We start from the raw sequence: 72,089 nt of genomic DNA, 5'->3' as shown, positions 1-72,089 counted from the left end.
AAAGTCACACTTTGAGATCCCAAACACTTTAAGATTCTGATGTTTGAACATTGTGGACATTAACCGAAGCTCTTGATTTGTATCTGCGTGATTTGATGCATCGAGGGATCGGCTGATTAGAGAACTGCAGAAAACCGAACAGCACGTGGATGGAGGGTGTTGCTAATAAAGTGGCCGGTGAGTGTATCTCAACGAATCTGAAGATGCAGTGATTTATCCAAACTTTCCAGAAGGACTGAGATGCAAGGACAAACTCGGACATGACCTGTGCGAATTCTGTTGGCTGGTTTAGTCTCTGTTGTGAATAAAAGTCCATGCAGACCTTTTGTCTCGGACGCCTTGACCTCCTAAACCCCCAATCCATCTGTATTTCCCCTCTCACTTACCCTCTAAGCTCTTATTCCCCCCAATAAACCCCTGTCAGTTAACCCACAAGTTCCCTCCTGTTCCTCTAAGAAAGTAGGTCATGAGTCTGAGACAGCAGGATTACAGGCCGGAGGTCACGCACGGGCTCTTATCCACGATTTCGAAATCCTGCTGCTTCTGGAAAGAAGGAAACAGAGACAGAAAGAGAAATAAAAACAGCAAGAATAACATACAGTGTCCTAGCTAACACACCCACACACATGCACACACACTCCAGGGTTCATTTGTCTTCTTCTGTCTTGACTTGACTCGACTCAGAAGGTCCTCTAAAGGCGCTGAAAGGATAATGGCTATAACTCGCTGATGAAAACAATTCCAGCGAAATGGTGCAAGAAAAAAATGACAAATATCATCTCAGCGTTGGCGAGTTGCACTTCCAACCTGTATGATTTGCAGAAAGCTCAATGAATTGTTTTCTAATCAAGACCAGCTCAGCAGTAATGACATGTAATCATGACATGATGATAAATGCAAGCTTTTAAACACCTGACCCCCATGCTCTTCCTGACAGCCCATTTGTCCGAGGCACGCCGACACCACACGTGATTAATATGTGGATAAATTACAAATAATAAATACATTAATTCTGCAACCGAGTCATTACATCCATCATTAGAGGAGGCCGAGCTGAGCTCCGGATCGGAGCGCCTCAAATAATTGCTTGAAAAAGAAGGAAAAAGAGAAGATGAAGGTTGTGGTGATGAGTGAAACGTGAGAGTCAGGCAGTCGGCTCTCAGGTGGAATTCAGGTGACAGAACGTGGACGCTTTCTGTTTGAGGACGAGATGATGAGCTCCAACGTCCAAAACTGTCCTTCAAATCAGTCCAGGATGATGCTAAACAGAAAAGGACACAATAAATATAATAAATAAAATATAACTCTGTGACATTGTTTATTTAATTTTATTTACAGTAAGTAGCATGGACAGAAATATCACACCTAAGTCATCACATGATTCTCATCCATCTGTGTTGATTTGAGACACTTCACGTGTTACTTTTCAAATATTTTTACACTGAGTGCAGTAAAAAAAAACAAGAATTGAACATGAAATTAAATAGAATTCACTGATATTTTAAGTCTTTTTACCTTCCCAGATTTTCTGCCTTCACTTTTCTTAAGAGATTTTTAATCACGATTATATTAAGAGAAATAAATTGTAATTTTTGAAAAAAAAAGGCAGAGAGAAAGAAAAAATGGTTAACTATATTTTACACAAAATATGCATTATTTAATAAAATAAATAAATGAATAAAATAAATACAAATATTTTTAATTATTTTTATTTAATAATTTTTATTGTAAATTTAAAAAAATGAAATTCAATTTATATTTTTAAAAACTACATTTAATACAAATATAAATAAATATTTCATCATAATTCTATGAATCTAATGCACTTAAATATTCACAGGTAACCTTTGTCCCGGTTTAAAGACTTTAAATCAGTAAAATTATCCTGGAATAAAACTTGTCTCCATCATCAAGTAAAGAAGATGTTTTTGAGAACATTTTTGCAAAATGAACTCCCAAATTTGTCACGTTTTCTTTTAATATATATCACAGAAATCACCAGAATCAGCAGAGTAATGCTAGCCTAGTAAACTAGACCCACCTGCCTAGCGGCCAAAAATATTTTTTACCTAGCGAATGGGTCTAGCCTCGCACCATATAAACAAAAACACCCCGGGCATCAAATCGTGCCCGCCAATCACAACGCAAGGTTTTTGTTTGGATTCGTTGGGCGGGCTTTTGCAGGAGTGACGACAAAGCTGCGTGATGCTGGAGAAAGCGCAACAGGAAAGATGGCTACGGCTAGTGAACAGCGCGCGTTTGACTCCGCTTTGGAATCAGTTTTAGAAGAATTAGACTTGGAGTTTTCGTTGAAACATGAGCAGGAAGAGGCTCTCCGCTCATTCCTTTTCAAGAAGGACGTTTTCGCTGTTTTGCCGACCGGCTATGGCAAAAGTCTGATCTACCAGCTGGCTCCGCTCGTAGCCAAAAGGATGGGGCTAGTTTGTGCAGTACGAAGAATTAATAAACTGCTTTGAAACATTACTTTTTGATTGTTTCTTATTTTCCTGTTATTTTAAATTTAAGGGAAATTATTTCACCAAACACCACTAAATAAAAACTCTCAAAAACAGTTTAAGCAAACCCTTGAAAAACACTTGGAAAAAAAATGTGTATGTGGTACAGACTCCAAACTTGTGGTCATTATCTCCAAACTTCTTAATATCTAGAACCTGTTTATTAATTAATACGCATTTTGAAAAATTATTTAATTTCAAGGCCTCCCCCACTGCTTTCTGTCGCTCTGACTACATCACAGTCACTGTTGCGCTGATTGGTCAGAGCGTTGGCCTATACGCACAGAGACAGTTTGAAAGACAGCGGTTTGTTCCTCCTACCCGCTTCGGAAATGTCTACGGCTCGAGGCCAGACTAAATATTCACATTTAGTCTGGCTTGCCAGGCTAGAGTAATGCAGTAGTTACTTATATGCATTACGTATATTTGAGTGCAAAAGTTTTCACGCCTTAAATAAAAATAAAGTTGACAAAGAAAATTATTTTATATCAATAAGATAGTTAAAGAGTGAACTGTTAAAATCTTTCGATCACCAAATAATTTTTAAAAAATGTTGCGTCCATTTTGGTTTATGAACTACAGTACCGTGCAAAAGTCTTAGCCCCCTAATTTTTTTCATCCAAACTTTGTTAAAGATTCTTATTTTATGATTTCTACATTATCGAGTCAAAACATAACAAAAACATTTTAGAGTTCCAAACGTTTGGGGGGGGGGGGGGGGGGGGGGTCCAGCACAGAATTAAATGTTACATTAAAAAAAAAAAAGTTTGTATCTGAGCGGCATATTCCATAAGAGAGCACTTTTCAGGTTAAAAAAGAAAGCATAATGAAGGCTGCTGGGTTTTGGTGTAAAATGAAGAAGTGAGTGTGACGGTCAAAGTGTCCAGAAGAACTGGGGCTGGTTCTGGAAGATGCTCAGGAAAACCTACAGATCATTTCCACATAAAACTGCACTCACTGGACCTGAGACTACTATTTTGTTTTGTTTTTTTTAAGCAAAGGGTCGTCTCACACCAAATATTGTCTTTGTTTCACTTATTATGGCTTACTGCTTAGTGTTTATAGCATTTTTTAATAATATTTTTAATCCATTTTGGCTCAACATCATTTCTTTACATGTGCCTAAGACTTTTGCACAACACTGTATATCAAGAAAAATTTTCAGATTTAATTCTTAACTCTTTACACAGATCCAAAATCTTCAGCGCTTTTTGTCTTGGATCCAGAGACCACCTAGGAGCCAGACACGTCCTGGACAGGTCAGCATCCCCTGCATCCTGCCTCCAGGAGCCGAGGGTTATCTCCTGCTAAGTGGTTTGACCTTTGACCCCCCTCTCACTGTGTCTGAGATGTTGTTGTATCAAAGAGCCAGCATGGCACTTTTTGAGAAACAAAGCCTGACAAAACACTCTAAATGAAGCTTCAGCCCTCGAGGTCACTCGAGACCGGGTGAAATACAGGGCTGTGACAGACAAAGAGAAAGGAAACACCAGGCTCGGAGAGAGCGCAGATTCCACGAGGGATCTTCTCATTGTGTGAACGTGAAACAAGCGACACATGTCGGCTCGTAAAAGTGTCAGGGCTCAGGCTAAGGGCCATTGTGGCTGCATGCAGTCAGAGCACCGGGGCTTTTGTTGGCCAAGCCGCACATCATTAGCATGTCAATATTCAGAGGTTGATGCTCGCTGGATGTGGCGTGGCCCTTTGAACCGAAGCGCACTTTCTCTCTTTCTCTCCGGAGTTCTGCTCCGTGGGGACCTGCTGTTGAACCAAATGCTGCACACAGGCATGTTTAAGAAAAGCATTAACAAGCGTCTGAGATGAATTAGTCATCTACTTAACCTACTTAACCTTGACAAATCACAACCTGTTACTGTGTGTGTAGCAGAAAAATACATAAATGCATCTTGACCAAAGGTATGCAACATTTTGGGCGTGATCCTGAGATTAAATCCACCCCATTTGGAAACTGTTTTACAGGTTCCTTATATTGGACCTTTTTAGTATTTTGGTATCACGTGTATCCTCAGTTTGAACAAATCCAGCCCTGTGTCCGAAATTACTCACTACTCATTGTATAGTGGACTAATAGTGAGTTTGCCATTTTGTAGTGCTGTCCGAATGTACAGTGAGAATTATTACACACTACATAGTGGACTCATAGTATCCCACAATGCATCATGAAAAATAGTGTACAATCGATGGTCACTAACCAAGCAATATACCCCTTCATGCATTGCGATTGCGCTGAAAGAAAAATGGCAGACAACAGAGAGGAGCACCACCCGGTGCAGCAACAATATATATATATATATATATATATATATATATATATATATATATATATATATATATATATATATATATATTTTACTTCTTTATAATGTAACATTTCACAAAAAAATGCTAAGGACCTTCCCAAAACAGCCAATTTTCAGTCCTGGATGTTTTCTCTGACAGATTTATTTCACATCATGCTATAATCGGTGCTTCCTCCCTTGCCGTGTCGAATCAGATGATCAGGCAGTTCCAGTAGACCACCGTCCTCCTGCCACAGAGACAAACAAAAGGCCCGACAGTGTCACCGGTTCGAGGAGCTCCGTCCTGTTCTCCCCCTGAATGGCTGGCGAACTCGGCCAGGCCGTTAAATGCCGAGGGAGCAGCCGAGCCGAGCGGTTGGACAGTTTCACCAGCTGCCAAGGAAGCCGTCACTGGTGAGTAAAAAGGCTGCCAGATGGAGCCGTTCCACCAGAATAATGAGAGTTGGTGGCGAGGCTAATGCTAGGAACGTGCAAGATTATGATCAGTTACTTTTGACCAGCACAAAGTGGATTAGAGAAAGTGGAGGTTAACAGTTGCATTTGTTTTTATTGGATCAAATATTAAGGCTTACATAAAGCATAAAAAAACAAATAAAGACAACATGAAGTCAAAGAGTGTCAATATATGATAAAAAGGAAAAATGGCGAAATGAAAGTTTTGGTTTTTGGTTGTTGTTTTTTTTTTTTAAATTATTCCATTCAGGATTTGATCTTTTCTTCTCAAACTGACTTGTTTGAAATTGAGTAAAAGTGGATGTTACACACAGCTGACAGCAACAGGCGGTGTGTCCTCGCTGCGCTGCTGCATGGAGGAACCAAGCGTGCTTAATGAGGCGTGTGATTGGTGCCCTCCTTCCTGACACAAGGCAGCCCATTCAAACCCATGATTGATCATGACAGTCATACCATGAAGCCCCTGTGTGTGTGTGTGTGGGGGGGGGGGGGGGGGGCAGATCCTCCAACTTCCCCACCTCCAAAAAAGGGTCCTGTGCACCACATTATTCAGTTGATTCTTTCAAAAAAGCTCACTTTAAACTTAACATCCTGTTTGTTATTTTCTCCAAATCTCCAGAACACCTGGTGTTTCTGCAGCTGTTTGTTTTACAGCTTTGTCCTTTGGCTCATGTCTATTCTGTAAAAACAAACAAACAAATAAACAAAAAACATTTTAACCCAAAACACATGGCATATTTGATTCACTTCCTGCAGTTGAGTTGATTCAGGGTTGAATCTCTTCCTCACTGGAGTTCACTTGGAATCAGACTGAGATAAACCTGCATAAAGAACTGCACTGAGGCAAAGAACACCAGAAGGTTCCATTCAAATGTACAAATTTGTTGTTGATGTGAAAGCATCCCAAGGGTTTCCCTGTTAGAAAGAGTTGCAAATACAGTCGAACCTTCTTTAGAAGGTGAAGAACCCACTAATTATCCAATGAACCTTTTGAAGAACCATTTTTTCTAAGATTCCACCTTGATTTACTCTAACTAGATATTATTGAGATATTATATGGCAAGCAAGCTGTTCTCAGATCAGCACCTTTCTCCATTCCTTACAGGAGAATATTGCATATAAAACCCTTTAAAAAGAGGGTTTATTTTTTAAAAACAGCTTCACGTAGAGCCGCTGTAGAAAGCTAGAACCGTTAACCATCCAAGGAACCCTTGAGGAACCCTGTGCAGAGGTTGGACTGAGGTTGTGTTAATCATCCTTGGAGAAGAAACTGGTTTCTTCTCCTGTCTGCAAAAATAAAATCCCTGGTGGAATGAGAAACCAGAAACTATGATATTTCATATTTTAAACGTTGCGTATGATTGTTGCAGAATGTTCATTTGATGTCGTAAAAGCCCAGTCTGCACTGGAAATATGATTCTACTGTTTAATTTCAAATCTGAGATAGTCTAATATGAAAGAATCATATAGTTGAAGGTACAGTGGACCAGGTTGGCATCTTCAGTGATATAAAATTAATATGTTGCCTTTTTGGGGTTCTTACTTTTGTTTTTGTTTGTTCATTTGTTTGTTTTTTAAAGAACACCCATTACACAGAAAGAAACACCTCAGTGCTGTTGGTGAAAGTGATGAAGAGAGAGCGAGAGATGCAGTGTTTCTTAATGTCTTGCTTATTTAATGTCTCTGAAACTGTTTTGCCAGCTTTATGCAAATGGAGACAGTTTTTTATTGTTTATGGTTCTCGTAAACACACTCCAGCTCAAGGGATACATGAGCATAAAACCATGATTGCACGTCTTAGGAGAGCAGAAAATAAAAATGTCATGGCGCTTTCCAAAACAGACAAATGACCCTTCGCTTCCAGACACCATCCACCAACCACCCCCACCTTCACCGAGTCCTTCTAATATGGAAAAAACACACACTCAGACATTAATATTCATAGAGCCCTGAATGCATGATCAGTTTAAAAAAGAAAAGTCCTACTTGAGAGTAATGCAGTGGTTTGATCTGCCATCCACTTCACACAAAAGCAGGAAGTATGGAGTGTCTCTCGGGCCGTGAGAAGGTGTGTTGTCTCTGCCATGTGCGTATTGCAAAGTCTAAATGCCGCTGGCCTTTGTGGACGAGCACTAAGGCCTGATTGAGATGGTGCACTGGAGTGGGACCCCAGGTGCATTAACACTTCAGCAATCTGCCGAAGTGGAGACGAATGGATGGAGAGAGACGTCGGCTCAGACAGGACAGATCATTTCAATTGGTTGGGTTGCAACTTTTCCACAGGCTAGTTAAAGTTCATGATCTGATCTGCTGTTGATGTCGATATTTCATAGTAACTATAGCAAGGCTTAATTAATGGTAAATAATTAAGCTGATAACGTCATAGCAATACACATTCTTAGCCAAAGAAATACACAAATGATGCAGAACCTAATTATATATATATATATATATATATATATATATATATATATATATATATATATATATATATATATATAAAATATGCCACTTGTATTTTTCATACGAGCTCCATCCGGGACATGGAGAACAAAAACTGAGACATAAATCTCTGTCTAGCACTTGTGAGGAAATTGATGAATTGTTTTGATAAATTTGGGGACTTTTTGTTCGTGAATGTGTCGATATAATAAAAAGAAAATCACACACTGGCTTGAAGATATGAAGTTTATCTTCTCGTGTTGAAAAACTCGCATTTTTCATACAAAATACATCACAGATCTGAGTGACAAATTTAAATAATATTGGCTGGATTTTTTTGTGGTCTATCAGATATATTCCATTCAGCGAGCATGATACTGAATGAATGAGTCGAAGACGAGTAGCTGAATGGAATATATCTGATAGACCATGAAAAAAGCCAGCCAATAATAATAATAATAATAATAATAATAATAATAATAATAATAATATTATTATTATTATTATTATTATTATTATACATTCCTTTCTGGTGTTCAACGCGTCTTTCTCTTTCAAAAGTCTCTCAAAATCTTCCGTATTTAATGAAGCAAACCTGGCGGCCACGTTTGTTTACAAATTGTCCCAGCCGCTTGCTAGCGCGGAAGTTTTACGTCTCCGACATGTGACATCATGTTGTCTTGACAACCATGCAATATCGTAACCCATATTCAACACTCATTCTCCACTGGGTAGAGTGACGCAATACACGTAGGATAAGCGATATGCTAACAATATTGCATGCTATCAAACCAAATGAATGAAACCCGCGAGAAGGGAATAGAACACATGCTTTTATTCCATGGAAAAAGTGTCCTGTATGTATAATAATTCCTGATATTTCACATCGATGACATCACTCCCAGTGTTTTCCCGCTGACTAGACACGTGTTGTCAAAATGGCAAACCAGTTCAAAATTAAAATTCTTTTCATTAACCTGTGTTTTTTGTGAATGTGTCCATATAATATAAAGAACATTACACAGTGGTGCGAACATATTAAGTTTATCTTCTTGTGTTGAAAATATTTTCACTTGATCGCTTCACTCACTCGTGATACGTTCACCACTTGAAGATAAACTTCATATCATCATGCAACCGTGTCATATCCGCTATATATTTGTAGCGTATGGGATTCAATGTTGATGTCACCCTTTAATTGTTTTACGATTAACTGTGAAGTGTAATCACGGTGTTATTTTAGCCTTTTCATACATCAGATGTACAGTGTACCATTTTAGGCCCAATTTTGTTGTTGGACATCATCGAAGAGCTCTTTGGTTGTGAGCTGAAATTTCAGTCTTATAGCACATAATGTGATGTGCTCTTTGGTGACTGATTTAGCGACACAACAACCAAAGACATCTGACGGCAAAGTTCTGTCAGCATGAAAAGTTTTCAATTATAACCTCAGAGAGCAACAACGCTAAGACGGCCGTCTAAAATCCAACAGTATGAGGATGGTACACTCACAGGGCAGCTACAAATATGGTAGCGGTGATGATGATGAAATGTAAATGCTAATGAACTGAAAGAAATATCTTTATACCTCACGTTCACTTTGAAAAAGGTTTGTGTTTATGCGAGCTTGTATTCTTCACCAGTCCAGATGATTAAGGATGTATTCAGGGTCTATTAGAGGATCTTTATAATCTGACATGGCGTACACACACTATCACACAGTCTGTTATAGAATTCAGACAGTTTTACTGGAATCATCTCATCCAGAATTGTAAAAGATTGCTGAAACTGCAAAAGGGTAAAACAGACTTCAGTAGTTTGCCAAGAGATCTGAGCAAAATGTCAATATTTTCAATACTTTTGTCACATTTCCATTGTTACTGCACTTGTTTACACTTTACAATGACCATCTAGCTAATGTACCTAGCTAGCTCGTGCTCGACAACCAGTAGCCTACCAGTAGCAACTGCGTTCTCACAAGCTTCCAGTTAACAACAGAATTATCATGTTTTGCCATTTAAACTTTATAAAGAGATAAATTTCTCTCTCTATTTACGTTTTACACCTTTAGAATCTCTCTTTCACCTGGAAGTGCTCATGTAGTGAATCGTTACTCTGAATGTAGATTAATTATATTCAGATGGACTGAGATGGAGTGAGATGGAGTGTAAATCATTTTTAAAGCGACACAAGGCTGCAGGTCCAGGTGAATGAGAGAATATTAGATATCCAACAGAAGTATGGTTCAGGGTACTATCCTGGGAATAAAGGTACCATACAATGGGTACAGCTTTGGAGTACCTTTAATTAGCTTTTATGCTTTAAACATAGTGACATCACTGTTCCTCGTAAGGTTCATTAAGGAACAAAACAATGAACTATAAAGTTATAACAATAAAACCACACACACACACACACACACACACACACACACACACACTGCAAAAATGATTTCTTATAAAGAGAAAATAGCTTTAATATGGGTGAATTTATCGCATATTTCTTAGTAGAAGATTCAAATCAAATCAAAGTCCTTCCCACGCCATGTAGCCCTCGACCTCTCGCCTATTACATAGCTAGGGTTACAGTGGGGGGGGCTAGTCTTCTGGTAACTGCGAGAGTTTGGCTCCCCACTAGCGTCTGTATTGCAGCGTGCCTTGCCAGACGGCAATAGGTACCATTTTTATGATGGTCTTTGGTATGACCCAACCATGAGAACTTGCGATCTCCCGATCGAGAAGTGGACACGCTAACCACTAGGCCAAGTCGTGGTACAATTAGAAGATTATTAGAACTCAAATATAAGACTATTTAGCTTATTTTTTAGACACTTTTATTCATTTCAAGCTTTAAATGTTATGTACACTTGTACTCAGCTAGCTCATGCTTGATGACGTAGTTCTCACGAGTTTCCAGTTAACGACAGAATCGTCGTGTTTTGCCATTTAAGCTTAATAAAGTGACAGTAAAATAAACTAAGAAACCTTTATTCATCACATGCACACTTCAAGCACAGTGAAATTCATCCTCTGAAGCAGTGAACACACGCGCACACACCCAGAGCAGTGGGCAGCCACACCAGAGCACCCGGGGAGCAGTCAGGGGTTCGGTACCTTGCTCAAGGGCACCTCAGCCCAAGGATGCCCCACATCAACCTAACTGCATGTCTATGGGGGAAACCGGAGCACCCGGAGGAAACATGCAAACTCCACACAGAAAGGCCCTCGCCGGCCGCTGGGCTCGAACCCAGAACCTTCTTGCTGTGAGGCGACCATGCTAACCACTACACCACCATGCCACCCATGACACTAAACCATCAGAAATATCAACATTTCCCTCAGATGTCTTTGTAAATAACATGAAAATGTATCGTAGGACGAACATGGTGCTGATTTTACACTTAGCATCAACCGCTAGCTGAACTTTGACCCCGTACTGACGCTGACTCCGCCCCCTAACACGAGCCAAGCTTTTCTACAACAATTAAATTGTTTGCATTGTTGCGACTGTGTTCATTTTTGTTTTGTTTTAAAGTGTACTGTGCTTTCTAGACCTCGTTAAATATATTGGGGACACACACACACACACACACTCACATGATCGAGGCCCTTGTGCACCACCCCTTCAGCACCGTGGACAGAGCGTGCGCCACTCACTCACACACTCACACACACACACTTTGTCACGCAAAAGCAGGACGCCAGTCGCAGATCAGCTGAGGCGCGTCAACAGTCGTGAACAGTCGTCCGAGCGGCAGACAGGCGCGAGCTCTTCCCTTCCGTTTCCGTTCTCTCTCCCGGGTGTTTATTTGGATGCGGATGTGTCTCTCTTTTGCACGCGCTTTTTCATGAAACATAATACAGTCCACATGCATGAGATTCGTGCCGTCTGTTTATTTATTGATTTCCGGTTTTAGTGCTCAGGAGCGGTGTTTTATTTTGTTTTATTTTGTTTTATTTTGTTTGCACTCCTCTGCTGCAAAATGCTGCTCGAACATCCTGGATCGAGTTGTCAAAATCCAGGAAATTTCTCCAGATACAGTTCGGGCCAAGGTGAGCGCGCACTTCATTCCTACTTTTTACTTTTTTAATTTATTTCTGTGCATTTTTTAAAAATATATATTTCTGTGTTAGATTTATGGAAAATCACCCGACAGTAGCTTCACAGTGTTTATATCGGGATGATGTTGGTGCTGTAGAGCCTCAGTGAACAGCTTAGATGTTGTGTGTCTTTCTTTATTCAATCATCATCATCATCATCATCATAGTGATCATAAACTCACAGTCTTAGGGTTCTTCTACTATTTGTTTGGCTGTTTGTTGCACATCATTATTACAGAGACCCAAAACTCTGCATGTCTCCTTTTAACCCTGAAACACTCTGAGAGTAAGGGCATTGACCTGACCCAGTCCCTGTCGCTTCTGTGCCTTGAGTTGAATGGTCTGTGTTTATCTGTTACCTGTTTACAGACAGGTGTGCGTGTGTGTGTGTGTGTGTGTGTGTGTGTGTGCACCTGTTTTTGTGCCGGACATTATTTTTAAAGCCGCACGACAGCATCCACACCTCAGAATGAAACTTGAAGCTCCTTCCTCAGCGACAAGGAAAGGTACAGTTTAGTGCTCTTTATATCTCAGAGTGGACCTTCATCATCATCATCATCATCATCATCATCTTCCCTCTTCATCTTCTTATTAGCTGTCAGGGTTTTGCTTGACACATGGTGACTCCATTTGTTTATGTTTGGAAAGGAGCTGGACAATTAAAACATTATTATTATTATTATTATTATTATTATTATTATTCACTATCAGGTTAATATTTGTTTGCTTATAAAGGAGATTGTAATGGAGCTTTGTGCATCGCTTTTATTACTCTTATTTATCTTTATGTTTATTTATTTATCCAAATTCTGGTGCAAATCCTTTCATTTCACTTCATTTTAATGTTTTGAATATTAAGCGTAGCCTATGACGTATTTAGCATCATAAGCTAAAATCAAACGCAACAGATGCCAAAAAATTTGCACTTTATTGGGCAGTTTGCTCAAAGCGTCCTGTATTACTGGATGAAAAAAAAGTAAAAAATCAAGAAAGAAAGGAAAACTGTAAATATTTTGCGGGGGAAACTGTGATAATCTCGCGCGCAGTTTTTTTGTTATTATGAATATCTAATGAGCGGCACTGTGAGCAGCTGCGAAGCGCGCGCGCTGTCATTTCACACCGGCCGGCTCGAGGCACCGGGGAGGCCGCGCGCACCCGTCAAACAGCCAGAGCTTTCCGGTATGAAGCAGGTGTCGGGTTGCTGTGAGCAGCTTCTGCACCTGCCGCTCCGACCGGCACACAACACACACACACACACATAAAAATAACCACGTGAAAATATTACAGTGAGGTTCATAATAAATGTTAGTGATCCCGGCACCATGGGTGATATTATTATTATTATTATTATTATTATTATTATTATTATTATTATTATTATTATTTCTGTTTCCTGGAAATAGAATGCACTGAAAAACCGCGTTGGATCAAAGTAGATAGATAGATAGATAGATAGATAGATAGATAGATAGATAGATAGATAGATAGATAGATAGATAGATAGGTATTGCAAATTTAAATATTTCAGTTTTTAAATATTTTTTTAGTTAAAAAAATTAAAATAAAAAATGAGCCTACCTGTCACAAATTTTCACCTTTAGGATAACAAATTATTATTATGATTATTATTATTATTTTACTCTCAACCAAGAATATTTTTCAGTGTATTATTCATTATAATCCTGTGGAGTATTTCCGTGACTTATTCTGTATTTAATTCATATTCATAATCATCTGCACCACTCGGACTTCTATCAGTCCCAAAAGCCCAAAAGCAGCTCAGTGTTTTAATCCAAAAGCAGGTGAATGCTGATCTCCTGTGAGATCTCTGTGTGCGTTCAGAGGACAAACTGAGACACAAACTCAGAGCTTCTGTTCGCTGTTAAAGTTTATCAGTGCACTTTTAAAACGGGACATTTATGATGAGGGGCGGCTGTAGTGGTGTAGTGTAATGGTGTAGTGGTTAGCGCTGTCACCTCACAGCAAGAAGGTCCGGGTTCGAGCCCCGTGGCCGGCGAGGGCCTTTCTGTGCGGAGTTTGCATGTTCTCCCCGTGTCCGCGTGGGTTTCCTCCGGGTGCTCCGGTTTCCCCCACAGTCCAAAGACATGCAGGTTAGGTTAACTGGTGACTCTAAATTGAGCGTAGGTGTGAATGTGAGTGTGAATGGTTGTCTGTGTCTATGTGTCAGCCCTGTGATGACCTGGCGACTTGTCCAGGGTGTACCCCGCCTTTCGCCCGTAGTCAGCTGGGATAGGCTCCAGCTTGCCTGCGACCCTGTAGAACAGGATAAAGCGGCTACAGATAATGAGATGAGACATTTCTGATGATTTATTTTTTTCCCGTTTGGTTGTTTGATATTAAACGGAAGTCCTGCTTTACTTTATTCAGTCCGTCTGATACTTTCTGAAGTCTGTTTTAAGAAAATTGGAATGATTACACATGAACCCTTCACGGATAATTTGCCATTTGGTCATGATGTAACAGACAGACTGATGTTATTTTTATTTACGTGATTTGTTTTAAGGAACAATGTTAAAAGGCGAACTTTAATTTAAATCTTAATTTGAATACGTAAATAATTATAATCGCCTGCCATTACTGATCATTACAAACATTATCATTATTACTTCATAAAATAAATAGCTTAAAAAATTTAATTACACGTGTATTTGTCAAAGATGTTGATCACGTGATCAATAGCTTGATTAACGAGGCACTGATTAAAGATAATTTTAATGACATATAGCCTCCTGTACTGTGCTCTGATTGGCTGAATGTTTAAGCTATATTTTAAATAGATGATTAAACACCAAAGATTTTTAAAGTTAAAAAGTGAGGACTTCAGTCCTGTAATCCATGAATGAAGCGAATAAGCGTTTATAATATTATTTATCATCTGAGTGCATGATGTTGTTCAGTGATGTGTATTCAGTGTGAGACGATCAGAGGGTTGTTTGGTTTGGAAAATGTGAGCTTTGATTCCCCAGACCGAGCTTTATTTATTAATTTATTTCTAAGAGCTTTATCTCGGAATAAATGCATCCGACATGTAAAATAATTCACTGGGTCACATGTATCATAATAAAACATCACATTTCACAGGACTCAGATTAGCACCCTGTGAAGTCAGACATCAGAAAGAACTATTATTATTATTATTATTATTATTATTATTATTATAGAAAGAAAATAAATCTAAACAAATAAGAAAAGATGAAGTCTCGCGCACCCTGAGCCCCCCCAAAAAAACACCAAACACCAAAAACACCCCAAAAGCGCGCGTTTCATAAAGTGTTGAACTGAGAGAAAACAGAGCATTGATTTTAAATTCATCACCTACAGTGTGGCACTAAGGCTGATTTCCCCAGGCGCTCTTTCCCGTGTCAGATCAGTGTCAATACTCTGTGTGTGTGTGTGTGTGTGTGTGTGTGTGTGTGTGTGTGTGTGTGTGTGTGTGTGTGTGTGTGTGTGTGTGTGAGAGACACCAGTATTCCGCACCAGTGTAACTTCTAATCTTCAAACACATTGTTAAATATCTAATAGAATGTTTTTTTATATTAATTGAAGTGTTTAATGCAGTATCTGAGCCGATATCACGGACATCTCGCGATATTTACCGATAGTTTGCGCGCGTGCCAGGAGTTGGACTGATTTGCGCGCGCGCTGCCAAAGAACCGAGATGCTGTAAATATTAGAATAAGAAATAAATGAGTCAAGTCGGTCATTTTGTACAAATTAACACACTTCCGTACATCTCAAGCTCACAGTGAGGTGCACGTGCAAATAAATAAATGAATAAATGAACGAATGAATGAATGTTTAAATTTAAAAATCAGATAACAAATAGAATAAATAAAGCAATCAGCATGAATATAATTTGCTTAAACAGAAGACCGAGAAGAAGAAGAAGAAAAAGAAGAGAAGAAAAAGAAGAGAAGAAGAAGAGGAAGCATGAGGCTAGCTTCAGCAAAAGCATGAATAAAAAAATTGAATCAGAAAAAGTGTAAAATTAGAAGAATGAAATTAATAATTCAGAAATATAAGTAATGATTGATTGTACATTTATCACTGTTTTATTTATTTGCTTGTTTGTTTGTTATTTTTAATTTGTTTTTTTTGTTTGTTTTTTATTTTGTTTTGGTTTTTAAAAGACTTTTCTCCTCTTTTTTTGGTTTATCTATTCTCTAATAATACATCCTGATTCCACACAACTTTCTTTCATAATGTTCTGACAAGCCTCATTTCGACAGCATTAATGATCAGGAACACAGAAAATCTTCCGTCATGTCGCCTGGCTCTGTGATCTCATGATCACTGATCATATTTGTCCCAAAGCAGGACAGAAATTCAGAATGTAAAACATTCAAAAACAAAACAGCAAAAGCAAATGAAAGAAAGCCATCTTGAATCCAGAATCCTGAAGATCTTCCTGTTTCAGACTAAACTGTCAACCCATTCTGAGCTCTTGGGTTCGGGTGGAGGAGAGGCAAAGTGCAAACGTCTCTGTCCTGAAGAGTTTCCCAGAATAGACACAAAGCACTGACACTGGAGACTCCTTCCATCACGGCTCTGGACACGAAACCTTCAGCACATCAACAATTAGCTGGTTTTATTGTTCGCTGTCAGGATTCGATGATTAGATGTTTAGAATATTTTTCAGTTGCAGGACATCAGGGGTGAGACTGAAGTGTCATGAGAGGCTCGTTAGTTCTAAAAAAAAACCCACCCTCATTTATTTATTTATTTATCTATTTATTTATTTGCATTGCTTGTTTTGTTTTGTTTCGTTTTGTATGGAATCTGAAAAAATCAGGAATGAGCTTGGAAGTGTGTGAGAAACAGAAATACAGCTCGACATTATCATGAAGGATCTTTCACACCAGCATGGCACACAATAAACACCCATGTCCTCCAGATTAAACACCATCTGTAGTGTTAGACCTTTTAGTGTCTATCTTTTACCTCCAAGGTGGACGTTGTGTCTCTTTACTCTAAAATAAAAACTATTTACAGTCAGCTGTGCACCTTAAATCATTTTAAAAGGTAAATTTTATCCAAACATTTATTTATTAAAGAGACAGAAGGTGCATACTTGATGGTACGATTCCAGCAACAAGGAACACGACAGTTTCCTCTTCATTGTTTCATTGACAGAATAAACCAGAACACAACTGATTCATTAGAACAAATCTGGAATGTCTGGAAATAAACATCTGATTTTTTTTCCTTCAACATTCTGCTGAAGAGTTCACTGAAAGGCCGATTGAGTCATGGTTCATGTGTCGAAGAGAAAAACAACTCAGAAACTGTGATAATAGTGAGTTAGGAGTTTGAATAATGTTTGACACTGGTGTGCAAACATGCAAGACAGAATGAGGGCAGTTCATTCATTTAATATGCACTCTATCAGAAATACAAATACAGAGATACAAATATGTGTTTTGTTTTGTTTCTCCTGCTGCAGTACCTTCAAGTTTACATGTTTTACACCTTTAGAATCTCTCTTTCACCTGGAAGTGCTCATGTAGTGAATCTTTACTCTGAATGTAGATTAATTACAGTCAGATGGACTGAGATGGAGTGAGATGGAGTGTAAATCATTTTTAAAGCAACGTGAGGCTGCAGGTTCAGGTGAGTGATAGAATATTAGATATCCAACAGAAGTATGGTTCAGGGTACTATCCTGGGACTAAAGGTACCATACGATGGGTACAGCTTTGGAGTACCTTTAATTAGCTTTTATGCTTTAAACATAGTGACATCACTGTTCCTCGTAAGGTTCATTCAGTAACAAAACAATGAACTATAAAGTTATAACAATAAAAACCACACACACACACACACACACACACACACACACACTGCAAAAATGATTTCTTATAAAGAGAAAATATCTTTAATATGGGTGAATTTATCTCATATTTCTTATTAGAAGATACTAGAACTCAAAAATATGATTATTTAGCTTATTTTTAGACACTTTTACTCATTTCAAACTTTAAATATTATGTTCTTATTCTGTTGGCAGATAATTTTGCTAATTTTAAGCATTTAATTCTAGAAAAAAGTAAAAATTATCTGCCAATAGAATAAGAACATAACATTTAAAGCTTGAAATGAGTAAAAACATCTAAAAGTAAGTTAATAATCTTATATTTGAGGTGTAATAATCTTCTAATGATAAATATTAGATTCATTCACCCAGATTAAAGATATGTTCTCTTCACAATAATATATATATATATATATATATATATATATATATATATATATATATATATATATATATATATATATTTTTTTTTTTTTTTTTTTTTTTTTTTTTTTTTTTTGGCATGTAGAGATGGTTGGTATGAGCGCAGGGTAAAAGTGCAGCACGAAAATGACATTTGAGTGAATTAAGTAAATTATGCAGCCAGGATTGTATAGAAGGTTTTAGCGTAAAGCTTCAGAGCTTTAAATGATTTGTTAATGTGTAGAGATTTACTCTAAAGGTCCTGATGATGTCACTAACTTTAATATTACCTCATTCCACATCAGCAACAAGGAGAAGAATGATTTGTCCTGATATTTATTTGGTTATTATTTATTATATAAAAGTTAGAACATGTTGTGAATGTTACTCGGCTTTAGGAGATTAAATTGGCTCTGGAGTTCGGATTCTGGAGCAGTGCTTTGAAGCTTTGAAGTATTTTTAAAGATGTAAAGATCCAGTCTATAGAGCGACAACTGGTTTACCTTTACTGCAGGTACCAGGTACCTTTAATGGTCCAACACCAGCAACAAGAAAAGGTACTGTTCAGTACCTTTGTTTTTAAGATTGTTGATAAAAGTACAGCAAATGTTGGAAAATAAATATTAGACTTAATAAATTATAGCTTGGGGTTTTTTTAGAGGAAAGATTTAGAGCTTTTATTTATTTTTTAACCTTAAATTATTTGTTAAGGTGTAAAGATTTAGTGTAAAGTTACTAATGATGTAACTAACCTTAATGTTACTGCATTAGCATCAAGGAAAAAGGAAAAGTACAGTTTGTACTGTTAGACTATTTATTTATTTATTTATCAGTGCAAACATTTCGTTATAAAAGGAAGAACATGTCATGAATGTTAGTGTTAGATTTAGGAGCCTGAATTAGCTCTAGAGCTCAAACTTTACAGCTTGGAATAAAGAGAACGGGAAAAGGAGAATGCAGAGGAAACACCTGGATGTTAATGTTAAATTCATTGGAAAAAAAAAAACTAAAGAAGAATAAGAAAACTAGTTAGCAGGCGATGCTAGTCTAAATGTTTCTAGTTAGCTTAGTTGATGCTAATCTGTTACCAAGGCAACGCGGGGAGGCGTAATCCAGTGCGCAGGAGCAGCGCTGAGCGCGCGCCACGGGTGCTATAGATACAGATGCAGCGCGTGCTTGTTCAGGCGCACGAGCGCAGCTTTCACGCAGCTCCAGAGCGCGAGCGTGAGGACCGCGCGGCTCTTCCTGCCTGAGTTTCCTCCTGATGAAGAATGAGAGCATGGCGCACGAGCGCAGAGAGGCGGCGGGGAACAGCGCGGAGATGCTGCTCGCGCTCCTGACGCACACCGACGACTTCCGCAGAGGTACGAGCCTTTACGCAGCTTCGCTCTGTGGGGCTGGATGGTGATGATGATGACGATGGTGGTGATGATGGTGGTGGTGATGTTGATGGTGGTGGTGATGATGATAGTGGTGATGGTGGTGATGATGGTGGTGGTGATGGTGATGATGATGGTGATAATGGTGATGATGGTGGTGGTGATGATGATGGTGGTGATGGTGATGATGGTGATGTTGATGGTGGTGGTGATGGTGGTGGTGATGGTGATGGTGGTGATGATGGTGATGTTGATGGTGGTGGTGATGATGATGTGGTGGTGATGGTGATGATGGTGGTGGTGATGATGATGGTGATGTTGTTGGTGGTGATGATGATGGTGATGATGGTGATGGTGGTGGTGATGATGATGATGATGATGGTGATATTGGTGGTGGTGGTGGTGATGATGATGGTGATGATGGTGGTGGTGATGGTGATGGTGGTGATGGTGATAATGGTGATGATGTGATGATGGTGATGTTGATGGTGGTGGTGATGATGATGATGTGGTGATGGTGATGGTGGTGATGATGATGGTGATGATGATGGTGGTGATGGTGGTGATGATGATGGTGGTGATGGTGATGATGATGATGATGATGATGGTGATGATGATGATGTGATGATAATGATGATAGTGATGATTATGATGGTGATAATGATGATGTGATGGTGATGGTGATGTGATGTGATGGTGACGATGATGATGATGATGATGTGGTGATGATGATGATGATGATGATGATTCGGATATGAAGTGCTGTTTTTACCTGCAGCTATAAACTGGGATGAAGTGAATTGTTGCTGTTTGTTTTCCGCAGATGAACTTGGAAAAGAGTTTAAGACTCGAGTGCATAAAAAATATGAGATTTATTTGGGAGAAGAAACTTATATTTTTATTTAAAAAAATTATCATCTCTCATTTGAAGTGCAAAAAGATCTCTTACAGTCAGGACTGTGTTATAGTAATTATACATGCATTAATGTTAACGTTTAGTTCTTTATTATATTTATTCATTTTGTTTGGGTTTGATCTTTATCATTTTGAAATTAAAATATATTTGGTGATGATTTAGTTCCATGATCACCCCTTCCGGTGCTTTTTCCGGTGAATATCGCGGTTATTGTCCGTATTTTGTGTTTGTAGGCTGTTCAGGTGATTAGCTGTAAATCTTTGTTGTCCATCCTCCTTTGTTGTATACAAGTCACATTTATTCATGGTTAAAACAACATCCACAACAACAGGGCCTTCCGGTGATCCTTACACTTTGTTTACAATGTAAAATTTGTCATGCATAATGTGTGTTGTGTAAATGTATTTGTTTGTGATCTATAATTTGTTGTTGTTGTTGTTGTTGATCTCTCAGCCCTGTCATCATTAGCGGTGGAGTTTGAGTGCCTTGGCAGAGTCCTGTACAGATTTCTCTTCTCTCTCAGGCCTCCTCTGTCCCATCAATAATTCACAACCATTTTGTGCACCTGTTCTTTCTTGCTTATTGTGTGTGTGTGTGTGTGTGTGTGTGTGTGTGTGTGTGTGTGTTGCCCGGAAAAAGATCCCTGCATGAGCGTTGCTACAGAAAGCCGCAGCGCGCTGCATTATTTAGCCTCGTCACAGACAGCAGTCGCGCGCGCGCCGTAACACGTGAACTCGCGTGCGTTCGGTTTTCAGGTAATTACATGCAGGTGGGCGGCCCACGTGACTTCTCGATACGTGCATTAAAATAACCCCGCGCGCGCGTGTTTAAACTCCAGTCCAGTTTGCTGCATAATAATAATAATTATTATTATTATTATTAAATGATGATGCAATTATTCACTTATTCATCTGTGAATATTCTATTTTTCATTAATTCTGATTATTTTACATTTTTTAAATATGCAAATTTTATTAATATTTAAATTAAAAGTGGGTCAATGTTATAAAGTATAAAAAAAGCATTCTTAATAATCATTATAGCTACAGTCAAATAGTAATAATAATAAGAAGGAGGAGAAGAAGAAGAATCAATCATTTTAAACAGTGTAATTGTAGATTTTGTACAGAATTTGCTTGTATAGATTTGTTTCAACAATTAAAGAAAGAAAGAAAGAAAGAAAGAAAGAAAGAAAGAAAGAAAGAAAGAAAGCATATTTAGATTTTAAAAATGATCAAAAAATATTTACAAATAAACAAAATCTGATCAAACAGTAATCCAGTCAAACACAGAGTGAGAGATTTGGAGTTAAAGGTGGAATAAGTGACACATTTTGTTGCTGTGTAAAATGGTGTCTAAAGTGTGAGAAGTAGTTCACTGGATGATGTTTGTGTCATTTTAATGTTTTTATTTTTGTTGTTGTTGTTGTTGTTGTGATTAGTATTTATTGATGTCATCATGGCGACATTGCTCTCCAGTTGTTTCAAATCAGTTTCAATATGAAAGGGTTTTGGTGAAAACATACATGATATTACACTATACTATACTATACTATACTATACTATACTATACTATACTATACTATACTATACTATACTATACTATACTATATATGTAGATATTCAAATTACATTTAAATGCTTGTTTTATTTAAAATTTTGTTGAATAGTTACAGCAACTGTTTAACAGCAAAGCTTTTTGCATTATTATTATTATTATTATTATTATTATTATTATTATTGACGATCCTTCTTATAAAAGCTTCAGACTGTATATCATAACAGAGTAATAATTCAGTACTCCTGGACACTGACCACATTCAGCATTCTTACTTTATTACTCTGTGAGTTATTACATTTAATTTGCACATAAAATCATCAGCAATCACAGTCATATAATAATAATAATAATAATAATAATAATAATAATAATAATAATAATAATGAAACAGAGTGGTTGTTGATCAGATGTATTTGAGTAGATTAGACAGACTCGGACGGGTTTGAGAGTCCCGTCGGCTGTTTGCGGGGTTGTGTGTCATGGAGTGTGTGATAGTTCACACTGAGATAAATTCTACACACTTTACTCTGTATTACACAACAGGTAAAGGAGTTCTGTTCATTATAGAGTTAAATCTTTGAACCCTGGTGATTGAGGCTTGCTTATACTTATTCTTAAAATGTATACAATATATCTTATTGTTATTTTTATTTTATAGAGTGTGAGAGTCTCAAGTTTGTTGCAGTGATTTATGATTTCATTTTAATCATTTTGATCAATGTCATTTAAACAATTGAATAAATAAACAAACAAGCAAATAGATAGATAGATAGATAGATAGATAGATAGATAGATAGATAGATAGATAGATAGATAGATAGATAGATAGATCACAACATGTCATTAAATCATCCAGAGAGTTATTCATTGTTTTATTGCTGTTAAAATATTTCAGCCTGTAAATATCCAGCAATAATGTTTGTTTGTGTTTTTATTTATTTTTTCATCTGAAGCTTTTTTAGCCTTTTTTTAACTTTTGTTTATTTGAAATTGCTATTAGAATATTATAGCCATCTATCCACACAGTATTGCATTATTATCCTTTTTTTTTCATTTTGTTCTCCAACAAAATCACATTATTCTTTGTTCTTTTCTGGTTGCAGTTTATTTTTTCTTGTATGTTTTTCCCATATATTCAGTCCTGTTTTATTGTGTTTCATTTGCTGATGAACACAAACATGTCCATAATGTTTTTGCATAGATAGATAGATTGATTGACTGATTGATTTAATCCTGGCTTTATTTCTGCTTTGCATTAATGTAAGTTTATTTGTTGTTGTTTATGTTTATTTTTCAGATATCCCGGTGTGTGCAGGTTGCAGTCAGCACATCGTCGACCGCTTCATCCTGAAAGTGTTGGACCGTCACTGGCACAGCAAGTGTCTGAAATGCAGTGACTGTCAGTCCCAGCTGGCAGAGAAGTGCTTCACCCGCGGAGACGGTGTCTACTGCAAGGAGGACTTCTTCAAGTGAGTCTCTCGGTCCGAGCCAGACTTCACCAAACACACACCACAGCACAGAGATCGCCTTATTAATCCAGCAGGATGAAAGAATTCAGTTAAAGTGGTGGAACAGATTCTTTAAAATCATATCTGGTTTTATAAAGAAATCTTCATGTTCTCGACCTCTTCAACGTCAAGCTGCACAGAAGTGTGTTCCTCTGGAACATTCCAAGTAGGACCCTGCTTACAGGATATGATCCTTCATCATCAAATCAACACAAGAACCTTTAATAATAATAATCATCATCATCATCATCGGTTCAATTTATGTTGTAACAGTCAAATTTGCATTGCAATCAATCAATCAATCAATGTAAGTCAGACAAATTGATTTTTTTAGAAATATTTAACAGTTGTGTGTGTGTGTGTGTGTGTGTATTTGTGCCTCAATTTTGAGTGTTAGAAAGGTGCGATATAACTGATATTATTATTCTCTCTCTCTCATTATCTCTAGCCGCTTTATCCTTCTACAGGGTCGCAGGCAAGCTGGAGCCTATCCCAGCTGACTACGGGTGAAAGGCGGGGTACACCCTGGACAAGTCGCCAGGTCATCACAGGGCTGACACATAGACACAGACAACCATTCACACTCACATTCACACCTACGCTCAATTTAGAGTCACCAGTCAACCTAACCTGCATGTCTTTGGACTGTGGGGGAAACCGGAGCACCCGGAGGAAACCCACGCGGACACGGGGAGAACATGCAAACTCCACACAGAAAGGCCCTCGCCGGCCCCGGGGCTCGAACCCAGGACCTTCTTGCTGTGAGGAGACAGCGCTAACCACTACACCACCGTGCCGCCGATATTATTATTATTATTATTATTATTATTAACCAACTGTACAATAGTAAGTAAGACCAAAGATCAAAGTAAAAATACAATCTCAGGTGTATAAAGCTATTGTTCATTTGGCCAATGCTGTTTACCTATAAATAAATAAATAAATAAATAAAGGGGGGGGGGGACCTGGAAATTTAGGGAAAGGCCAACGGATAAGAAGATTTGGGAGCCATGTACGAAACTCAAACGTTTTCACTCGATCATGTCGGATATCGTCTTTCTCATTATCGTTTCACTTTCCCATATTACTGTGTTTTGCATTTCACTGCAGAGTTTTTCGACGCCATTTTCATCATCAAACTGGGCTGGGTTTCCCAAAGCCTCTTAACGCTAAGAGCATCTTAACTAGGAGAGAGAAAGTGTTCATTGTGATGCTCGCTCTACCATTTAACGATGATCTTTGTGCTATGATGCTTTTGGGAAACTCAGGCCAGTTCTTTAATATCATCTTTCAGTCATTTTATTCCTTCTCTTAAACACCCATTATCACAGCGAATACTTTAACTTTAAATTGTTCTTGTCTTTCTCATAATTTGAAACACAGCTGTTGGTATTTTTATATCTTTTTGTTTTTATTATTATTATTATTATTATTATTATTATTGGACACATAAACGCAAAGGAGAACTGAAGTCATTTTTAAACTTGCTTTATTTCTTAATTAACGTGTTATTTAATTATGTTTTCAGTTTTAGTAACCTTATATCGTGACTCATATTGGGAACTAATTGCAATTCAATATTATACCTATCGGCCTATTCAGTTTTTAGCCATGTTGAGTTTAGTTCGTTTGGTCCCCGGCAGGCGTCGCTTATCCGCGCAATCTTCACGAGACTTGTGTGAGACTTCAAAACGTGAAGTGTCAGCCAGGTGTCGGTGCCGCCATTTTGAAAACTGTTTTCCAAACGAAATATTGCACAAAAACGGGCAGCACGGTGGTGTAATGGTTAGCGCTGTCGCCTCACAGCAAGAAGGTCCGGGTTTGAGCCCCGTGGCCGGCGAGGGCCTTTCTGTGCGGAGTTTGCATGTTCTCCCCGTGTCCGCGTGGGTTTCCTCCGGGTGCTCCGGTTTCCCCCACAGTCCAAAGACATGCAGGTTAGGTTAACTGGTGACTCTAAATTGACCGTAGGTGTGAATGTGAGTGTGAATGGTTGTCTGTGTCTACGTGTCAGCCCTGTGATGACCTGGCGACTTGTCCAGGGTGTACCCCGCCTTTCGCCCGTAGTCAGCTGGGATAGGATCCAGCTTGCCTGCGACCCTGTAGAACAGGATAAAGTGGCTAGAGAAAATGAGAGATGAGATATTGCACAAAAACGAGTTTAAATGATGATTACTGCTGACTTTTTTCAAACTTTCCTGATTGCTATCAAAACAAACAAAACTTCCGGCTTGATTACATCAGCATTCGAAAGAGGGCGCGCACATCTTTTGACAGCGTTGGCAGATGTTGGTCACTTTGATTTCCGCTGTACGGTTTACTTCCGTCCTACGATGTCTCGCACAGGTCTCAACGAATCTCATTTACGGCCGTTGGTTTGACATATGGACTGATATATTTCAGAGCATATTTCAAACACTCATAACTTGCTATAGCAGCGACAAAATAGCGATCAAAAATGCATTCCTATATTTAATAAAATGAGATAAATAGAATTTTGATAATAAAAAATTTGCCTTCAGTTCTCCTTTAACTTTATTCCCTACTGAATTTCTGTTCCAGTTAAATTAATTTTATTAAAGATTTTCTCATTGGATCATTAAGTATTCTCTGCTTCCAAAAACAAAACCATACTCCTCTAATAATTTGACACTTTAATTATTAATTAAAGCCTGAATTCTTATTAGTTATATTAATTTAGATAATAGCTCCTGAGAGCCCTTGCCTTGAGGTGTGTGAGTGAGACAGTGACGATGTCAGCGCGCTGCGTTCTGATGTTTTATGAGTCTCCTTTTAAGTATTTGTTGATAGAATGAGAATTTATTTCTCATTTATACACTTGTGTTAGTTGTAATGCATACAGTTATCTCTCAGTGATCTCGCAGTATTTCACACGTTTCTTCAGTTCTCCCAGTTCGCCTAACCCTACACCCTTCGTGGCTGTGCAGGAGGTTCGGGACGAAGTGTGCGGCGTGTCAGCAGGGCATCCCGCCGAGTCAGGTGGTGCGGAGAGCGCAGGATTTCGTCTATCACCTTCACTGCTTCGCGTGCATCGTGTGTAAGAGGCAGCTAGCCACAGGGGACGAGTACTACCTGATGGAGGACAGTCGACTGGTGTGTAAAGTCGACTACGAGACGGCCAAGCAGAGAGGTGAGGCTTAAAGACGACAAAAACTGAAATGCTGCATTTCTTTACATTTCTTTACTTTTTTACAGAAACATTATCAATAACACAGCTGAAAAACAGTTTCTACACAGTTTTCCTGGTTGACCCCCAAATCTACTCAATCAGCCAAGACCCAAGACACGCTCAGTTGTTTCCTGGTTTTAAAATTCCCTGATGATAAAAGTCGTGCGCTCAGATTGTATTTCGTTTGACATCTGGAACAGTTCCAACCGAAGGCGCTTAATTGTTTCGGCCACTTCTTTAAATCCGGGGACCCCGTATGGATCGGCCGCTTTTAACTACGAACTTCATCTTCCAGGTCCATGAGGTCATCTATAAACATTTGACCCACCTGAGCTAATTGCACGGCGGATCAATAAACGCCAAAGCAGTACGCCCAAGTTCCCCTCCCAGCTGGGATGTTTTTTTTTTTCCTTGTTATTGTTCTGGAAATAAAATGACCTTGTGCTGTGGATATCATTTGGATGGTCTTTGTTGTTTTTGCATTTACAGTTTAGGTTTATTTGTCATGAAGCAGGCGAGGTTTAACTGGAAGTGGGTGGAAAACAATCCAATCTGACAACCATGTTCAGAATTCCTACGAGTCTTTTGATTAGAGGATTTCATGAACAGAGCACAAACGACTCGGCTTCAATCCAATAATATCCAATAATAACATTTTCATAAGCTATAAAATGTACAGTATGTTAATCGCATTAGATTTTAGTCATTATTTGTCTATTATTTTGATATTTCACAAAATATCAGTGACACTTTTCTTCGTCCTGTAACCAATTAAAGATCACATTTCCAAAAAAGAAAGTCTACTTTTGTATTTAAACTGATAATACTGAATATAATAAAATCCTTAAACCCAAACTGGTTCAGAAAATAACTGTGTTTTATCAATTGCATAATGAATTGATGGGGAAGCCATGGCCTAATGGTTAGAGAAGCAGCTTTGGGACCAAAAGGTCACCGGTTTGATTCCCTGGACCAGCAGGACTGGCTGAAGTGCCCTTGAGCAAAGCACCGAACCCCCAAACTGCTCCCCAAGCTGCTCTGGCTGTGTTGTACGTCGCTCAGGATAAGAGTGTCTGCTAAATGCCTTTAACTTAAAAAGCTTGTTCTTGTTTGTTTTGCTGCAGAGGCCGACTCGACAGCAAAAAGGCCGCGCACAACCATCACAGCCAAGCAGCTAGAGACACTGAAGAACGCCTATAACAACTCGCCCAAGCCGGCACGCCACGTCCGTGAGCAGCTGTCCTCAGAAACCGGCCTTGACATGCGAGTGGTGCAGGTCAGTCAACAGTTTCAGGTGTTATTCAACAATTTGCGAACCTGAGATGAAATAAAATTTGATCAAGCAGGGAGTCTTCGACTCCACAATAAACTCTGCAGACTCTTTGGCCGGGATGGCATTTAATGAAATTCAAACAGTATGCATTTATATCAGACTTCATTTGACCTTGGAGGAGACGGAAAGAAACTTTATTCTCAGTCTAACAAAACATATATGAGCATTACGAGACTGTCGATACAGACACCTCGAGAACACTAGAGCAGGTGAACTGGGTATACTGGCTGCACATACTGTATGTGATAACAGGGACCAAATAATTTTGATCCTGAGACCATGTGGCATATCATATTCGCATTATTAACTTCCTGACTGACTCGCAATTCATTAATAAAACAGTGAACATCTCAAATGTCAGACATGAAAAGAAATAAAAAGTATATTTTCTGCATATTTCATGCAATCTATATCTTCTCTATATACAGTGCATACTTACATGTACCATAATGTATTTGTGTTCAAGTTTTGTGACATATTTATGGTATGGTGTGGTAATGCTCACTAAACTAACATTATGTTATTGTTATATTAACGTTGTAACATGATTACACGAAGATATGAAGTTTATCTTCGAGTGGTGAATGTATATAACACGAGTGATCGAAGAAAAACTTCATCTCTTCGCACTACTGTATAATGTTCTTTATATTATATGGACACATCCACAAAAAAAATGCACAAGCTAAACCAAAGAATTTTAATTTTGACAGCGCGCGTCGTATCATAGTCAGTGGGAAAACGCTGGGAGTGATGTCATCAGAGTGAAATATCAGGAATTATTGCACATACAGGACACTGTTTCAATGGAATAAAAACATGTGTTCTATTCCCTTCTCGCCGGTTTCATTCATTTGGTTTGATAGCATGCAATATTGTTAGCATATCGCTTATCCTACGTGTGTTACGTCACTCTACCCAATGGAGAATGAAGGTTGAATATGGTTTACGATATTGCATGGTTGTCAAGACAACATGACGTCACACGTCGGAGATGTAAAACTTCTGCACTAGCAAGTGAGAGACTATGACAATTTGTAAATAAACAAACATGGCCGCCAGGTTTGCGTCGTTAAATACGGAAGATTTTGAGAGAATTTTGAAAGAGAAAGATGCGTTGAACACCCGAAAGGAATGTGATGTGTAATAATAATAATAATAATAATAATAATAATATTGGCTGGCTTTTTTTCGTGGTCTATCAGATATATTCCATTCAGCTACTCGTCTTCGACTCGTTCATTCAGTATCATGCTCGCTGAATGGAATATATCTGATAGACCACAAAATAAAGCCAGCCATTATTATTTAAATATGTCACTCAGATCCATGATGTATTTCGTCTGAAAAATGCAAGTTTTTCAGCACGAGAAGATAAATTTCACATCTTCAAGCTAGTGTGTGATTTTCTTTTTTTTATTTCGACACATTCACAAACAAAAAGTCCCCAAATTTATCAAAACAAAATTTATCATCGATTTCCTCACGAGTGACAGATAGAGATTTATGTCCCGGTTTTGGTTCTCCATGTCCCAGATGGAGCTCGGATGAGTGGTGTATTTCCCACTAAAACACTCGTGTCCGTGTAAAACAAAATAAATACATGAACAAAATAATAATACTTACATTGTATAGCTGTTCTTTTTTCGCTTAACGAAATAAACCAAATAACGAAAGCCTGCCTTAAACAAAACTATTATTCCATCATTAATCATAATTAATTGAGAAAACTCACAAATGAAAATGATAGTTTTATTTATATGAGGAAAGGTTTGATGTCCTGTAGGTGTATTTATTCACTGTACAGTACGTTCTGAAGAAACATTAATGAATGCAGATCGTTACTTTATTAATGTCTCGTGCTGAGTAATTTGGTAAATAATGTTAGTATAGCTTAAGTTAATTAAGTTGATTTAATTTATCAGGTTATCTATATTATATTATATTATATTATATTATATTATATTATATTATATTATATTATATTATATTATATTATATTATCTCATTATCTCTAGCCGCTTTATCCTTCTACAGGGTCGCAGGCAAGCTGGAGCCTATCCCAGCTGACTACGGGCGAAAGGCGGGGTACACCCTGGACAAGTCGCCAGGTCATCACAGGGCTGACACATAGACACAGACAACCATTCACACTCACATTCACACCTACGCTCAATTTAGAGTCACCAGTTAACCTAACCTGCATGTCTTTGGACTGTGGGGGAAACCGGAGCACCCGGAGGAAACCCATGCGGACACGGGGAGAACATGCAAACTCCGCACAGAAAGGCCCTCGACGGCCACGGGGCTCGAACCCGGACCTTCTTGCTGTGAGGCGACAGTGCTAACCACTACACCACCGTGCCGCCCCTATATTATATTATATTATATTATATTATATTATATTATATTATATTATATTATATTATATTATATTATATTATTAAGGATTTTTTTTTAAAATGCCAGAGGAAAAAGACATGCAAAAAGACTGCTATAAACCGAAACATGAATTTAAAGCGGTGTTACAGTCGGACCGATTTAATTTATGAGGAAATGGAGTGGAGTGAAGCTCGGGGAGCGGAGAACGCAGGAGCTCGTTAAACAATGCTAATGCAATGGGATTCTTGCATATTGTCCAGGGGAAAAGCCTACAGTGGCCATATATATTATTTTATGTTTCACAAGGACACTTCAGCCTAAAGTGGAAGTACTTCTCGTGTCCATTATTCACACTAAAGAGACATTAAGGTTAAGGCGAGAATCATGCTATTAGGAAACACTTGGATTGCATGGAGTTAAACAGAATGGAGTTAAAGCGATGTTCAACAGACAGTTTTGTAAACGGAGACATGTTCTGTGACTTTGTTCACATCTCCACTCTGGAACAGTAAAAACACTCATCACATGTGGCGAGAAGGAAGCTCAGGACTCTCACCCTGGCTGCTCCTGAGGTTAAGGACAACTTGTAGCTGTCTGGAAGTTAATTACGTCCTCGATAAATCTCTCCAGGGCCACAGGAGTCTCAGCGTTATGGGCTTCTCATTGCTTCACCTTAAAATTACTAGGTTTAAAAAAAATACAGCTAGAAGACCTCAAAAATTCATTTCCATTAAAAGCTGATCTTTCATAGTAGAAAACGAATGGTTCTGTGGTTGTATTTTTTAATATGTTGCTTATATGTATGATATTTGAGCTGTAGTTGATGCTCTCTGAAATAGAAATGTCAGTAAAATAGATGCATCTTCACACAGGACACCAGAAATATAAGGTGTATACAGTTTATGTGACTCAGTAATGCTTGGATTAAGGTGGAGGTTCTTGTCATTTTTTGTCGAGGAACCTGCAAGTACATCAAGCACATCTGTATTTTTTCCAGGTGTGGTTTCAAAACAGAAGAGCAAAAGAGAAGAGGCTAAAGAAGGATGCTGGAAGACAGAGATGGGGACAATACTTTCGTAATATGAAGAGATCCAGAGGAAACTCCAAATCGGATAAGGACAGCATCCAGGAGGAGGGCATGGACAGTGACGCTGAGGTCTCCTTCACAGGTGTGAGAGAATGAGAGCTATTCGAGTCCCTTTTATGGCATTTCACTACTTCTGATCTGATATAGAGTTAAACTGATTTGCATGATTATCTTCTTCAGGACACTTTTGATTAGTAGCTCTACACTCTCAAAAAATAAAGTATATTATTGTACGTTTAAGGATACAACGGCTTGTCACTGGATCAGTACCCTTATATACACTGCTTAGGAACATGTATGTTCCTTTTTTGCCCTAAAAAGGTGCACATCGAGATCCAATAATAAGCCCTAAGGGGTACATTAGTGTAGATTGTACCGGTACCATGGGGAACAGAAATGGACTCCTACTGCACCCCTATTTCTCATAGTGTGGTTGTTTGGACAATAATAATTTCCTGAAAGCCTTGCATATTTTCTTAAAGCTAGACGGCCTTTTGATTTCATAAAATCGGTGAAATTTAGTTCCCTCTGAAATGTGGTGATTATGATATATGTTTATTTCTGTAATATCTCACGAAATAAATATCAGGCCATTCTGTGGCTGGGAAGTTATTTAATTTGAGGGGATTAAAGCAAATAATGTGCATGAAATCGCTCGCTTTGCGCAGTCAAGCAGACAGAGGAAGTCCGTGTGCGCATGCGCAGGTTTACCTTCTTCTTTTGGGTTTTACGGCAGCTGGCATCCACAGTGTTGCATTACTGCCATCTACAGGTTTCCCTTTGAGCGTGCACTGACAGTTCCATCATTCTGTCGCTAAACGAACAGCTGATCACACCGAGGTGCTCGCTGAGCGCCCATATTTATAAGTTTGGTCCTGCGTTTCCTTTCCTTCGTATAGAACATGACGTCTTTTCTTCTCACTTTCTTTCCATTACTGTAGTCGCTCTTTCATGTTTCATTCACACACTCACGTCCTCCATTTTTCTCTCCTGTTTCAAATTTGTATCCCACAATGCCTTGCGTGAACGGGGAAAGCCCACCACGTGATGCATGACGTAGTATCTTGAATTGGGTCATGGTGAAGCAGGAAAAAATAGCGGAGAATTTAGGACCACGTGGAGATAAATTCATTAATTTTTCCATTTTAAAAAAACTAATAAAATTGGAAGTCTGTGATTCAAATTCAGTAGCTTTCAGTCACTAAACAAAAATAATTGGGTGTCGGGGAAAATTCTTTTGATGAACTACACTTGAAAAATCTGAAAGGCAGTACAGCTTTAACTGATAGCAATATTTTTATCCTTGGCTTGCAGTAATCTAATACATAATTCCATAAATGCCTATTTATATTCAAATGTTTGAAAGGACTTTGCCCGTCATCCCTCAGGAACATGTTTACCTGTAATCCTGAAGGACATAACTACAACACGAGAAACAAATCTAACATTCATATGGTCGAGATATGATCCGAGTCTGGTTATAGATCCTTCAAATATTCTGCTGCTAAATTATTCACCAGTCTGGATTCTATAGTTATAAACTCTCAGTGTGTTAAAAATCATTTTGCTCAAACTATTGGTGATGTATAAAACTAAAAATGTTCTAGATTAACTCTAAATTGTCCAGTGTATTCAAACCTCTAAGTTATTATAATTTTCACACTATTTCATCAAGTTTCCATTGTCAATACAAATCGCTATAAGTTTTAACATTTTTATCCAAATTATTATACTTTTAATTACTCTATTTGTTATTATATATTTCCCATTCATTTATATTTGTTATGCACAGCTTTCATGTAAATAAGTGTCAGCTTTTGAAACCCCATCCCTAATAAAGATTATTATTATTATTATTATTATTATTATTATTATTATTATTATTATTATAGGTCTAAAATGTCAACTAAAGAGCTGAAAACTCTCCTTTCGCTCCTCTTTCTGTGCAGATGAGCCTCCCATGTCGGAGCTGAGTCACTCGAACAGCCTGTACAGCAGTCTGAGTGAGAGTTCTCCAGCTCTGGGCCGACAGGGAGGAGCTCATTCTGCCTTCACCCTGGATCATGGATCCGTCCTGCCGTCTCAGGATCAATACCACGACATTCGTCCCAGCAGTCCATACAGCCTCGCACAGTCACCTGCTTCGCTTCAGCCTCTGCCCAGGCAGCAGCCCCTCATCTCCAGCCTGGTATACCCTGATTCCGGCTTGCCCATGGTGGGCCAGGGTGGGCACGGCATGGTCCCAGCCGGGCCGAACGGCCCCAACTCGGACCTGTCGACCGGAAGCAGCGGCGGGTATCCGGAATTCCCAGCTAGCCCCGCCTCCTGGCTGGATGAAGTTGAGCACAGCCAGTTCTGATGAGGGATTGATTCGATTTGAGTTTTGTATAAAAAAAATATCGCAAGCTCCAGACGAGGAATGGAAGGGAAGGAAGTCAAACGCATCAACTTTATTCTCATCTGCATGGATTGAAGAGTCACAGTTTTGGACTCATGGATGGAGCTGAGACTCAAAACAAATGATCCAGTAACTTTTGCCCTCTCTGTTAGTTTGAGGATAGTTTTTGAGGACTTCTGTTTGGTGACATAAAGATCAACCGTTCTGAGCCTGACCAAAAAAAAAACAAAAATACAATAGAAACTCTTGACGAAGATGCCTGAGATAACGATCTGACCTCCAGCGTGTGGCATCGTGTGCACTTTCCCAGTGTGTTAAAGTGAAAAGAGACATTCGTTGCTCCGTTAATGTGATATAGATGTCAGACTGGACTTTCGTCAGACCTCCATTCTTCATTTCTCTTCTCAGTGTCTTAGTGTAAACATCACCAGTTTTTTGTGTCTGGTTGTTGCCAAATGTCTCGATCCAGTATATCACAACTCAGCATTGTGGATCCTTTATTTTTATATCCAGTCTCCTCGGACGTCACAAAAACATTTAGTGCATTTTGTGACCCAGAGTAGACAAGCTGTAGTTGTTGACTCTCGTGATTCTCTAGGACACGTCTATGCATTTGTGTGTTTTTGGATGTATCTTGTTCGTTTTCCTCGGCCTCAGCTTGCAGCTCCCAGGCTCCTCTAAGTGTTTATGTGAAAGATGTTTTATGTCTTATTTATTCTCTCTGATAACGATGAAGTGATACAGATCTTTAATAAATTTGTCAATGAAATCCAGACTAAGATCTCGATCTTATTCACACACCATCGGGTCATGTGTCCAAGCCCTGAAGCAGATGAAGGACTCTTTTTTTAATGTCACGTTATTTAATGAACTAAATGATCATTACAGCAAGTTACCTTTTAAACACTGATCAGTTTCAAGTACAAAACATATTAAAATTAAATGTAGTCATAGTAAACAGGGAGCTAGTTTTACTTAGTAACTTGTCGCAATGAATATATTCACTAATCCTTTCAAAACAACCAAATCTCTATCACTAGTTAGCTAATACTTAAAATAGTTGCCAAACAATAGCTTAAAGGAGATAGCTAATGGTCAAAATACCTTCCAAATCTGCTAACTATTTATCTATCAACCATTCAGCTAGTCAGCTAGATAGCTAATTCTTAAAACAGCATAATTTCTTCCAATCATTTATTTATCCAAGTGTTTAGATATTTAGCTAAAGTTAGGTCACTAAATACATTTAGCTAGCTAAAGTTCATCAGGAAATGCTCAGAAAAAGGATAAATTCTTCCAACTCTTTATCTATACAACACTTTTGCTAATTAGCTAAAGATAAAAAGATAACCAGATAGCTAATATTTAAAACAGTTGAATTAGCGTATGTTAGAACGCTAGTGAGATAGCTAACACTTCAGACAGCTTATTTGTAGTTAGTTAGTTAAATCTTTATCCACACAACCATTTAGCAAGCTAGCTAATGCTCCAAATACTCATTAGCTAAGGCTATGTTCACACTACAGCTCACAGTGGTTTGCGATGGGTGGCAATGCTTTGGGAAGTTTTCCCAAACCCATCTGCGAGTATTCGCCACTTAATTTGCCAGTGAAAACATCACCACCAAATTTCAATATACACATTGTTTTTGGTCACTCATGAGGCGGAGACACACCAAAAAACAACTCGCAAAGTTCAGAGAACATTCGCCGTGCATTACATGATTGCTGGCGATGCTACCAGTTTTTCATCGCCAAATATTCATGAACTGTAGTGTGACTGTAGCCTAAAGCAGCTGAAATGGGTATATTTATCCAGCTTCATGTCGCACCATTTATCTACTCTGCAATTAGGCTAGGTATGATGTTAGCTAAAGTTATAAAGCTAACACATGGTGTGAGATCATTTCTTTATTCAATCGTTTGGCTAGTAAGCTAAAAACAATAGCTTTTTTCAATGTAGTTTCAGCCAATGCACTCTAAAAAATAATGGGGCCAGTACCGGTTCTTCAGGGCGATGCCATAGAAGAACCTTTTTCAGGGCTTCAAAGAACCGTTCATGCAACACTTCTTTAAAGAACCATTTAAACCATTTGTTTGAGCAGTGAAGACAGATTTGTGTAAACATAGCCTATGTGCATTGACCAGCAAATGGTAAGAGAATGCCAGGCTCTGAAGAACCATTTCCAATGTGAAGAACCTTTCGCATAATGTAATGGTTCATCACAGAGTTTTGACTCTCCATGGAACCATCCAGAGATTTGAAGAACCACTGAAGCACCTTTATTTTTTAGAGTGTAGTCTTAGCTAGAGTTAGAAGTTTAACGCTAACCAGTGCATTCCAAGAAGGCGTGGCCATCGTACTAAGTCATAGCGATGCTGATGTTCAGATCAGACCTCATCCAGGGGTTTGTTCCCTCATTCACTTAAAGGATGCAGGTTTGCGTTCTTTTAATAGCCGTGTCATTGTTCGTTACAGCGGCCACTCAATCCTGCCAGGTTTCTCCGATTCCCGCGTTGGCACACGGGTCGGTCCTGGATGTTTATTTCTTATTTTCCGAGATTAATCACATTGATCTTATATCAGGTCACTGATAATGGAACTGGAGCAATTACAGAGATCTGGCTGAGTCTGCGATTCACCGCGGCTCTGGCGACTCACCAAGGCTGTATCAAGAGTTCAGCCCCTCTTTAGTGCAGAAATTCGATGCAGACAGACGACGCTGCGACATGCCGATTCCGAGATAAGTGGCCCGTGTTTACTCAAATGCCCCGACGGGAAAGAAATCTCCAATCCATTAGCACGGCAGGGATCAGGTGCCCTCCGGTGAATTTCCTCATTTGTTTACTTATTCAAAGTCAGGTTCAATTAAATAGATTAAACAGTTTCTGTGTGTGTGTGTGTGTGTGTGTTTGCATATACAATTACGTCATTGAATATTTGAAACCCTTTTTATTAAATAGTTTACAGTTCATCTAATTTCTCACAGTTGACAGTAAAAATGAAAAGAGATTTAATTACAGGATTGTCAAGCAGATAGTTCTGTATCCCGATGACCGGTGATCCAAAAAAATTACATTTTTAATTTTAAATCTTTTATAGATAGATAGATAGATAGATAGATAGATAGATAGATAGATAGATAGATAGATTTTTTTCCTATTGTTTTTTTTTTTACTTGTATTGCACTCTGTTTTTTGTTACTGTTTATTCCAGACTCTTTTCTATCTGTGAGCTGCTGGAACATGTAAATTTCCCCACTGAGGGATGAATAAAGTTTATCTTATCTCCTTATCTTATCTTTTAAAAATATGTATGTATATCTACTGTATATTTGGTCTTCGCAGAATGAATAGCGCGTCTCTTTTGTCGTCCAAAAATATACAACACAGTTTAATTTTGTGTGTAAATACTATGTTAATACACAAATACACCACTAATACATTTTATAAAATATTCAATAAATATTTATTTATTTCATTCATAAAGGGTTTATAAGCACTGGCAAACCAAATGAGGTAAATATGTTTGCACTGGAGCTACAAAGCTAATGTAGCTATTTCCATAAATATCTTGTCTAAATTTTTAGGTACAGGTTTCATGAATTTGGTAAATAATAGGAGTAGGAGTTCGATTAGTAGTAGTTGTTGTTGTTATTGTTGTTGTTGTTATTGTCATCATCATCATCATGCTACTAGTTGTAATAGTAGTAGAAGAAGTAATAATCAGGGTATATTATTTTATTAGGAGCAGTAATAATAGCTGTAGTTACAGATATAGGAGTAATAATTGGAGGAGTAATATCAGTACTAACAATACTAAGAGTAAACATAACAATCAGGGTTGGAGAATTATTACTAGTAGTATTAATAGCAGTAGTTGCAGTTATACAAGTAATAATAGATGGACTAATAGCAGGAGTTTCAGCTGTAAAAGTAGAAGCAATGTTAGGAGTAATGTTATTGGTGATCGTTGTTACAGTAGTAATAGCAGTAGTTATACAGTAACTGTAGGAGTAATAACAGGACTAATAGTAGTCATGTCATTAGTAATAGTAGGAGTACCAATAGTAGTAGTATTTATATTCATGGGAGTAATGGGGTCGTATTAGTACTATATAGCAGGAGTAATGGGAATATGATATGTGTACTATTTGGGGAAGTATTAATGGTCCTAGTCATAGCTTAGGAGCAGGGGTGATATTAGGAGTATAGCAACAGTATTAGTACTAATTTATAGTCAGAAGCAGAGTAATATTGGGAGTATTAATGGGACATTCTTCAGCAGAGAGGCCAAAATTATAACGTTATTAAGATTGCCTTAACTTGTCAGCTCAGTGAAGTCTATTGCTGAAGCCTGGAATCCAAGGCAAAATGTTCTGAAAACTAGATTTAAAAATCATCACCCCACCTCAATTATAGCAGGGTCGCTTCAGAGAAATCTTGGTTTCAATTTAAAAAAAAATGGAAGGTCAGTATTTTCTGACATAATTCCATTACTGACTTTTCTTTCCTCATCAAAGATTTTGCATTCAGACCCTGTGTCCGAAATCACTCCCTACTCACTATATAAGGCACTATATAGTGAGGACGCCATTTTGCAGTGCTGTCCGAAACCTTAGTGAGGATTATTTACACCCTATATAGTGCACTCAAAGTATCCCACAATGCATCACGAAAAGTAGTGTACAACAACGGTCACTAACCAAAGCAATATATCCCATCATGCATTGCGGTCGCACTGAAAGAAATCAAATTAAAAGTCTCAAATTTGATTTAATAAAAGGCAGCAGCAAAGAAGAAAGTATTCAGCCTTGATTTAAAAGAACTGAAAGCCGCAGGTACTTTGTATTGATTAATGTGGGAAATACGCTCAGTATAATATGGATTTATCACAAAAACACATGCATGTATTTATTATTTTGAAAACCCACCAGCCGACTGATCTGGCACATTTTAATTGTACGACAGTAATGACGTAAAGACCAGCACGACGGACTAGTGTCCGAAAGTGTTTTTACATTTTACCAATGAGCTCACTATATAGTCCTCTATATAGTAATTCCCTATATAGGGAGTAGGGAGTAATGAACGAGTGAGCAATTTCGGACACAGGGAGAGTTAAACAGCCAATTTTTCTATGCTTTTTTCAAGTCAAAAGACTAAAAAAAGTTACCACCGTTTGCTGTGAATGTAATTCTGTTACTGAAGAACAACCCTAATAACAGTCGTAGTAGTAGCAGTAATGGTTGGAATAGTTGTAGCAATCATGGTAATAACAATAGGAGTATTAGTAATGAGGAGGAGTAATATTCAGGGTAATAATAGGAACGTGTTGTTGATTCTAAGATCCCTGTTCTTGGCTGCAGGAGTGGAACCCAATGTGTTCTTCTGTTTGCTATTGCATGCTGAGATGCTTTTCTGCTCACCACGGTTGTAAAGAGCGATTATATGAGTTACTGTATCCTTCCTGACAAAAAAGTTCGAACCACCTTGAATCTGTCCATTTCACTCTGACTCTCTCTTATCAACAAGGCGTTTGTTTCCACCCACAGAACTGTCGCTCACTCACTCAAAGAATGCTTTTTGTTTTTCGCACCATTCTGTGTAAACTCTAGAGTCTGTTGTGTGTGAAAACCCCAGGAGGAGATCAGCAGTTTCTGAAATACTCAAACCTCATCCTCATCTGGCTCAAACCAACACTACAGTGAAAGAAAGTCACACTTTGAGGTCACAATTTTTCCCATTCTGATGTTTGAACATTGTGAACATTAACTGGAGCTCTTGATTTGTATCTGCGTGATTTGATGCATCGTGCTGCTGTCGAGGGATCGGCTGATTAGAGAACCGCAGGAAACAGAACAGCAGGTGGATGGAGGGGGGTTCCTAATAAAGTGGCCGGTAAGTGTATATGATAACAAGACAATAACAATACACGATATTATGATCCATCCATTATCCACAGCCACTCATCCTGTCCTACAGGGTTGCAAGCAAGCTGGAGCCTATCCCAGCTGACTACGGGCGAAAGGCGGGGTACACCCTGGACAAGTCGCCAGGTCATCACAGGGCTGACACATAGACACAGACAACCATTCACACTCACATTCACACCTACGCTCAATTTAGAGTCACCAGTTAACCTAACCTGCATGTCTTTGGACTGTGGGGGAAACCGGAGCACCCGGAGGAAACCCACGCGGACACGGGGAGAACATGCAAACTCCGCACAGAAAGGCCCTCGCCGGCCACGGGGCTCGAACCCGGACCTTCTTGCTGTGAGGTGACAGCGCTAACCACTACACCACCGTGCCGCCCCTCATCATAAATGTCCCGTTTTAAAAGTGCACTGATAAACTTTAGCAGCGAACAGAAGCTCTGAGTTTGTGTCTCAGTTTGTCCTCTGAACGCACACAGAGATCTCACAGGAGATCAGCATTCACCTGCTTTTGGATTAAAGCACTGAGCTGCTTTTGGGCTTTTGGGACTGATAGAAGTCCGAGTGGTGCAGATTATTATGAATATGAATTAAATACAGAATAAGTCACGGAAATACTCCACAGGATTATAATGAATAATACACTGAAAAATATTCTTGGTTGAGAGTAAAATAATAATAATAATCATAATAATAATTTGTTATCCTAAAGGTGAAAATTTGTGACAGGTAGGCTCATTTTTTATTTTAATTTTTTTAACTAAAAAAATATTTAAAAACTGAAATATTTAAATTTGCAATATCTATCTATCTATCTATCTATCTATCTATCTATCTATCTACTTTGATCCAACGTGGTTTTTCAGTGCATTCTATTTCCAGGAAACAGAAATAATAATAATAATAATAATAATAATAATAATAATAATAATAATAATATCACCCATGGTGCCGGGATCCCAGCTGACTACGGGCGAAAGGCGGGGTACACCCTGGACAAGTCGCCAGGTCATCACAGGGCTGACACATAGACACAGACAACCATTCACACTCACATTCACACCTACGCTCAATTTAGAGTCACCAGTTAACCTAACCTGCATGTCTTTGGACTGTGGGGGAAACCGGAGCACCCGGAGGAAACCCACGCGGACATGGGGAGAACATGCAAACTCCGCACAGAAAGGCCCTCCTTGGCTGCAAGGCTCGAACCCGGACCTTCTTGCTGTGAGGCGACAGTGCTAACCACTACATCACTGTGCCGCCCCAATATTATGATAAAAAATAGAAATAATATTAGCAGTAACAATAATGATAATAATTGTTTCATTCATAGGAGAAGAATAGCAGGAATGAAAGTAGAAGTTGTTTCTGAAGTTGCGAAATAAACAGTACTGTATAAGAACAGGAAGTTTTTATTTATACATTTATGTTCAACGTGAAACTTTGGGAAGCAAGTAGTAAGAGGAGGAGGAATTATCTGAATAATAAGAAGAAGAAGAGAAGAAGAAGAAAATGTGATTCTGGTTCTCTAACATGGTGGCCTCTGTTATTTCTCATGTTTATTGGTTCTAATAATTCCCACCATCCCACATTACATTCTACTAATGTGAATGATTTTCTTCTCCATCCGTTCTTGCATTCTGTAATATAAAAGTTTGGCTTAAAGTACCAACATAATTTCACTGTCACTCAGCTGGAGATTGTGTTTCAGAAGTAATCACACCAATCCTGTTAAAATTCCTCACTGTAACTAAATTATTCCTCCTGAACTCTCTCAGCCTGTCCTATCTGAAACAACTTCCTGTGCAGGTGCTGAGCTCAGATTCCTCATTCCTCCTTCCCCAAAACCCTCAAACAACAGGACGAGGCTTAACACAGTGCAGTGTGGAGGAGAAACCTCCAGCGTGTTTGTCATTGAAGGCCTGGGAAAGTCAACAGCAGAGCGCCAGAGGTGAGTGACGAGTGAAAGGATGTCTGATCTGACCTGTGTCTGTTCACTTTACCTGGACGTGTGTGTGTGTGCGTGCACGTGTGTGTGTGTGTGTGTGTGTGGCCATGGCGGATTTGTGTCCGGTTCACACACGGGAGCTCCTAACCTGATGTTCCTCCTCATCTTTCTCGGCCTGACAGGTGTGAATAAGCCACTCAGACAAAGCCGAGCAGGATTCCGCCCACTCGGTGACCTCTCGGTGAACCGGCCAAGGGAAAAACAAGAAAGATTATCCGATGCGCTGTACTAGCTGTACCTGCGTGTGCATACGCGGCTTCATACATGAATTATGACGTAAGTTATTCATCACAATAGTGTTTGTGTTTATTAAATACAAGCTACTGCTTATTCTAACAACAATATCACTAAAATAAAATATAATTATTATTATTATTATTATTATTATTTCTAGAAATATTTTGAGTAGATGAAGGAGGAGGAGAAGGAAAATTAGTAGAAATGGTACTAAAAGTAGATGTAGGATAGTAGTAGAAGTAGTAGTAGAAGTAGTGACAATAACATTAATCGGAGTAATAGTATGTGTTTTTATAGTAGAAGTAGTAATTGCAGTAATACTAAGAGATGGAATAGGAGTAATAATAGGAGTGCAGTAGATTAGGAGTAGTAATAGCAGTAGTTATAGCTGTAGGAGTAATAAAATGATTGGTAAGTGTAGGAGTATAGTCATAGCAGGGGTAGGAGTAGTAAAATTAGTAGTAGTAGTAGTAGTAGTAGTAGTAGTAGTACTCATAATATTAGCAGTAGAAGTAAAGATAGGAGTGGGATTAAGTAAGAGTAGGAGTACTATTAGTAATAGGATTAATAGTAATAGTAAGAGGAGAAGTATTAATAGAAATAGGAGTAGGAGTAAGATTATGAATAGTTATATGAATAGTATTTGTAATAATAGTAGTGACAATAACATTAATAGGAGTGGCATTAGGTTTTATAATAGTAGATGTAATAATATCAGTAATAGTAATAAAATGAGAGGGATGTGCAGGAATATTCAGTTGTAGTAAGAGTGTGTGTAATACTAGGAGTAATAAGATTAGTTGTTGTTGTAGTAGTAGTATAAAAAGTATGAATAAGATATAACAGCATTAATATGAGCAGGATTCTGAGTAGTAATAGTAGGAGTATAAATAATAAGAGGAGTAATAACAGTAGTAGTTATAGCCGTAGCAGGAGTAATAATAGCAGGAGTCAGAGTATTAGGAGAAATAGAGGTAATTGTAGAGGCTTTAGGAGTAATAACAGAAGGTGTGATAGGAGGAGGAGGAGAGAAAGATTAAGAGGAGTAATAAGAGTGGGAACAATTGTAGGAGAAGTAATAGTAGTCGGAGTAAGAATATTGATAGAATGAGTAAAAGAAGTAGTATTTATAAGTGTAAGAGTGAGAGTAATAATAATAGTGGCGAAAGTAAAATTAGGAGGAGGATAATAAAGAGAGGTGTAATAATAGGAATAAAAATTCTGGCAGAAGTAATAGTATTAAAAATAATAGAGGTAGTTATTGGAGGAGGAGGAGGAGGAGGAGGAGGAATAAAAGAATAGTAATAGTACTAGAAATAATAGTAGGGGTTTTATAGGAGTACTAACAGAAAGTGTCATAAAAATGGACTAAATAATAATATTAACAACAGGAGGAGGACTGAACAATAATAATAATAATAATAATAATAATAATAATTATTATTATTATTATTATTATTATTATTATTATTATTATTATTATTATTATTATTATAGTGATGTAATAGAGTATATTAGAACTTGTATGATGAAATGTGAGTAATTTCAGAAAAGTAACAGCAGGACCAGATTTAATAGTAACACTAATAATCATAGAAATATAGAATGCTAAATAATAAACACCATAATAACAGGGAGGGTTTATTCTTCCATCACACTGATATTAATATTGATATTAATGATGTAGTGTGTGTGTGTGTGTGTGTGTGTGTGTGTGTGTGTGTGTGTGAGAGAGAGACAATTCACCTCACAAACGCTGTTTGGGAAGGGCAGAGTTAAGCAGATTACCACCGGTTGCCTCTGTGTGCATACGCTACTGTGTGTGTGTGTGTGTGTGTGTGTGTGTGTGTGTGTGTGTGTGTGTGTGTGTGTGTGTGTGTGTGTTGTGGGAAGGAGGAGTGGGGGTGGGGTGTCAGATGGCGTGAGTAAATCAGGCCTGGCGTTAACACTTCCCCAGGGTCCCACACGTCATGGCCACCAGTCTGACCTAATGGAGCCCTGAAGGAGCGTGTGTGTGTGTGTGTGTGTGTGTGTGTGTGTGTGTGTGTGTGTGTGTAGGGGGATGCAAAGTATTACCCAGAGACTCTGATGAATAAACAATCAATTAACACACGCTAGAAATGAATAACATCCTCTTGTGTGTGTGTGTGTGTGTGTGTGTGTGTGTGTGTGTGTGTGTGTGTGTGTGTGTGTGTGTGTGTGTGTGCGTGTGTGTGTGAGAGGGCTGAAGGCTCAGATGTAAAATTTCAATTAGGCCTGAGTGTAAATAAATATGCAAATGTTGTGACAGACGTCACTGTAGCTTGAGGTGTTACAGTTATATTACGAGCGGCGAACAGGCAAGCAATCGCGGCGTGTGATTTAGTGTAACATCACTGAACAGAGCAACAACAAAGGAATAAAATCTCCATCTCCTGACGGCAGCAGCACACACTCCGGCTTAACCTACACTTCTTTTAAACTACTGCAGACGAGATGTGAGGGAGATTAATGAGCTCAATGCTGTTTCGAAAGGAGGCTAATGCATCATTAACAATTGGGCTGGTGGCCATATTGGAATGATACACGCATGATATAAGGGAAGATAGATAGATAGATAGATAGATAGATAGATAGATAGATAGATAGATAGATAGATAGATAGATAGATAGATAGATAGATAGATAGATAGATAGATAGATAGATAGATAGAGCCTTCCAATTTTTATAATCCACCTTAAAGGTAGACTGCCTTTCAGATTTTTCAAGTGTAGGTCATAAAAAGAATTTTCCCGACACCCAGTTATTTTTGTTTAGTGACTGAAAGCTACTGAATTCGAGTCACAGACTTCCAATTTTATTAGTTTTTTTTTTAAATAGAGCAATTAATGAATTTATCTCCACATGGCCCTAAATTCTCTGCTATTTTTTCCTGCTTCACCATGACCCAATACAAGATACTACGTCATGCGTCACGTGGTGGGCTTTCCCCGTTTGCGCAAGGCATTATGGGATACAAATTTGAAACAGGAGAGAAAAATGGAGGACGTGAGTGTGCGAATGAAACGTGAAAGAGCGACTACAGTAACGGAAAGAAAGTGAGAAGAAAAGACGTTATGTTATATATGAAGGAAAGGAAACGCAGGACCAAACTAATAAATATGGGCGCTCAGCGAGCACCTCGGTGTGATCAGCTGTTCGTTTAGCGACAGAATGATGGAACTGTCAGTGCACGCTCAAAGGGAAACCTGTAGATGGCAGTAATGCAACACTGTGGATGCCAGCTGCTGTAAAACCCAAAAGAAGAAGAAGAAGGTAAACCTGCGCATGCGCACACGGACTTCCTCTGTCTGCTTGACTGCGCCAAGCGAGTGATTTCATGCACATTATTTGCTTTAATCCCCTCAAATTAAATAACTTCCCAGCCACAGAATGGCTGATATTTTGTGAGATATTACAGAAATAAACATATATCACAATCACCACATTTCAGAGCGAACTAAATTTCACCGATTTTATTAATTCAAAAGGCCGTCTAGCTTTAAAATGTAAAAAATAATAAATTAATTAAACAAATAAGGACATTATGGTGAGCTTGTGCCAGAGCTTGGGATAAAGTCTTCTAGTTCAGAAATCAGAAAGATCTTGTTGACGGAGCTGGCGATGATGGCGGAGAATTCGTAGAGATGCCGCTGTTTTGTGTCTGAGCGACAATGACAGCGTGTGTGTACAGACATATGGACTCGCATTAGTGTATGGTGTTCACTTCACCGACTCATTTGTTAAATGTCAGTCTTTGTGCCCCTGTGGGACTCGTAATGCCCTTCCATTAGATTTGTCCTGATAATAATGAAGCATGCAGTCTCATGCGTGATGCAAAACTGGTCACTGTAAGTTTGTGTCAGTTTCAGACACAAACAGAAAACACCAAAAAAAAAACTTAGCATTACCATGAGGGAGAGCAGTACAAGACAGGAAATACTGTATATAATAACACAAGAATGCAATAAATGTAAGAACAAAAATATGAGGTACACGACAACAGCTAAACACTGTAGACATGCAGAAAATCTACGGTAAATTCCTAGTGCTAATGTTAATTATTTAAGTAACATTACGACAATTAGTTTTACTCACACTTACAGTACACAAGTTTTGTCAAAGGGCCCATTTCTGAATATTCATTACATTCGAGACGTTTAGCAGACGCTCTTATCCAGAGTGACGTACAGCAGACCCAGAGCAGCCTGGGGAGCAGGTGGGGGTTCGGTGCCTTGCTCAAGGGCACTTCAGCCATTCCTGCTGGTCCAGGGAGTCGAACCAGTGACCCTTTGGTCCCAAAGCTGCTTCTCTAACCAGTAGGTCATGGCTTCCCCACTCAAGGTCTCTAAGCATCACCTGACTTGCTGGGTGAAAATATTACTGACACAACTTTAAAAAATGATCATTAGACAACTTGGCATAATGAAAGTGGTTTTAAAAATAAATTCTTCATTGGTTCACCTCTTGAGCTGCATGTAACCTTCTGAGTTTTGACCACTTGAGTGGCATTTTTCTTTAAACTTGACCTCGTATGCTAACATGAATTAGCCATACACTTCTTCCTCTCAGTACTAGCTGGCTGTGATCCTTTTCCATTAAATTGCACCAAAATGCAAAAGCAAGGAAGCAGACATGCTGATCAAACTGTTAGGACTAGGACTGTTTTGGCCTCTAGAGGCCGCTGTTATTTCCTTTTCATGTCGTGTTTATTTTGGCCTCTAGAGGCCGCCACTGTTCCTGTGTTTTGTGTTTGTGTTAATTGCCTAATTATCTTCACCTGTGTCCTTAATTAGTTTGTCTATTTATACCCCTGAGTTCAGTCCTCTTGTCACGGAGTCTTTGTGCTGTTATGTTTATCTCCAGTTTCCTTTGTACTGTGTTTTTTGATCTTCTTAGCTTTTGTATTTTTGCACTTTGCTTTTCTTTTGGATTATACTCTTTGGTTTTTTTTTTGTCTTTTGTTTTGCCCTGTATATAGTGTATATAGTTTAAATAAACCTTTTGATTCTTTTTCTACTTCCGCCTCACGCCTCTGCATTTGAGTCATCCCCCTGGTGGCCTAGTGGGGGTTTGCTGGATTATCACACCAACGAACCAGGTTCAAATCCCAGCAAAACCCTAACAGAAAGACTCCGTCATGACCGACTCAGCAGAGGCTGCTTCAACTGTCTACCCGGCCAACCTTCAGGGAATTATGGCAGCTTTGACACGCTTCGGAGCGACCATGGACGCTCATGGACGTACGCTCACCAGCCAACGTGAGGCCCTCGCTCGCCACGAGGAACTGCTTCAGCAAATTGGGAAAACCCTGGCACAGCTGACATCTCTGCCTGCATCTCCTGCTCCTGATCCAGCTCCCGCTCCTGCTCCAGTGCCTCCTGCAATGCTGCCTTCTTCACCTCGCGAACCCAGCCTTCCTGCACCACAGAGGTATGACGGCAAGCACAGTGAGTGCCGAGAGTTCCTTACCCAGTGTCAACTCACCTTTGAGCTTCAGCCTACCACCTACACTACGGATCGCCGCAAGATTGCCTTTGTGATCACCTTATTAGCTGGTAAGGCGGGAGCCTGGGCTACTGCTATCTGGCAAAGACAGGGACCTGAGTGCTTTGATTTCCAGCTGTTTTCTGAAGAGATGCTTCGGGTCTTCGATCAGGCAGACATCAGTACCGACGCAGCCCGAAAGCTCATGTCCATCCGGCAAGGAGGAAGCGTCGCAGATTACGCCATCTCGTTCCGAACACTCGCAGCAGTAAGTGGATGGAACGAGACTGCCCTGGTGTCAGCCTTCCACCATGGTCTGTCTGACCCCATCAAGGACGGTCTGGCCTCTATTGGATGCCCAAGTGACCTCGAAACCCTCATCTCACATGCTATTCGTCTGGACAACAGGATGAGAGAACGCCACCAAGCCTTGAGCCCCCCCAGCCTCCCTACCTCTACCTGGAGACCGTCTACCTCCTTCAGTGACTGTCCAGAACCCATGCAAGTGGGTCGTACTCGCCTCTCCGCATCTGAGAGGGAGCGCAGAAGGAGGGACAAGTGCTGCATCTACTGTGGCAAGCCTGGTCACTTCCGAGCATCATGTCCCGAACTCTTGGGAAAAGGACCGCCCCGTCCAGCCGAGGGAGGGTTGTGACGGGGCCTACCCTCTCTCCCGGACTCCCTGGCCAAGGAATCTACATCCCGGTCTCCATCTCCTGGGGTGAGTCTGTCCACTCTTGTCAAGCTTTGATAGACTCAGGGGCGGCTGGGAACTTTATGGATATTCACTTCGCCCAAAGCATCAATATTCCGACTGCACCTCTTGAAGTCCCACTGTCTGTGTCTGCCCTCGATGGCCAAGCGTTAGGTGATGGAAGAGTCACCCAAGTTACTTCTCCAGTTTTCCTCCAGTCTCAAGGTCACAAGGAAGAAATATCCCTGCACCTGATTCCTTCACCTGAGTTCCCAGTTATTCTAGGCCTTCCTTGGCTTACTCGCCACAACCCTCGCATAGACTGGGTAACAAGCCAGGTTGTGGAATGGGGCCCTGCATGCCATGCCTCTTGTCTGCTCTCTAGCTCTCCTGTGTCTCCTGCCGAGCCCCCTGATCTCACCGAGTTATCTCAAGTTCCCACAGAGTACTGGGATTTCAAGGAGGTATTCAGCAAGAGCAGGGCCGCCGTTCTTCCTCCGCACCGGGCCTACGACTGTGCCATCGACTTGCTCCCTGGGACTACCCCTCCTCGTGGCAGACTGTTTTCACTCTCTCAGCCAGAACGCAAGGCCATGGAGGAATACCTCAAAGATGCCCTGGTCTCTGGGTTTATTCGACCCTCCACTTCACCTGCTGGAGCCGGCTTCTTCTTTGTCGGCAAGAAGGATGGGGGGCTCCGACCATGTATTGATTACAGGGGCCTGAATAAGATCACTGTGCGCAACCGATATCCCCTTCCGCTGATGTCCACAGCTTTCGACCTGCTCCAAGGCGCCACCGTCTTCACCAAGTTGGACCTACGGAACGCATACCACCTCATCCGTATCCGACAGGGAGACGAGTGGAAGACTGCCTTTAACACCCCGTCTGGGCACTACGAATACCAGGTGATGCCCTTCGGACTCACCAACGCACCAGCTGTTTTTCAGGCCCTAATCAACGACGTCTTAAGGGACATGATTAACCTATACGTTTTTGTCTACCTCGACGACATCCTTATCTTTTCCAAGACCGTGCAGGAGCACCGCCACCATGTCCGCCAGGTTCTCCAGAGGCTGCTACAGAACAATCTGTTCGCCAAGGCCCAGAAATGCGAATTTCATGTTCCCGAGGTCTCCTTTCTGGGATTTATTGTACGGACAGGCCAACTCCAAATGGACCCTGCCAAGACCCTGGCCGTCCGGGATTGGCCTACTCCCAAGTCCGTTAAGGAGGTTCAGCGGTTCTTAGGATTCGCTAACTTCTACCGCAAGTTCATCAGGAACTTCAGTTCTGTGGCAGCACCCATGTCAGACCTCACCAAAGGGACAGGTGGATCTTATGGCTGGTCTCCTCAGGCAGAAAAGGCATTCAAAGACCTCAAGGACCGCTTCTGCACGGCACCCATTCTGGTTCTCCCGGACACCTCCCAACCATTCATCGTGGAGGTGGACGCCTCGGACAGTGGTGTCGGCGCGGTGCTCTCTCAACGTTCGGAAGGAAAGCTGCACCCCTGCGCTTACTTCTCCCACCGCCTGAGTCCTGCGGAGTCCCGGTACGATGTGGGGGATCGAGAACTGCTAGCGGTCAAACTGGCCCTTGAGGAGTGGAGGCACTGGCTGGAGGGAGCACAACATCCATTCCTGGTTTGGACTGACCACAAGAACCTGGAGTACCTCCAGCAAGCCAAGAGACTGAACCCTCGACAGGCTAGGTGGGCCCTGTTTTTCAGTCGGTTTGACTTCACCCTCTCATACCGCCCCGGCTCCAAGAACACCAAACCTGACGCACTGTCCAGACTGTTCTCTGCCACTAACAGGGAGAATGAAGTCGGGCCTATTATCCCTGTGTCCCGGATTGTGGCCCCTGTCCGCTGGGGTATTGAGGAGGCTGTCCGACGAGCCCAACGCCAGGACCCCGGTCCTGGGACGGGGCCACCAGGCCTCTTGTACGTCCCACATCAAGCCCGGGCCAAGGTTCTCCAGTGGGGTCACTCTTCCCCTCTCACCGCCCACCCGGGAGCTCGGAGGACCCTGGACTTCCTGAAAAGACGCTTCTGGTGGCCTAACATGGAGAAGGAAGTAAGGTCATTTGTCCTGTCCTGTGAGGTTTGCACCAGAACCAAGAACCCACGACAGCATCCCCAGGGTCTCCTGCATCCTCTGACCATTCCCCGGCGTCCCTGGTCCCACGTGGCAGTCGACTTTATCACGGGTCTCCCTGAGTCACAAGGTAACACGGTCATTTTGGTCTTAGTTGACAGATTCTCCAAGGCCTGCCGCTTCATACCACTGTGCAAACTCCCCTCTGCTCTTGAAACTGCGAAACTTTTGTTTAATCATGTCTTCCGAGTCTTTGGTCTTCCACAGGACATCGTCTCAGACCGAGGGCCCCAGTTCTCCTCCCGAGTGTGGCACGGGTTCTGCAAGGTCATCGGAGCCACTGCCAGCCTCTCCTCTGGGTTTCACCCACAGTCCAATGGTCAGACGGAGAGGCTCAACCAGGACCTGGAAACCACCCTGCGAGGCCTGGCTATGGATAACCCGACATCGTGGAGCACCTGGCTGCCATGGGCGGAGTACGCCCACAACACCCTGCAGTCATCGGCCACCAAGCTGTCGCCATTCCAGTGCCAATTCGGGTTCCAGCCACCTCTGTTCCCGGACCAGGAGGAGGACGCGGGGGTGCCCTCGGTCAACCAATATGTGAGACGGTGTCGCAAGACCTGGAGCAAGGTCAGGAAGACCCTCATACAGACCTCCAGAACCAACCAGACTCAGGCCAACCGCCATAGAAGACCTGCACACGCTTTCCGCCCTGGGCAGCGTGTTTGGCTGTCCACTAAGGACCTTCCACTGCGGGTGGAGAACCGCAAGCTTGCTCCTCGCTACATTGGCCCCTTCAAGGTGGTGTGCAGGGTGAACCCTGTCTCCTACCGGCTCCAGTTGCCCCGGACTCTGAGGATCAACCCCACTTTCCATGTTTCCCTGTTACGGCCCGTACTGACGTCTACGTATGCCCCTGCCCCTAGGAACCCCCCACCCCCCCGCATCTTCCAGGGGCAGACTGTGTTCACTGTGAATCGCCTGCTTGACTCCCGCCGGGTCCGCGGCGGGTTGCAATATCTGGTGGACTGGGAGGGCTATGGTCCTGAGGAGCGCTGCTGGGTTCCTGCTCGGGATGTCCTTGATAAAGAACTATGTCGGGACTTCCATTCGGCCCATCCGGATCGCCCTGGGAACGTCAGGAGACGCTCCTAGAGGGGGGGGTCCTGTTAGGACTAGGACTGTTTTGGCCTCTAGAGGCCGCTGTTATTTCCTTTTCATGTCGTGTTTATTTTGGCCTCTAGAGGCCGCCACTGTTCCTGTGTTTTGTGTTTGTGTTAATTGCCTAATTATCTTCACCTGTGTCCTTAATTAGTTTGTCTATTTATACCCCTGAGTTCAGTCCTCTTGTCACGGAGTCTTTGTGCTGTTATGTTTATCTCCAGTTTCCTTTGTACTGTGTTTTTTGATCTTCTTAGCTTTTGTATTTTTGCACTTTGCTTTTCTTTTGGATTATACTCTTTGGTTTTTTTTTTTGTCTTTTGTTTTGCCCTGTATATAGTGTATATAGTTTAAATAAACCTTTTGATTCTTTTTCTACTTCCGCCTCACGCCTCTGCATTTGAGTCATCCCCCTGGTGGCCTAGTGGGGGTTTGCTGGATTATCACACCAACGAACCAGGTTCAAATCCCAGCAAAACACAAACACTGCCACCCTATTTTTTTTCATACAAACTTTGTTGTAGATTTTGATTTTATGATTGCCACATTATCGAGTCAGTACAAAACATTTTAGACTCCAAACATGAGCTTTCCAGGACAAAATTAAATGTTACAGATGTTAAATGTTTGGATGTCAGTTTGTGACATAACAGACACTAAAAAACATAATGAAGGCTGCTGGAAAATTTTTGGTGCAAAATGAAGAAGTGAGTGTGACAGTCAGAGTGTCCAGAAGAACTGGGGCTGGTTCTGGAAGATGCTCAGTAAAACCTACAGCTCATTTCCACATAAAACTGCACACATTGTTCCTTGTAGGTTTGAAGGTGGAGGACCATCAACAACAAACACTGTTTCACTGATGACAGTTTACTGCGCTTTACAGTGTTTTTAATGTAGAAACATTTAATTTCATGATTTTAAGGCCTTGAGAGTCGGATGCTTTAAACCCGGAACAGACGGAACACTGCAGGTCCTCATGCACGCTGGTTTCCGCTGCTGTTCCGGTAGCGTGCGCGCACTGTGTCATTAAGACTCATAATGGCATCAGTTTATTTTCCGAAGGTGCAATAATCACCAGCTATCTCATTAAGCTTCCTCTCAGTGCTGAGCACTCCCAGAGGAGCTCCTCGGGTCTATGAGGGGTCGCAGCCAGGCCGCAGATGGTTGCAGCCGCCACACTTTTCAATTACCACCCTGTGGAGAGGCTATTGCTCATCCTCTAACACACACACACACACACACACACACATTACTGCACTCCTGTGTGTGTGTGTGTGTGTGTGTGTGTGTGTGTGTGTGTGTGTGTGTGTGTGTGTGTGTGTGTTGGATAGCTTGGTGAGGACCAAATTTCCACAAAAGGTTCGGAATATCTGTGCAAATTTGTCTTTGTGGGGACATTGGCTGTAGTTTGTTTGTTTGTTTGTTTGTTTGTTTGTTTGTTCAGCTTTACAGTCTCGGGTTAACTTCAGCTGCAGCATAAAATTAACAGGCAGTTACTAATTATTACTGAGTAATAATTACTATAACTATAATGGACAAGGACAGGACAGTTTATGGGCGGCACGGTGGTGTAGTGGTTAGCACTGTTGCCTCACAGCAAGAAGGTCCGGGTTCGAGCCCCGGGGCCGGCGAGGACCTTTCTGTGCGGAGTTTGCATGTTCTCCCCGTGTCTGCGTGGGTTTCCTCCGGGTGCTCCGGTTTCCCCCACAGTCCAAAGACATGCAGGTTAGGTTAACTGGTGACTCTAAATTGAGCGTAGGTGTGAATGTGAGCGTGAATGGTTGTCTGTGTCTATGTGTCAGCCCTGTGATGACCTGGCGACTTGTCCAGGGTGTACCCCGCCTTTCGCCCGTAGTCAGCTGGGATAGGCTCCAGCTCGCCTGCGACCCTGTAGAACAGGATAAAGCGGCTACAGATAATGAGATGAGATGAGGACAGTTTATTTTACAAAAAAAAAGAGGTAATAAATAAATAAATAAATAAATAGGCGTCAATGCACTCAGTTAGTTAGTTAGTTAGTTAGTTAGTTATTTGGCGTGAGTAGTTTTTTGTTGTTGGTTTGTTTGTTTTTTTCCCGGCATGCCATGTGCCTCAGACTGATCATAAATCACCGGGCGCGCGCTATATGAGCGCTATCAGCCCACGCGCGGCCCGGGAATAAACGCGCGAGACCAGACCGGGGAGGAAAGGTGTGGGAAGGGGAGGGGCTTCCGGGGGTCGCGAGCAGAGGCAACATCACGCCGCGCGCTACTTTAGTGTTTCATTTGAATCCCGTGACCTCCAGGTGAAGGTGATCCGCGGGTCACAAGGCGCGCGCGCACACACACACACACACACACACACTTTAATCTGATGCAGTTTGGACATGTGCATGCTTCCAATTATTGCTTGTTTGCTTTTGTTGTTGATTTTATTGTTCTGAAAATAAAAAAGATATAAACAGTTTTATAAGATGATGATGATGATGATGATAGTTTATTTCAAACATGTAAACTAATAATGAATAAATAAGCAGAAAACAAGAAAAGCAAAACAGCATTTGCAACAAGAACACGTAAAAAGCCACTAAATTAGAAAGTAAACCATAAATAATATAGGTAATAATAATATAATATCAAAAGCAAAACAAAAGAAAGCAAAACAAAAATAGAAACAAGGACGCACTAAGCAGTTTTGAGTTTACATGTCTGAAAAGGAGTGGGCTGAAGTAAAAACTTATTTAATCCCACCCCTCTTCTTTAGTCAATATAAATTGATTACCTAGCTTCCTTATATATATACACACATATATGCATATACACATACATACATACATACACTGCATATTACTTATTACTTCAACTATTCAGATATCAATTCTCTATGACTATATCATAGAATTAATTATATATGTACATCCATAAGTCTACACATAAGTTTATTACTAATACCACACTCACAATGGAGAACAAGATAAAAACAAAACAAATAGACGATGACTCAAAAAAGAACAAAATAAAAAAATACACAGTAAACAGCCAGTTATGATTAATAAGAGGAGCATCTATCTATCTATCTATCTATCTATCTATCTATCTATCTATCTATCTATCTATCTATCTATCTATCTATCTATCTCGCTTTTTAAAAATAAATAATGTATCAGTTGGCAAGATTTAAATAAATACATATATAAACTTTTTTTTCAATTAAAGTGGTAATATTTATTTAATTTAAGTATTTATTTGTTTGCTTATAAGTTCTTCATTATGTTACAAAATAAAAATCAAATGAAGAGAAAAATGAAGCCTAAATTATTAAATAAACTGTATTATTAACTAATAAAAATGATCAATAAAAATACAAATACATCCAGATAAACACTGTATAATTAGACCTGTATTTAAGTGCTGTATTAACGTAATAATCATTATGAACATCAGTCTGTAATTTAATTCTAAAATCTGAACAACAGTGTGTGTGTGTGTGTGTGTGTGTGTGTGTGTGTGTGTGAGAGAGAGATCTCGCTGACCTGCTCTCCTTCACTTCTGTTCTGTTATTAATCTTTAATAAATTCCCTGATCTTGGGGATTAGTGACACGGCCTCAACCTTTCACACAGGAATTACAAAGAAAAAAAAAAGAAACAATTTAAACAAAAAATAAAATAAAATCAGAACTGAAAGATTAAAAAAAGTTCCCATGAACCAAAGTTTTATTATTTTAATTATTTGATCTTCAGTGTTTGAATAAAGGCGGTTCTTCATCACAGGTCAAATGAATCTTTAATAACGGGTCATTAGTGGATTATTGGAGGATAAAGTGTAAATCCTGTGTGTGGATTATTAGATAAACATCAACGTCTTTTTCACTCAGGACCTTAAAATCTCTTCAACTAAATGTCTGATGTCATTATTCAGTGATTTTGTTTAACAAATCAAGCAACAAATAAAGAATCATAGTGTTTTTGTTTATGAATTTATCAGCTTGACCTTTTGACCCCTGGACTGCTTGCTGTTGATGGCCCCCCTTTTTTTTTTTGCACTTTCTCTCTCTTTTCCTTTTCAGTGGGTTGTGTTTGGTCAGTAAGTGTTTTCTCTGTATTAATTGTGACTGTGTTGCTTTTCAGCTGACAACAAATCAATCAGGTGGCCAGTCGCACTCGGGGTCTCGGGGCGTTTCATCAGACAGACAGCAGGACGTCGTTAACATTCTGCACCAACGGCAGCTCAGCCACTCACTTCACCATTCATCTCACTCACATTCCTCTCCTCTTCTCCTCCAGCATTCACAAACACTCCTTCTTCTTCTTCTTCTTCTTTTAGCAATGTCAAGTTTGCATTTTCATTTGATATTTGGGTGAAGAAAATCTGAATAATATTTTTGCTTAATAACATTAAAATCATTCACAAGCATTAAACATCGACCATAAATAACAGGAACTAACTAAATAATGAATCATGTAGAAACAGGGAGGTCTAGTTAATTAACAAGGTTTTTAATGAAGCAGTAATTTTTACCCACAAATCCTTCCACCAAGTTCAGCTGATGATCAAAATTTAGCTCTTAATATTACACTAATATACCGTGTGTGTGTGTGTGTGTGTGTGTGTGTGTGTGTGTTAACTAATACAGTAATGCTAATTAATGAAGGTAAATCTGCTTAATTAACCTCTAATAACATGTTAATTAAGATATGATCAGCCCTACAATCTCCATTTATTTTGTTCTGAATAAAGTTACAAAAGATGAACACGGATCATTAGTTTGTACATTAACTCGTGCAAATGTGAATATTTTAATCCTAAACCACTTTGATGAAATGTTTTTTTTTTAATCTGCAGAATATTTTTTGAAAAAGTGTTTATTCTTTTCCTTGCACAGGATTTACTCTGAAATTAAATGTCATTCCAGAAAGTTCTTTAAAGAAATGACCATAAAGAAATCAGCAGCATCCTGGGGAAAAAAATCACAAGAGGAAAAAAAAGTTCTCTTTTTGTTTTTGTTTGTTTGTTTGTTTCTCTTTTTGTTTTGGCTTTTTTCCCCCTCTTTGTAATTCCTGTGTGAAAGATCGAGGCTGTGTCACTAATCCCCAGGTCTGGGTGTGTTTACTGAAGATTAATAATAGAGCAGTGAAAGCAATCACATCATACAGCCTGAGATTTTAGACATTTGTCCTCAGGGGATCAGAGTTTTTAATAGATAGATAGATAGATAGATAGATAGATAGATAGATAGATAGATAGATAGATAGATAGATAGATAGATAGATAGATAGATAGATAGATAGATAGATAGATAGACGTTTTGATTGAAACAGATCAGAGATATGAAGATAATTTTATACTTTAAATATTTTTTAAAAATATTCTCCCCATGTCCGCGTGGGTTTCCTCCGGGTGCTCCGGTTTCCCCCACAGTCCAAAGACATGCAGGTTAGGTTAACTGGTGACTCTAAATTGAGCGTAGGTGTGAATGTGAGTGTGAATGGTTGTCTGTGTCTATGTGTCAGCCCTGTGATGACCTGGCGACTTGTCCAGGGTGTACCCCGCCTTTCACCCGTAGTCAGCTGGGATAGGCTCCAGCTTGCCCACAACCCTGTACAGGATAAGTGGCTACAGATAATGGATGGATGGATGGATGGATTTAAAAACAACAAGTAATGAGCAAAGGCTTGAATAAAATCAGTGAAGTTCATAAAATAAAGTAACAAAGTGATATCACAAATAAAATGTAAAGTTTACAAAAACATATGAACATTTTCCTGCTAAAATTTTCCTACACACACACACACACACACACACACACACACACACACACACACACACACAGCTGTAAAATAGTAAAATGTTAATACCCATGTGGGTGTGTAAGAGGGTGGGGTTGATGGTGTGTGTGTGTGTGTGTGTGTGTGTGTGTGTGTGTGTGTGTGTGTGTGTGTCTCTTCCCACTACAGGAAAATGGTATATTGCATATGCAGAGTAGTCTCGTCCATCTCATTGTCCTAATGGACACACACACACACACATGAAGAAGCATGGATTCAAATGAAGTACAAAAAAAAAGATAAATTTCAGCTGCGGTAAAAGTTCGAGGTTCAAGGTTCAGCCCTAATCCGAATTATTTATGCCCCTAATAACGGAGTAGATTGAATAGTTGGTCGTCTGTGACCTTGGTGTTCATCGAAACCTCATCCCCCTATATCAGGGCACGTAGGAATGTGTGTGTGTGTGTGTGTGTGTGTGTGTGTGAGGAGGCGGGGCGGCGAGGTGATGGAGCAGGTTGTTTGCATCCCGTATGGAAATGGATTGTGAAGGTGAAGTGAAGGACAGCGGTACAGGAAGCACATGGAGATCTCAGAAAGGATTTGTGTTAAAATAAACAATGAAACACAGAAGATATTTTGCTACATAGCTACTTTTATATACTAATAATTAATTATTCACATTTCTTCGTACAGGATGTGCAAAACGGTGTAAGTACGTACGAAAGAAAATCAACAACGCTGAGGTTATTTTCCAGTAACATCATTTCCTGTTCATTTTACAATAGAAATTTATCAACAGTAAAATTTTTAATGTATAAAACAACATCATATTGTACTTTTTATCCATTAATAGTTACCTTAAATGTTGTGGAATGTCCATGAATAATTTTAGTTCAACGCTTAAAGAAGTGACGCTGTTGACGTACGTAAACCTGTCTGGCCTGAAGATGGAAAACATAAAGTTACAGCTCTAACACTTTACACTGAAGACTCCTCCCATCAATGTTTAATAAACATCTTTTTCTGGGAAAAATACACATATCAACGATCACACACTTTTTAAAAATGTTTTTGTGGCTACTGCCTCATAGAGGAGAAGCGAGGCAGAAGCCGCAATGTCATCATGTTGTAAGAATATAAGAATGAGTGTAACAATAGTGAAACTTCGTAACCAATCAGCACTTATCCTGATGAAGTTCGATTACTCGTTCTACTTCTTGATAAACTTCGGAATCAATCAGAACCAGAAATGAAATAAGAGAAACCTCGTTATAACTTCATAGTAACGGAAGATAATCAGCAGATAAAAAGATAAACAAAATTCATCTCGTTCTTCGTCAAGGCGACTGATTCGATATCGAGTAAGTGGTGTTTATTTTAAGAAAATTGACCTTTTGATTATCACAGCTTTTCTTTGGTCCTTCTGAAAGGTCAAATGAAAGGTTTTGTAAGTTTGTTTGGGTTTTTTTTTAGCTTTTTGGCAGATATATCGAGAAGCCGATATCAAACTTCTGCTATTCATTTTATTTATTTATTTATTTATTTATTTATTTTTTTTATTTCAGAGTCTTTACACTACACTTGTGAAACAAAGTGTGCTCATTAGTACGAAATAATGCTTCTAAGACAATTCATGAACAAGTGCTTTCTTACTATTTTGAAAATAGATCTCGTTCAGCACAAAGAGTGTAAAGGCATAGCGAAGAAACAAAAGGAATTATTGAGCGTAACAACGTCTCGAGTATATCTTCTATAGTAAATGTGCACCACATGAGTTTGTGTATATCCTCCAACACAGTCCACTTCCAGTTCAAAGCCTCATGTATAATTATCAATGATGTCACATGCAAATGAAAAAGTAGAACAAGCGCATTAATGTAACAATTTAATTTGCAGCTGTGCTGCTGTTACAGAAAATAAATCAACATCTTCTGGCCAAGGGCGGCACGGTGGTGTAGTGGTTAGCACTGTCGCCTCACAGCAAGAAGGTCCGGGTTCTAGCCCCGTGGCTGGCGAGGGCCTTTCTGTGTGGAGTTTGCATGTTCTCCCCGTGTCCGCGTGGGTTTCCTCCGGGTGCTCCGGTTTCCCCCACAGTCCAAAGACATGCAGGTTAGGTTAACTGGTGACTCTAAATTGAGCGTAGGTGTGAATGTGAGTGTGAATGGTTGTCTGTGTCTATGTGTCAGCCCTGTGATGACCTGGTGACTTGTCCAGGGTGTACCCCGCCTTTCGCCCGTAGTCAGCTGGGATAGGCTCCAGCTTGCCTGCGACCCTGTAGAACAGGATAAAGCAGCTAGAGATAATGAGATGAGATGAGATCTTCTGGCCAATCAGAAGCCAGAAACAGTGGTGCTGCACATTGTTTCAAACCACGTCTTTAGATGTTCATGACACCAAGAATTTTGGTCTCTTAAATGTAAGCATTTGGGATGCAGCTGTTTCAGCAAACTAGCAACAGCTTTACCTGAAGATCTTCACCGTCTCAGCTCTCTCAGGTGAACATTTCTCTCAGCGGCTTTATTGCATGAGAAGTGTAAGTAGTGTGTGTGTGTGTGTTGAATTTATGGTGAATAAACACAGAGGGTACGAGTGTGGCAGTGATATTGATCACAGCAGCGTGTGTTGCTTCAGCGTCCCGATCTCTGACCCTTAAATAGCGAGGGAATCTCAATCCAATAGACTGAAGTGTCTGAGCCACGTGGCCCTCACCATACTATCCCCTGCCCCCCCCAACACACACACACACACACACACACTGAGCTAACAGCGATCGATGCGGGCCAGCATGATTTCCACATTATGGATTACAGCAGCCTGCTTATTAATAGAATGGAGGGTTGTTGTTGTTGTTGTTTTTTTTTTGTGTGTGTGTGTGTGTGTGTGTGTGTGTGTGTGTGTGTGTGTGTGTGTGTTGAACGAGGCATGCCCTCGTTCCCATACTAATACATTATCATTTCCATAGTAACAGCTCATTCACAGGGACTTGTCCAGCAGATGCTCAACATAAATGAATTTTAAAAATGATACGGTGATCTAGTGATGTTTTCTGTCAGGACAGTTTTAGTGAACATTTATGGAAGGAGTCTCCAGTGTCAGTACTTTGTAACAGGCTAGGCTAATTAACTAGTTAGCTGCTTATATGCTAATGAATCTAAGACAAAGCCTGGTCCCAAACCAACCAACTGTAGCCTCTGTCACACACGCAGCCGGCAACAATACACTCACCGGCCACTTTAATAGGAACTTGTTATTGATTCTAAGAGCCCTGTTCTTGGCTGCAGGAGTGGAACCCAATGTGTTCTTCTGCTGTTGCTTTTCTGCTGAGATGCTTTTCTGCTCACCAGGGTTGTAAAGAGTGATTTATATAAGTTACGATATCCTTCCTGGCAAAAAAGCTCAAACCACCTCGAATCTGTCCATTTCCCTCTGACCCTCTCTTATCAACAAGGCGTTTGTTGTTTCCACCCACAGAACTGTCACTCACTCACTCCATGTTTGTTTTTTGTTTTCCGCACCATTCTGTTTAAACTCTAGAGACTGTTGTGTGTGAAAACCCCAGGAGGAGATCAGCAGTTTCTGAAATACTCAAACCTCATACTCATCTGGCTCAAACCAACACCCATACCACAGTGAAAGAAAGAAAGAAAGTCACACTTCACTGTGAGATCACAATGTTTCCCATTCTGATGTCTGAACATTGTGAACATTAACCGAAGCTCTTGATTTGTATCTGCGTGATTTGATGCATCAAGGGATCAACTGATTAGAGAACTGCAGAAAACAGAACAGCAGGTGGATGGAGGGGTGTTCCTAATGAAGTGGCCAGTGAGTGTATAAACATGGACAAAAGGACATCAAATTTATCTCCACCCTGAACTCGAATCGCTTTCTTCCTCTGGTGTCGACAGGAGAAATGATTCCGAGATAAAGCTTATAACGTATCTGTGTACGAAGTATTTGTTAATGTTGTGAAATGGTAATTTTTGCTGAGTAATTTTGTTCCTCAGGATCAGGTCAAACCACACTGAACATCATGGGTTTAAAAGCGTGCCTGCTTTATAATCTGCACTGATTTTTCTTCAGACTTAAAGAGGCTTAAGCGCTACCTGTTAATCTTGATATAATACGCTTTTCTTCTCAAAGCTAACAGCGAAGCTGAGCCTCGTTGTCCTGAATCAATCTTCCATCACACGTTTTTACCAACAGCTCCACGCCTACAGTGCGTCCCCCTCTGGTGTCAGGTGTTGATTTATTTATTTATTTATTTATTTGTTCATCTTTGCTGAGAGCGTTTTGATGTATCCGCAGCTCAGCAGTTCAAAGCCTGGTCTCGAGGGAAGTGTCCAAGTTGAAAAGGCCACGCTGAGAAAAAGCTCTCGCTCAGTGAGCAGCATCCAGAAAATCAGCTTTCTGTTCATCCACAAAGCAGACTCATCTCCTAATAGAGGCAGAACAACACTGCTCTCCCAGATACATGAAGAGTAAAAGACAGAAAACCGTGGGGACAGAGGAAAGGGTCCAACTCTTATGAGTGAAGAAAAGAAGCTGAAGATCAGAGGAAATGACGAGGGAAAATAATAAAACATGAATTAATTAATATTCATATCCCGTCTTTTTATTTTTCTGAGGCTCTTTAGGTTTAAGGCTCCGAGTCACCAGGTTATTATCAGTTTAAAGATCAGATATTCATTCATTCGCATGCACGAATCCAAGATGGCGGCACTGTGTTTGTCTTACGTTTAACTCATTGTCTTTTTCTGTTAAATGAATGTCTTTGTAAATCATACCGAAACAATCTTCCTGTCGCAGTCCATTCGGTGCAAGTTAGGCCTACTGGAATGTTTATCTTTTAATCAAAGGCGTAGGCTATTGCGGGAGTGGAGCCTACCTGTTGCTACCTAGGATTGCTACTACTACTGCGGAAGTGGAGCCTAATTAACGCTATCTGTTGCCTCCAAGGATTGCTATTCATTACCTGCACTCATCAGACTTTGGAAATGCACCTGCCTTGTTGACAACAAATGCGTCTATCGTTATCCTTTGCTGGAATTCCTAAAGCATTGACTGGCAACCGGGCTGTCTGAAGTGTGGATGTTCGGAGGTTGTGGGGGATCGGCAAGGTCGGTGATATATGTTGCTTTATCTCCTCTCCTGGATAAAGATCTCTTTTGGAGTGTGCTGCTCAATAACGCTGCCCCATTAACGTTATCTTTGCTTATATTTGGCAAGGATTTTGTCTTTGCACTAAAGCTAATGAGCCATTCTGGTGGCGCAATTTCCCTGTAAGCTGACAATATGAGAACGGTAGTTCAGCTTTTATGTGCAGTTTTCTGCATGTTCGAACTGTGCAGCAGACCGGGCCGTGCCGAAGGTATGGCTCAAACGGTGTGCTCTCCCCTGCATCTCCCATCTAAACATACAGACATTGTACCCGTATTTACAGTTGTTATCACTAGGCCTACAGCTTCTAATGAATCAAGGACTAACACCCCTGCAGTGTATTTTATTCTACAAAAACAATTTTTTTACTGGATGGAATCCTACATGAACATTAACCATGGACTATATAATCTTTCATTAAAGAACTATAAGCAGCGATGTCTGATAATGTTGTTGCTTTTGATGGCTGGAAATATTAACCCAAATCCTGGCCCAGTGGAGAATTGTCTTTTAACTCCTTTGGATTTTTTGAAACGTTCTGGCCTTGGTCTTGTCCATTTAAATGTCCGTAGCTTACTGCCAAAATTAGATCAAGTGAAAATTTGGGCTAAGATGACCAAAGTAGATATTTTGGTTTTGTCTGAGACATGGCTTAAAAAATGTATTACGGATTATGACATTGCCATTGAGGGGTATAATGTTTTCCGCACTGACCGGAAAAGTAAAGGGGGTGGTGTTGCCATCTACTTAAAATCTAAATTCTATGGTACTGTAATCAAGTCATTGTCTATTCCAAAACAGTTTGAGTTTTTGGCCATAGATTTTGAATATGGAAAGGGTTGCCATTTGACTATTGTTGGCTGTTATAGAGATCTTGCAGTCATGTGACCGGAAAGTACACAGCGCCATTTTGTCAGTAAAAAACACCGCTGAATACTGCTGCACTCATGTACAAAATGGATCAATTTCAACCGACAGACTACACGGCTCATTTTTCTAATGAACAGATAACTAGATATATGTCTAAAATAAACGACCTACGGATTAGTGACCCTTATGGCTTACCGGACGTAGTTTTCACGACTGTGTCAGTGGATATGGAATTGCCAGAGGTGGAATACCCAGATGTGTATAATTACCTCATTAACTTTCCCTCGCTGTTCAGTGGTGAAGCACTGCGTGCTTATAAATCTCTGGACAGTTATCTTTACAGAAATTCAGGATTTGTCAGCCCCCCCCTCAGATGTGGCTTCTTGTAAACAAGAAAATAACAATCCTCATTGGACGGGTAAGCCACTTAAGTATTGAGTACTAGTACTGATACTAGATATATCAGTAGTATCTAGTACTGTAAACTAGACAATTACCATCCAATTTCTAAGCTATCTGTGATAGCTAAGATTCTGGAAACTATTGTGAGTGAACAGTTAAAAGAGTTTTTAGTTAATAACAATATTTTGTCTGTCATTCAGTCTGGTTTTCGTAAAAATCATAGTACTGTCACTGCTACCATGAAAGTATTAAATGATATAGTCAGCGCTCTAGATAGTAGAAAATCATGTGCTGCATTATTCATTGATTTAACTAAAGCTTTTGATACTGCTATTTTCACGCTTGATTAATATTGGTCTCTCTGAAGCAGCGTTAGGCTGGGTTAGAAACTACTTAGATAATAGAGGTCAATGTGTTCAACTAAATGGGTACCTCTCCGAGAAGCTTACTGTCAAATCTGGTGTCCCACAGGGCTCCGTACTGGGGCCCTTGTTGTTCACAATATATATTAACAATCTCAGTAAAGATCTTATGAATGTAAATATGCATCTGTATGCAGATGATACTATCATTTACTGTTCTGCTGCATCACCGGCTAAGACCATCTTAAAGCTGCAAGAAGCATTCACTGTGGTACAGCGAAATTTAAATTCCTTGAAATTAATTCTTAACGATAAGAAAACAAAGTTCATGTTCTTTTCTAGAACCCATAAGCTGGGATCCTCCCTGCTTCAACTATGCACTTTGCAGGGTAAATCAGTTGAACTAGTCTCCTCGTACAGATATCTGGGTTTTATGTTGGAGGAAGATCTATCCTTTAAATTGCATGTTGAGAATTTACTTTGTAGACTGAAATTAAAGTTGGGTTTTTTCTTTAGAAACAAATCTTGCTTTACTCAACAAGCAAGGAAAAGATTGGTTGAATCTACTTTTTTGCCAGTCTTGGATTATGGGGACATATTTTATAGACATACCTCTAAAGCTCTGCTACAGTCCTTAGACTCTGTGTATCATTCTGCGTTAAGATTTATCACTCAAGCAAGTTACTCCACCCATCATTGTGCCTTGTATGAAATGGTTGGTTGGTCCTCACTCTTTATGAGAAGACATAAACATTGGCTAATTTTTGTGTACAAAGCAATAATTGGCCAACTTCCTTCATATGTCTGTTCTTTTAACACCTAGTACATCTCAGTACAATCTACGGTCAAGTAGCTATATCTTGTATGATGTGCAGGCAAAATCTGAGTTTGGTAAGACTGCCTTTGCTTGTAGTGCTCCAACAGGATGGAATGAGCTACAGATACAACTAAAACTTGAGGTTTTTGTTTCATTTGTTGATTTCAAAGCTTGTCTTAACCGAGTGTATCAGTCAGTCTGTTCTTGTTTTTAAATTTTCTGTCTGCTTTGTTTGTCTGTTCTTAATTTTTTTTATTGTTTTGTTCTGTGAGTGTGTGTGATGATTGTTATTTTGTTCTTAATTCTGTTTTTGTGTGCTGCCTTCTTGGCCAGGGCTCACTTGTAAAAGAGATTTTAATCTCAATGTGATTTTTTATCCCTGGTAAAATAAAGGTTTAATAATAATAATAATAATAATAATCTCATTATCTCTAGCCGCTTTATCCTTCTACAGGGTCGCAGGCAAGCTGGAGCCTATCCCAGCTGACTACGGGCGAAAGGCGGGGTACACCCTGGACAAGTCGCCAGGTCATCACAGGGCTGACACATAGACACAGACAACCATTCGCACTCACATTCACACCTACGGTCAATTTAGAGCCACCAGTTAACCTAACCTGCATGTCTTTGGACTGTGGGGGAAACCGGAGCACCCGGAGGAAACCCACGCGGACACGGGGAGAACATGCAAACTCCACACAGAAAGGCCCTCGCCGGACCCGGGGTTCGAACCCAGGACCTTCTTGCTGTGAGGCGACAGCGCTAACCACTACACCACCGTGCCGCCATAATAATAATAATAATAATAATAATTCAATAGATAGTTATTTTTCCCCGTTTTGCTTTTTAAAAAATAATAATTTATTGTTTTCTTAAAGCTAGACGGCCTTTCAATTTCATAAAATCGGTGAAATTTAGTTCGCTCTGAAATGTGGTGATTGTGATATATGTTTATTTCTGTAATATGTCACAAAATATCAGGCCATTCTGTGGCTGGGAAGTTATTTAATTTGAGGGGATTAAAGCAAATAATGTGCATGAAATCGCTCACTTGGCGCAGTCAAGCAGACAGAGGAAGTCCGTGTGCGCATGTGCAGGTTTACCTTCTTCTTCTTCTTTTGGGTTTTACGGCAGCTGGCATCCACAGTGTTGCATTACTGCCATCTACAGGTTTACCTTTGAGCGTGCACTGACAGTTCCATCATTCTGTCGCTAAACGAACAGCTGATCACACCGAGGTGCTCGCTGAGCGCCAATATTTATTAGTTTGGTCCTGCGTTTCCTTTCCTTCGTATAGAACATAACATCTTTTCTTCTCGCTTTCTGTTACTGTAGTCGGTCTTTAATGTTTCATTCGCACACTCACGTCCTCCATTTTTCTCTCCTGTTTCAAATTTGTATCCCACAATGCCTTGCGCGAATGGGGAAAGCCCACCACGTGCTGCATGACGTAGTATCTTGAATTGTGTCATGGTGAAACAGGAAAAAAATAGCAGAGAATTTAGGGCCACGTGGTTCTAAATTCATTAATCATTCTATTTTTAAAAAAACTAATACAATTGGAAGTCTGTGATTCGAATTCAGTAGCTTTCAGTCAATAAACAAAAATAATTGGGTGTCGGGAAAATTCTTTTTATGACCTACACATGAAAAATCTGAAAGGCAGTCTAACTTTAAGAATTATGTTCAGGTTTTGAGGCCTTTCGCAAACAAGTCAACAAAATTCCAGACAGTTATTCATTTCTTTTAAATATTTGTATTTATTATTCATGTTTTATGATAATAGTTTTTTGTTTCAGATTTCTGACAACCTAAAATTATAAGTCATTAATGAACATTCAAGCCAACCCTAGGTTGTTTTTTTTTCAATAGTTCAGATCAAGTGAAAATTACAGATTAGATATGAACTATTCAGATCTTTACATTTTTTCTCTCATTTGTTTGTTTGTTTGTTTGCTCATACCATTTGTTTTTAAAAAAATTCAGCTTAATGAGGAGCTAAAGTGATGTAACTTTAATTAACATTCATGTCAAAAGTAAAAATGTTTAAAAAAAAAAAGACCTATCCTTTATTTATATGTTTGTTATTTGTTTTTGGGTTTGTTTGGTTTTTTTTCCAGATATTCACTATGTGTCTTCTGAATAACCATTTTTAGCTCCCTCTAGTCCTCGCTCCATTACTCTACTCCTCTCCATAATTATTGGCACCTTTCATGAAAATCAGTTTGCATCTGCGTAAATACTGTATTGCCAATTAATTAATATTTGCAATGTTTTGCAACAAGCAGCTCAGTCTTTGGATTTGACTCGACCTCATGCTTCAACTTTAGGCTCAAAACTAAAAATATAAATGCAGCATGGATTTTATATATATATATATATATATATATATATATATATATATATATATATATATATATATATATATATATATATTGTGTGTGTGTTCTGAAATCCCCTCCATCTCACCTTTTCTTTAAAATATTATAATTATTGAGATTGCTCCGGCTCCTTGTGCATAAGTGCTGTATGTTAAATGTGTGGATTAACGTGAGAGGCTCTGCTGTTTATTTAATGTGCTCCATGTGAAGTGTGTGTGTGTGTGTGTGGTTAACAGACTATGCCCCCTGCTTATGTCTCTGTCAAAGACACACACCTCCTTTTCCTCTGTGTCTCATCCCACCACTGAACACACAACCTTTTTACGTAATGAAATTACAGCAGTCATATACACACACCCTCCCCGTTGTGTCTCAGAGTTATGGCAGATGTTTTACATAAAAATTCACGTCGAGGTTGGACGCTGTCCTTGATGCATGCATGCATATGGATTAACATTTTTTCAGGCGTGTTAAGGAAATGAGAATGCATGTCACCGTCTGCACACCATCATCAGCAACCAGAGGAGCCTGTTCAGTGACAGAATGCTCCTTCCCAAGTGCAGGACAAACAGACTCAAAAACTCCTTTGTCCCTCACGCCATCAGACTGTACAACTCCTCTCTGGGGGGGAGGAGGGGGAACAGGAGGACAGAGGACGGGAAGGAGCAGTAGCCTAGCTTAACAATAAGCAATACCGAACAATGTGCAATATAATGTGCAATATAAAGTGCAATATTTCTCCTGCTGTCTCCCTTTCCCTTTTTTCCCCTCCTCTCTTCCCCCTTCCTCTCTTCCCCGTATCTTATTCTTTTTATATTTGTATATGTAAATACTTAATTTATTTATTTTAATTTATCTAGAAGTTTTTTCTCTATTTCTTTCCTCTGTTTATCTGTAATGATGCTGCTGGAATCTTAATTTCCCTGAGGGAACCCTCCCAAAGGGATCAATAAAGTTTTATCTAATCTAATCTAATCTAATCTAATCTAATCTAATCTAATCTAATCTAATCTAATCTAATGGCATGAAACAGCGAGGAAGAAAAAAAAACAATGTGTGTGTGTGTGTGTGTGCTGGGCTCATCATTGCATGTGATGTTAGTCGTAAATCGTCTTGAAATTTCACCTTCCCCCATTTTTTCTCTTCTGATTGCATCCACTGCCAGAAGAAAAAGCCGGTTTATTTGCATGCACGGGTTACTGTGATAGACAGCAATGAAATTAAAGTTGTGTTTGCTAACATGAACACTTTCTGATTTCAAAAAATCCAAATCTATTTCTGTTTCTTGCATATTTCAATACCTGGAATGATGACATACATACATTAGCATCACTAGCAAAACTACTAGCTAGCTAACTTAACTAGCAACATTGCTAAGTTGCTAAACAATGGCATCACTACATTTTATAAGAAAAATAAAGTTGTTATAATGTTCGAAAAATGTGCTTTAGTCATTTTTTTTACAGTGTTACAACTCAAATCTTTCCAGTTAGCTAAAAACATTCCAGTCAACTGTGTCCTAGTCTTAGCTAGCGCTAGCTGTGAAAATGCAAATCTATTAGCGAGACAGTTCAACTAGCAACATCAATAAGCAGCCAGATAATAACATGAACACATTTTAAATCATAACATCTCAAAGATAAGGTTTCTACAACAGTGTTTACAAAGTTATTCGAGCATTATTCACCCAAAAAATATATTAAAACTAAAAATATTCCAGGGATGTTGTATAAATGTTTGCTGTTTAGTCATACTTTCTATCAAGCATGGAGAAATACTGTTAAATACCATTACCATTAACCTGTTTTTCACTCTCAGGTTCCAACCAAAACATTTGAAGAAACTATAACTAGACAATGTTTTCTAAAGAGTTTGTCTTCCAGAGGAACCTCTGAAAGGTATTTGAGAAACACTCCGACCCTCTGAGAGAAATCTGAAAGGTAAACTGATACTTGATCTGACAGGGTTACAAGAAGAACCCTTAAAAAACAGGAGGAGAAGAATCCTTAATTATTTACAGAAAAATAAATAAATAAATCTAGATCCCTAATGGATGTTTCAGTTGTTCCTCTTGGAGAACCCTTACGGGGGTTCCATGTACAGTGGTGCTTGAAAGTTTCTGAACCCTTTAGAATTTTCTATATTTCTGCATAAATATGACCTAAAACATCATTAGATTTTCACACAAGTCCTCAAAGTAGATAAAGAGAACCCAGTTAAACAAATGAGACAAAAATATTCTACTTGGTCATTTATTTATTGAGGAAAATGATCCAATATTACATATCTGTGAGTGGCAAAAGTATGTGAACCTCTAGGATTAGCAGTTAATTTGAAGGTGAAATTAGAGTCAGGTGTTTTCAATCAATGGAATGGCAATCAGGTGTGAGTGGGCACCCTGTTTTATTTAAAGAACAGGGATCTATCAAAGTCTGATCTTCACAACACATGTTTGTGGAAGTGTATCATGGCATGAACGAAGGAGATTTCTGAGGACCTCAGAAAAAGCGTTGTTGATGCTCATCAGGCTGGAAAAGGTTACAAAACCATCTCTAAAGAGTTTGGACTCCACCAATTCGCAGTCAGACAGATTGTGTACAAATGGAGGAAATTCAAGACCATTGTTACCCTCCCCAGGAGTGGTCGACCAACAAAGATCACTCCAAGAGCAAGGTGTGTAATAGTTGGCGAGGTCACAAAGGACCCCAGACTAACTTCTAAGCAACTGAAGGCCTCTCTCACATTGGCTAATGTTAATGTTCATGAGTCCACCATCAGGAGAACACTGAACAACAATGGTGTGCATGGCAGGGTTGCAAGGAGAAAGCCACTGCTCTCCAAAAAGAACATTGCTGCTCATCTGCAGTTTGCTAAAGATCACGTGGACAAGCCAGAAGGCTATTGGAAAATGTTTTGTGGACAGATGAGACCAAAATAGAACTTTTTGGTTTAAATGAGAAGTGTTATGTTTGGAGAAAGGAAAACACTGCATTATAGCATAAGAACCTTATCCCATCTGTGAAACATGGTGGTGGTAGTATCATGGTTTGGGCCTGTTTTGCTGCATCTGGGCCAGGACGGCTTGCCATCATTGATGGAACAATGAATTCTGAATTATACTAGCGAATTCTAAAGGAAAATGTCAGGACATCTGTCCATGAACTGAATCTCAAGAGAAGGTGGGTTATGCAGCAAGACAACGACCGTAAGCACACAAGTCGTTCTACTAAAGAATGGTTAAAGAAGAATAAAGTTCACATTTTGGAATGGCCAAGTCAAAGTCCTGACCTTAATCCCGTGGGGGGGGGCTGCTATGCCATAGCCATCTCTCATCTCATTATCTCTAGCCGCTTTATCCTGTTCTACAGGGTCGCAGGCAAGCTGGAGCCTATCCCAGCTGACTACGGGCAAAAGGCAGGGTACACCCTGGACAAGTCGCCAGGTCATCACATGACTGACACATAGACACAGACAACCATTCACACTCACGGTCAATTTAGAGTCACCAGTTAACCTAACCTGCATGTCTTTGGACTGTGGGGGAAACCGGAGCACCCGGAGGAAACCCACACGGACATGGGGAGAACATGCAAACTCCACACAGAAAGGCCCTCGCCAGCCACGGGGCTCGAACCCGGACCTTCTTGCTGTGAGGCGACAGCGCTAACCACTACACCACCGTGCCACCTGCCATAGCCATAGTACTCACAATTCCCTGCTTCACTTTATGGCCCATCTTCTCCCCTTTCACTGTTACTGCATTGAACACACCAATCCCTGTACTTGATGCTATGTTCTATCTCCGCCCATTCTTCTGACTCCCTGTAATGGTATTGGATACAAAGATGATACCGGATACCAAATACAATGACGTCACGACTGTGCTTTAAAACCTGCGGCGGAATCGAAATTCGGTCTCTCTGGCGTTATCCCCACGCGTGAAAAAGACGTTGTTGCATCTGTGCTACAGAAGAACAAAGGACAAAGAATGAACTATTGATACCAGACCTTTAGCCAAAGTTCAATGTATTTGATCTTCGCATAGTTGCAGTAATAACTGAACCGGTTAGTTACTGCAGCCCACACAGTATTTTAAAGAGAAAAGGTGACCGGATCCCTTTTCCCTTTCACAGCGTAGACGAACTACAAACAAGATTCCTTCCAGATCATCGGACGATCGACGGGACACCGAAGATCTCCAGCTGATGAGCTGTGACAGCAAAAGGATAGAACTGTTTTCTCCCTGGACCTGCGCTCCACGCTGTCTTCGGATAACAGACAGCACACTTTCAGTAGCCAAGCAAGAGCAATCTCAAGTAAGGCTAGCATCTGGGCAATTGTTGGTCTTAGTTGTGGCTAGTTAATGCGAAGAGTGTTGTTTATTTGAATTCATTCATGGTTTAAATGTATGCATTTTGAGTCACATGAATGTCAGTCTTAGACAGCGTGTTGTTTGATTTGCTTTGTTTACTATCTGTATTTAGTTAGATCATGCATGCGTTCTCTCGCTCTCGTTCTCTTTTTAACTCCCTCCGCCGCACTACACCCCTCAACATTGGGATTTCAGGAGTAGCTAAGGGTTGAGTAGAAGTTTGGGTTTAAGGCCTAGCTGGGGCTAGTTTTTAAGCTACAGATCCTTTGTCTCTCTACCTCGTGCGCTCTCCTTGTTGCCCATCCCCTTTTAGGTGGAGCCTAGCACAAAGGCTCGCGCACTACATTTTACATACCACACTTTTCGGATGAGAGGTGAAATGTCTTCAAGAATCTTCAAGCAAGTCCAGTTGCTCTCTTTTACCACCCACAGTTTACTATGACCTGGATGACTGAGACTCTTCACAGATATGTTTCCACGCACTTTGGGATGAGAACCCTTCGACTGGTGCG

At 39.9% G+C, this 72,089-nt stretch overlaps 1 protein-coding gene across 1 annotated transcript; it reads left to right on the top strand.

The window, feature by feature from the left end:
• The first annotated feature begins 11,714 nt into the window (after positions 1–11,714).
• Positions 11,715–33,778, top strand: lhx3 (LIM homeobox 3). The gene is made up of 6 exons (XM_060913409.1): positions 11,715–11,784; positions 23,220–23,391; positions 26,376–26,578; positions 27,742–27,893; positions 31,330–31,501; positions 33,369–33,778. Exons 1-6 carry the CDS (start codon positions 11,715–11,717, stop codon positions 33,776–33,778), a joined length of 1,179 nt encoding a protein of 392 aa, XP_060769392.1.
• Positions 33,779–72,089: the final 38,311 nt, after the last annotated feature.

The sequence above is a fragment of the Neoarius graeffei genome, chromosome 28 (assembly GCF_027579695.1).
Source record: "Neoarius graeffei isolate fNeoGra1 chromosome 28, fNeoGra1.pri, whole genome shotgun sequence".
In the NCBI taxonomy this organism is placed as follows: Eukaryota; Metazoa; Chordata; class Actinopteri; order Siluriformes; family Ariidae; genus Neoarius; species Neoarius graeffei.
The sequence above is the reverse complement of the archived record's forward strand: the minus strand, read 5'-3'. Positions and strand labels throughout refer to the sequence as shown.

Coding starts and splice junctions, on each gene's coding strand:
- lhx3 (XM_060913409.1), top strand. CDS start 11,715: ATGCTGCTCGAACATCCTGGATCGAGTTGTCAAAATCCAGGAAATTTC. Junction 23,392..26,375: donor TGCAAGGAGGACTTCTTCAA/GTGAGTCTCTCG, acceptor GTGGCTGTGCAG/GAGGTTCGGGACGAAGTGTG. Junction 26,579..27,741: donor CGAGACGGCCAAGCAGAGAG/GTGAGGCTTAAA, acceptor GTTTTGCTGCAG/AGGCCGACTCGACAGCAAAA.